The sequence below is a fragment of the Helianthus annuus genome, chromosome 14 (genome assembly GCF_002127325.2).
Source record: "Helianthus annuus cultivar XRQ/B chromosome 14, HanXRQr2.0-SUNRISE, whole genome shotgun sequence".
Classification (NCBI taxonomy): Eukaryota; Viridiplantae; Streptophyta; class Magnoliopsida; order Asterales; family Asteraceae; genus Helianthus; species Helianthus annuus.
This window is the reverse complement of record NC_035446.2, coordinates 170,104,464-170,176,552: the sequence shown is the minus strand read 5'-3', so window position 1 is coordinate 170,176,552 and position 72,089 is coordinate 170,104,464. Positions and strand designations below refer to the sequence as shown.

The following is a 72,089-nucleotide window of genomic DNA, read 5'->3' as shown; positions in this document are numbered from 1 at the left end:
TGTTGTTCGAACCTCCAGAGCGTTGGTCATTCTCAACTACTTGGAAAGTAACATGATTCTGTCGTCTGTGAGGGGTTTTCTCACGAGTTTCATGTCTTTGAGATACATTTTCCGATCTGTCCCCACGGTTAATAACAACAGGTTTCTCCTCCTGATCCTGATTTTGTTGTGATTTAACATTTGGTTTGATAACTGGTTTTACTTCTTGTTTAATCACTTTGTTTTTCTCAACCTTCTGATTTTTACCATTTTTCTTTTCAACATTAACTGCTTCATTTTGTGGTTTTTCAACAAAAGGTTTCTTTTGATCAGGATCAACAAGAGATTTACCCCTGTCATCTGGACAGTCTGCTGCTAAGTGTCCTTTCCCACGACACTTGTAGCATTTACGAATTTTCGCAGCATTCTTTGGACGTTCCTCATGAGTGGTCGAAGATGATGAGTCGTTGGTGGAATTTTTCAAAATTTGGTTCACAAACTGAGAGTTGGAACCTGTTTCGATCTTAACTTCTTCTTTGACAAAATCCTCCCCTTTCACAAACTCAGTTTTAGGGATATTTTTCAAAGCCTTTTTAGATTTCCCATGTGACTTCGGTTTTGAGTTCACATTTTGAACTTGATTAAACATTTCCAAAATCTTATTGCTTATCAAATTTTCAATGTTTTCAAGATTTACTTCATTTTTCTTTGAAACTCCACTCATCTTCGACTGATCTGAGTCAGTAACTTCATCTGGCTCAGATTCTGACTCACTTTGCGGTTCAACCGTCAGATGAGTCTTTGGCACAAAATTTGCCAATTCCGGATCAATGCTTGGCATCGATGTATAGTTATGGTTTAAGTATAACCAATGCCGAACATTTCTTTCTCAGATTCTTTGAGACGTCGGCTGTTAATACAGAAATTCATCACTTCGGATGAATCCCTGAACTTTTCAATCTTTCGTTGCAAATCTAAAATCAGATTATCTTTTTCCAAAATGATTTTGTTCTTTTCCAAAACACAATTTTGATTCATTTCAAGTTCATATTTTAATTCCTGATTTCTAAGATTTCCCTGAGCCACAAGTCTCTCAAATTCAGAGATATCATTTTTCAGCGCTTTTATCTTAATTCGGTGTTCTTTATCTGAATTAGACAAAACAGCAATGAGTTCTCTGGATTTTTCTAAATCTGCAATTAAGTTTGTGTTATGAAGTGCATATCTATCAATCTTAGTCACAAACTCAACACATCTAGCACATCGCTTATCTACAGAAGATGATTTTACCTCAATGCCAGCCATGAATGCACAAGCCTCGTTTTCTGCGGAGTTCTCTTCCAACCTTTCAGCTTCTGCATCCGCAAATTGCTGCATTTCGGCTGTGGAGATGTTGAATTCAAAGCGTTCTCCTTTTTCTCCATCTTCTGTCTTGTTTGACTTTTCAACAGGCTCTTCATTTGAAGGATCTTCATTTTCAGCAACATTCCCCGAATCCATTTCTTCCCCAAAAACCTCAGCTACAACCGCAAGCTCCTCAATACTAGTCTCTTCGACAACCTCTTCGTGCACTTCTTCGTTCACAATTTCAGCTATAAATGCTTGTGACACAATAGCTCCTGAGATGTCTTCCAAAGCACAACCCCAATCATAAGGCTCAGTCACACTCTGTAGAGGTTGAGCCACCATAGCATTGTTTGTCGAAGGTGTATGATTTTCAGACCCACTTGAACGAGCACTTGAGTTAGAGGTAGCCGTTGAAGCATTGTTGTGAGGTCTTGAATTACTTCCTCGAGAATTGTTATCAGATCTTTCCATTTTCGGCTTTCGACAATCACGTGCGAAATGCCCGTAGATACCGCAGTTGTAACATTTTACTTTGGCCATGTCGACTCCCATTCGAGTCTTTGTCTGACCTCCTATGAACTTCCTACCCGTCTTCAACAGAAACTTCTTCGCTCTTCGGACTAACAGTGCCATATTGAGTTGTAGATCAAGTTCTTCCATTTCGTCTTGATCTATCTGATCAAAGTCCTCATCGAGACTTGACGGTTCAACGAGCTTTCCAAGACAGAAGTTCTCGTAGGCAGTCATGAAGGACGCCAACAGACTCATGTTTTCTTCAATCATCTTTAAACAACTTGCATCTATCTTGGGAAAGTTCAAACTTGTTCCTTGAGATTTCTAAGCCCCACTAGAAGAGTACATCCCTTGATTTGAATTGGTTGTTCCACTTGAACTGTCATTGTTGCTTATAAAGGCGTGTTCACTTGCAGGACCTTCATTCTCCGAATACAAAGCAACACCGACTCCACCATTACTACCCTTATCCGTTGGTTTCGAAGCCTTATACAACTGAGGATCTTGGATCTTCTCGACATCAGATGCTTGATCTTCCATATTCCAAGCGTAACCCCTCAGTTTCTGAACAGCTTCTTCCAATGAAAGCTCTTCGTAGAGAACACCCTCTCTGATCAAAGCGGTGTACATATTCCATTCTCTCGAAAGACAATTCAGAAACTTCTCAACCTTCTCGAATTCAGTGTAGATACCCTCTTGACTTCTATCAAGTTCGCTCAGCAGATGATAAAATCGATTTACTGTGTCATCAAATGATTCATTCTTCAAAGCCTTGAACACAACGAATTGAGTCTTCAAACGTTCAAGACGTCGTTTCTTGTACATTTTGTTTCCTTCATATCGCTGGATCATACTATCCCATAATTCCTTTGAGCTATTTCTCTTACGGAACGTATGAAGTATAGACTGTGTCATTGCCATCGTTATCATTGACATAGCTTTCTCTTCACAGTCATAAAACTTTTTCTGGTCGTCAGTGAGTGCCAAATACGTATCAATCGTCAACGTACGTACTGGAGTAGCTCCACATCCTTTAACAATACACAACCAGATTTTGATGTCTTTCGCTCGTACATACCTTTCGAAACGCTCTTCCCACTCAGGAAAATCAAGCTCGTTTATCAACAAAGGAGGTTTGTCGCTACTTCCTACCTCAGCATTGTGCTTGAGGTTTTGCACCATTGCAGTCAAATTGTTGTTTGCCATTTCAGAAAACAACAGTATGTTTCCAAGTAAGAACTGTGTTGCTGAAAAGATTTTCTAAGTCCAAAACCTGGAGAGAAACACGGAGTGAAATGTCTGAGCTTTAAACAGAGTTGCGAAACCCAGATCACACAAACCTGAAATAAACACAAACAGACAAACTCGGACTACACTGTTAGGAATTTAAACTCAGACTAACCAACTACCTAAGGTTAAGATTCGGACACAGTGACTTTGTACTAAAAATTCGGACTTAACTAACCACTAAGAAATTCGGACACTTCTAGCCACTAAGGAATTCGGAAGGAATAATATTAAAGAAAGTCGGACACTAATAAAACTTATAACATTTAAAAAAATCGGACTCTTCTAACCCTAGTAAAAGGTCGGACCCTTCTAACCCTTACTATTTAAAATTCGGACACTAACAAAATAAAAATCGGACTCTTCTAACCTAGTAGAAAAGTCGGACTCTTATATGATAATAGATAAAGATGAAATTCGGACCCCTATATTAACGGATAAAACTCAGACTATATAAAAAAAATTCGGACACTGAACAAAATACGGACACTAAACAAACTTCGGACTATTAAACAAAAAGGCTAAACTTCGGACTATTAAACAAAAGGCTAAACTTCGGACTTGTTTAAAGGCTAAACTTCGGACTATTAAACAAGGTGAAAATTCGGACAGTGGAGATTTGAAACTCAGAACAAGAGTTTTCAAAACTCAGAAGAAACCAATCTCCGGACTATCTCCCCAATGTGACTACACACTGGTTCAACAATACCCCGGAGACACAAACACAGAATGTAAACCACGGACAAAGCTTCCAAAGATCAAACTCAGAATCTTTTTCACCTTCAAAACTCTGTATGAACAAGAACCAAAAACCCCTGTAAAACCCAGATGAAGAATAACACTAAATAACACTAAAAATCACTAAACTACTCAAAATCCATCATCAAATCACTAGATATGAATGAAGAATCATGAATAAAACACAAAAACTCACTAAACTCTCACCAAAACCTTCAAACTAAGAACACCTACAGTAGTATGAGCACACTGCTCTGATACCACTTGTTAGGCCTCCTAATCCAAGATCTCACTCAGCTAAAGCAACCAACAGGTGTGCGGAATCCACCTGATGATCAACCACTGCAGATGAAACACTAGAATGCAAAGATTTGTGAGAAAAATCAAGAATACACTGAGTATTCTTGATGATGAAGATGAATGACGTCACTCACACAAAGCAGCCGCCAGACAAAAACACACACAATGATTAGGGTTAGGTGCACAGAATTTCACACAGAGTCGCTACCTTGTCTATTCCATATAAAAGTATATATACAAGGCAAAGCCCGGACTTTCAAGACTAACTAGAAAGCCCGGACAAAACAAATAGCACAAAGCTCAGACCTTTTGACCTAGACAAAACTCAGACAAAATGTCTACATAAACAAACTCTGACCTTAGTCCCATACAAAAACTCTGACTAATGAAACCATCCTAAAACTTGGACAAAATGTCCCTATGATAAACTTGGGACTATCTTTTACAAATGTACAATAAAGACCCTAACAAATTTGGAGACATGCACTTATCACCTAAAGTGCATTAACACGGATCAAAGTGTTAGTTGCGGGTGTTATCGGCCAATTCTTCAAAGTTTGAGATGTTAAAATCCAATTGCCCTTCAAATTATTTGTAATCCAAGTTGTGTAAACTATAAGTTTTAGCTTATGTATTTAACAATAATTAACAATCATTATCTGGGATATTCTCGATTGGGTAAATTAATTTTAAAATTATCTGTTTTTTATATAAATTTCAAAGAAAAATATCGACATTTGCTTAATTATAAGTGGTTTTAAGCAATTTTATATAGTATCTATCATCTTTAGGTATATGAGATATATCTTTTATTTAACTGTTATGTTAATTATTATTAAAAGTTATATTATTAAATAATATAATATTAGATTTATAAATAAATCGATTTTGTAAGTGATAAGTTGTGATTATTGAATCTATTTAGACAATTTCGAAATGTTTTATTCTTTCTTTTAACGAAGGATTTATTATATTTATATATTTGATAAGTTATTTACAATGGCGAAGCCAGAAATTATTTATTGGAGGTGCGGGTGAGGGGTTTAATCTTATTCTCAAGAGGTGCGGTCGTATTTTTTTCCTAAAAAATACACTAATTTTTTTAAGACGTGCGCCTGCCCACCCAAAAAACACATAGATATGTCCCTGGTTATTTATTAAGTTAATTAGAATCTAAAAGTTTCTGTGTCGACAGCATGACTATTAACCAACCATGATACTATATATAGAGTTAGTCCAAATAATTGAATGATTATATTATTGATGAGTGCATTTTAACATTTTTGGATATCGTTACAAGTTAACATCTATAATCCTAAAAGGTAAATAAATATGAGAGTCGCTTATGAGATTATTAATTAACATACTCTAACAATCTGTTTAAAATAAGGTTAACCTTTTAGGACTTTATTAGTAGGATATTGGATTTTAATAACCTCAACTTTCATCAATTGGTCGATAACACTCTCAATTTTCAATTTGTACATATGGCCGGCCCTGGGGGTGGGCGGGGAGAACCACCGGCCAGGGCCCGATATTTCGAGGGGCACGTTTTTTTATGAAAAAAATCCGATATGTATATGTAAAATATTTTTTTAATCGGGTACAACCATACAAACACCAACATAGACCCCCTTAGAAAACCATTCTTATGGTTTAGATTAGTTATTAACCCCTTTGGCATTAGGTTTAGACCTTTATTGAGCCAAATCCTCAATTTCGTCAAGGCCTAATGGCACATTTTTCGAGCTTGAACAGGGTACACGAATTCTCAGGGCCGACCCTGTTTGTACACCAGCACTCTCAACTTTCAACTTATTAGCTGAGAACACTCGCTAACTAACTGAACCCTAACCAAGTTAGCTGATGTCAGCTGCCACGTCATAAAAAATTGCATGTCAGTTGCCACATCAACTGCCACGTCATCAAAAATGTCACGTCAGCAAAAAAAATGTAACATCAGTTGCCATGTCATATGCCACGTCAGCAAAATGGACCACATCAAATATCACATCAGCAAAAACTAATTGGGTTAGGGTTCAGTTAGTTAGGGAGTGTTCTCAGCCAATAAGTTGAAAGTTAGGAGTGCTGGTGTACAAATTGAAAGTTGAGAGCGTTATTAGCCAATTAGTGAAAGTTAGGGTTATTAAAATCCAATATCCCTTATTAGTAAGTTGAACAACTTAAAACTTACTTCTTCCGAAAGTTATGAAATTAATGCAATAAGTTTCGTCAACTGATAATGTTGCCCTTCAAAAAACATGTTATATTAATTATAATCTAAACTAGGGTCGTAGTTACTCACGCGTTGCGTAGGGACGCGGTTGCAGGGCTGGCTCAACCATTTTGGTGGCCTAAGGCGAAGTAAAATCTTGTGGCCTTTTTCCCAAAAAAAAATGTATGTAATTGAAAGTTAAACTTGAAGGGTCCAAGTGTAATTATTTAAAAGCTTGTGTTGAAATTTAAAAAGAAGAAAAAAATGTTAAACCAAAGATTCGAACCCGGGTCTCACCAACATCCATACATATACAAAACCACTACACTACCAACCATCAATCTGTTGATAATCCACACCCTAAATCTTTTATAAATAGACTATGGTTTCATCAAATTGTGGAGGCCCTATAGTTTTGGTGGCCCAAGGCCCAAGCCTCATTTGGCTTACCCTTGGGCCGGCCCTGCGCGGTTGGAATTCAGAACGTATAGCACACAATGACAACCGATAAATAAATTTATAAAAATGATATATGAAATAATAACAAAAGGTAAAACGATATATTAAATAACAAAGGTAAAAATAAGGTAAACGAAAAAGAAAATAGTCGGTTTTGGCGCGCTCGTTATAGTAAAGAAAAAAAGTTAAAAAATATGTTCAAAAGAGTATCGGCGTGTTCATAAAAAAATATTAAACTAAAAAAACCTTTGCCACACTCGTTATAGCAAATAAAAAATATGTGTAAGACGGTATTAACGTGTTCGTTAAAAAAACTATTTAGAGGTAGAAAAGTAATTTGGTTAAAGTAAAAGAAAAAAATACAATAGTTAAACTAATGGGTTGTAAATGAAAAAAGTTTACACTAAATAACGAAATAGAATAAAGGACAAAAACTAATAAAATTGTAAAACATGCATTAAATCTTGTACAATACTATTGAACTGCTCTTCTTTTATGTTATATATAATTCTAATAAAAGATATCAATTAATGTCACATGATAACCTCTTCTCCTCCCTCAAAATTTTTTAATTTAAATCATATTATAAAAATTCATATGAAACTATTATCCGATAAAGTGTGAGGTGAAATATTATTATCCGTTAAAGTGTGAGGTGAAATATAATTGTTTTTACATCTATTCTATATCTATACTTTCTATAAAAGGAGAAATCTGAGTGACATAAGAAAAGCTGATGTGGCAGCGAGAGTGGCTATCCAACAATGCTTTTCTTATGTCATTACTGCATCATAAGTCTTAATATATAAAATCATTTAAAATCTATATAAACCTCTATCATCCAAAACCTTTGCCCATATCTATCCTTTAAAGCTAGCAGAGGTTGAAGGTCCTTTGGATGCGTATATATCAGCAGATGTTTTGAAATTGGCGGTAATTTCAAATTCAAAATGCATGGGGATACATAATTTGAAATTAATGCATGTCACTCACTCACTTCTTTCAATCATCTTCTTATATAAAGGTTTTTTTTTTCTTATTTCCCTCTTCATATTTACACTCTCGTGTTCTCTGCTTTTGTATTTTCAAACCACTCTTCCAATGTATCTCTCTCTCTCAAATCCCTTCTTCTCAATACTCGACATTTGTTCAAAAAGGAAAAAAGAAAACCGAAGCTCTCTCTGACCTACTTTCAGAACAAATTTTGGGGATATGTCGTTTGCCTTGATGATGGTAATGTCATATATAATTATGTTTGTTTTTGTTTTTGTTCTTGATTTTTCGTAATTGTTTTTTATCTGAGTTATGACTAAATGATGATTGTGAATGATTGGAGCAGATGATGATGATTATTGTTCTACAGTTGTTCCTACCAATTGCAAGAAACTCTCGGCTTCTGTTTCAAGAAACTCTTCGATTACAGATCTTTGTGCTTCACATAATTGTTCCAGCATCATTGTTCCAACATAGTTGAAAATATGTTTTTTTTTTTGTAATTTTGAAATTTTGAATTTTGAACTGATCTTCTCTAATTCTTGGTTTATATTTCAGTCTAATCACAGTTGTTTGAAATTCATACAATCATCTGCGGGTTATTTTAGGTTTGTGGATTTTTTTTAACTGTTGATAATGTTGATAATTTTTATTTTAAACTGTTGATATGTTTCAGCTCTGTTTTCTTCGAGTAATCAGTGGTAGAAGCATTTGTGGAGCCATAATGGTTTTAGAATATGTTAATATGGATATTGATAGTATTAGATTAAATACAAATAAGGATTATTAAATGTACAGTGAAATTAATCTGGCTTATGACTAAATGATGATTATGAATGATTTGAGCAGATGATAATGATGTAGAATCTACAGTGGTTCCTACTAAACGCAAGAAAGTATCTGCTTCTGCTGTAAGATAAGATTTTATTTAATACGATATATAAGTAGATTCAGTTTGTTTGTTCCTGCCTTAATTTTGGTTGTATAGAATGTATACATATAAGATGTATACACTTCTGCAGACTCCGATGATTTAAAGCAGCTTTTTATCAAGCAAGTTGAGGATTAAGTATATGAGGATAGAGCTACTCTTCAAGAGCTGAAAAGGTGTTTTGAAGGACTGCATCTTGGTCTGTTCACGAGAGACCAGGTTTACAGAAACCTGATGGTGATGCCTTCAACTTCCATGGAGTTCATGGCGATGCTCAAAGATATACATCGAGAGGTTCAGTACTCGAGGGAGTTGAAGCTAAAATTTCTTAAATTTTGGTTGTTAGATTCTTAAATTTCATGGTGTTGTTGTTAGATTTAAAGTTTCGTTGTTCAGTACTCGATGTAATTGTTGATCTTTTAATCTTCTAACTAAATTTTAATCCTAAAATTCCATTCTTAAAAAAAATAGCTAAAAAGTCTGTTGATATCTATCTGTTTTTTAAACCTCTATTTGGCTAAAAAGTTATCCACTGCTGAAGGGTGTTGTCTGTTCTCATAAGTTTTGTTTAAACTAACGATTGTTGGCTTGCCACTGTTGCCAACATCTGTTGTTGCCTAACAGAGGTTCCCAACATACGTGTCCGGTGAAGTGGTTTGAAATTTTATTATTTTTTTTATTATTTTGTAAGTCAATAGTTTTTTGAAGAATTTCCTCCTCTCAATTACAAATACTCAACATCTGTTACTTTAAACGTCTGTCAAAGGTAAATTCTGCCCACGAGAGAATATATGTTTGAAGTGATCCTCTGCTAATCTAACGGCTATTTGACTTGCTACTGTTGCCAACATCTGTTGTTGCCTAACAAAGGTTCCCAACATCCGTGTCTGCTGAAATTATAGAAGCATGCGTTTACTATGTAGAGTATTGTTGGTCTTTAAATGAAGGGATTTTTAATTGTTTTTTTATGCCAGAGGTTTGAAATTTTATTATTATTTTTTATTTGGTAAGTCAACAGTTTTTTGAAGAATTTCCTCTCAATTACAAATACAAAACATCTGCTCCTCTAAATGTCTGTCAGAGGTAAACTCTGCCCAAAGAGAACATCCGTTTTGAAGTGATCCTCTGCTGATGAAGACACAGTCTGAAGAAAGTTTGAAGAAGCAAATGTCTGCTATGGGTTAACAAATCTTAAAGAACAACAGATGATATTCAATAGATCCTGCTCAACAGAGGTTTTCAATGTAATAATGATTAGGCTAATAGCAGATGTAGGGAGTTTGTTAGGCTATTAAATGTTTTGCATTAAAAGCTGTTGCTTTTAAATATAATTTTACATGTTTATGTTAAGGGTAAATTACACTTTTCGTCCTTTATGTTTGTAACGCATTGCAACGGATAACCTTTAACTTTAATAATTACAGTCACAATCCTTTATTTGCAAAACCCTTTACACTCTACATCCTTTAGCATTAACCAGGTTAAAATTTTCAGTTAATTTTATTCAATTAAGGATATTTTAGTCAATTCATATTTTTATTTAAATGTTTAATAAATAAAACCAAAAATATACATCCCATCTTCCCCAATTTCCTAACCCTAACCACCAAATCATGCCGCCACCACCACCACATCCTGCCGTCCAATGCATCCTCTTTCCGGCACCACAACTTGATTGTCAGATTTTGACTTTTTTGAACCGTGGTCAATCTCAGGCTTCGTTGAACCGGAAAGGGTCTTTAAAGTTTGCACCTTTTTAGAAATTGTCCCATCTTGATGTTTTTATCATGTCTTTTACTGCTTCTGACCAAACCACCAACTGCTAAATCATTGGTGTGTAGGTTTACATCACTGAATCTTCTAGTAATTCTCGACGGTTGGAAGTAAAATCGTGACTTTTGGAGTCAAGGGGTTGTGATTTGACTTGACTTGATGGTGGCGGTTGGAGATCTGGGAATCAGTGTGAACGGTTTCTTGATGGTGGCGGTTGTGGCGGCAGTATGAGGTGGTAGTGGCAAGATGTGATAGGTTTACGTTTCTAGGCGAAGATATTTTTTCTCAGATCCAGCAGCAGCAGCAACTCGAGATCGATCAGTTTATGGCTCGTGGTGGTGGTGGTGGCGGTGGTGGCGGCGGCATGAAGAGGTGGTGGTGGCAAGATGTTGTAGTTAGGGTTATAGGGTTAGGAAATGGGGGAAGATGAGGTGTATATGGAATGTTTTTGGTTTTATTTATTAAACATTTAAATAAAAATATGAATTGACCAAAATACCCTTAATTGAATAAATTTAACTGAAAATTTTAACCTGGTTAATACTAAAGGACATAGAGTGTAACGGGTTTTGAAAATAAAGGATTATGACTGTAATTATTGAAGTTAAAGGCTATCTTTTGCAATCTGGTACAAACATAAAGGACGAAAAGTGTAATTTACCCTTATGTTAAAATATACACGTTCTTTTCCTGCTAGATTGTTTAACCTAGAGTGAATTGAGATCTGACCTTCGGGCTGTAAGATATTTCACTATATAATATCATTGATTTAGATTATATTGATGTTGAATTGTGTCTGAACAGATGTTTGGTAAGTCAACAGTTTTTTTGAAGAATTTCCTCATATCAATTACAAATACTCAACATCTGCTACTCTAAATGTCTGTCAAAGGTAAATTTTACCCAAACAGAACATCTGTTTGAAGTGATCATGTGTTGATGAAGACAGAGTCTAAAGAAAGTTTGAAGAAGCAAAGGTTTGCTATGGGTCAATAGATGTTAAAGAAGAACAGATGATATTCAGTAGATGCTGCTCAACAGAGGTTTTCAATGTAATAGTGTTTAGGCTAATAGTAGATGTAGGGAGTTTGTTACTTTGTTAAGCTATTAGACGTAATTTCAATCTTTATAAAAGCATGATGATGAAAGCATTCTTCTCATTGTCTCTTAGTTTGATTTAGATTATGTAGATGTTGAATTGTGCATGAACAGATGTTTCGTAAGTCAACAAATGTGAGAATTTTAAAAGACAATTGTTGAAGTTTTGAAATGCGGATAATGATAAATAATCATTTATAGTGTTTAAAATGCGTCTTATGGTAAATGAAGAGGTTAATTGTAATTATGATAACATGTTTTAAATTATTGTAGCTGCATTTGAATTCAGAATTTCTAAATTTCTAAATGTAAAGTCAAAACTAAATATCTTTTTTAATTGTTTACATTTATTGATTTCTAAAATCTATACTATATAATAAAAGAAACCAATTAGGGAACACATGTCATTCATTGGAGTCATTTATTTTTTGTTTTTTTTTTTGTCTATCCTACTTGATTATAAATAATTAATACTAATTAAAAGATAATTTTAAAATTAAATTTAATATAAATTTTAACAATTCGTATAGGAGATAATATAATATTTTGAAATATTAATATAATGTAAATGATTTATTTATTTTATTAAACTAAAGTAGTTAAGGGTAGAATCTATTTCAAAAATGTTTATAAGGGGTAAACAAAAACATTAATCGATGTTTATTGGTTCTGTACTTTTATTCCATGGAAAACAAAAACATGAATCATTTACGCTATGTTTACGTGACATTTTTAAGAACCATCATCGCAATCACCCCATCCATCGTATATCGAGTATATCTGTTAATTTTTTTTAAAGATATATTTTTTTACTAGATTCGTTCAACCCCTGTAATAAACGAGGTTTTTTAAAGATATAATATTTTTATTATTTATTATACAAAATTACATTTATGCAACTCGTGTAATACACTGTAATACACTGGGTTTTTAAAGATATAACTTTTTTTATTACGTGGTATATAAAATTATATTTATTCAATCCGTATAATACACAGGGTATATAAAGATATAACAAGATATAACTTTTTATTGATTGGTATATAAAATTACATGTGCTCAACCCATACAATACATGAGGTTCTTAAAAATGTAACTTTTTTTCATTATTTAATATATAAAATTAAATTTACTCAACTCATATAATACACGGGGTTCTTAAAGATATAACTTTTTATTATTTAATATACAAAATTACATTTATTCAACCCGTGTATTACATGGGGTTCTAACCTAGTTAATTATATTATGAAATATATAGGTAATTTTCCTTTATTGTTTACGTTGTTTTGATTTGATTTAATATGTTTTATTTAAAATAACTTATATAAATATCAACTGCTATGAATTAATTATAAATGTAGAATAAATTATTTTCCAGTTTATAATAACTAATATCAAAAATTTTGTTAAGTTAAATAATCATATTTGTATTTTATTATAATTAATTTCAAATTTAAATTTATGTGCATACATTGTTAGCAAACTTTTTATCAATCATGATATTGATTAAAACAAATTAAGGGTATTATTCCTTTTTTTACTTTAATGTCCATATATTTTTATATATATTTTATCTATTAAATATTTTAATTTAGGTTTCATAATTTTAAACTTTCAAATCGACATACATTATACTTTAAACTTTAATTCATTTGGTTTTCATTTAATTTGATTTTTCTTTAATAACTTGTATTCTTTTTTAAAGTGAAATTGGATTTTGATAATTCTAACTTTGACCCATTGATCAACATTAATCCAAAGTTAAGAAATTTCTTAAGACAGTCCTAACTTTCAAACTGTTTTCATCTATCGAGCCTTTTCTAATTAAGGTTAATTTTTTTGCTGACATGAACAAAAACTTAAGAATCCCACTAGTTTTAATATAAATTTAAAATAAAATACACAAGAAACTACTTACTACCCCCTATATTGAAGCATTGAAAAACCAGTTGGCGCAAATCATAAAACTTACTAACCTGGCCTTCCATAAAGTCCAATTTAAACTTGAATAAAATCCATTAAGCCGACCCAGTCCAATAATATTTGGTTGTAAACTTGTAATAACTAACTAGATTGTTTTTATCTGCGCATTGAGGCGGAAAACCAACATGTCTTGGAAAGCAAAAATAACTAAAGTAAATTAAGAACCAGGTTATTGGTAACCATTTATATTTCAGTTAGATATTCTCAGTACAATAATATAAAACTATTTATAAAACCCATAGATAAATAAATACATACATATCCAAGTGATGCCATTGATAATCTCACATTATAAATTGATGATGATTCACATGTTTCTAGAAAAATATGATAGTAAGGCTTACAATATTTTAGTTATTTAGTCTAAATAACATTAACATGTAAACATATCTTTTTGTGCAGTTGTTAATTTATGCAGAAGAATATAAAGCTCATGATCTTTCACTTTTACTTTAAAAACTAAACCATTGATTGAAATACGAAACAAATCCATGTTACAACTTAACCCAGATTCAAATAGGTGGAATGTATTGGTTCTTCTAGTTGAGAGTTAAACTAGATTCGGATAAGACGACTAGTTTTTTCTTTTCGATCTTTTAGAGTTATAATTCAATAGCAACATCTTAAATCTTACAAACTTTGTCACCGCCTCCCACCGTTAACCGTCCTCTGGCACGGGGCAAAAATATAAGAGCCAGATGGTTTAGAAAAACCAAACAGTTTTAAAACGTTTAAAAAACCAATCATTATTTTTTTGTTTTTCATTTTCATACCCGATTTTAATCTCTTTTTTTTGGTGTATTACTTGCTTCTTAACTTTGCAGTTTAGTTTAATTCAACCTACAATCAAAATCTTAAAATCTACTTTCCTTTAAATTGCTTTTCTGTAATCAAACAAAGTTTATGATATAGTAACCATATGTTTCTCATGGATGTAATACCAACTTACTCTTTTTTACATGAATTAATGGTGGTCATCAATCACCATCATTAACCTTGTATATTTTAGTTATCTTTAGGGTGTAAGGGGTGCTCACCTCTTAGGTGAGTCCCCCCTCTTACACATAACCAACCATAAAATGCCACGTCAACTCCCCTCTAACACTCCCCTAATACCCCTTTTTGATGGCGGCACTCCCTCTTAGGTGAATTGGTTTTTTTTTTTTAAAAAACAAAAAAAAAAAAAAGAAGAAAAGCATTGATTGGTCAAGATCTCCCTCTCTCCTCCCCTCTCTCGGCAACTCCCCACCTATTTCACCCTCTCTCTCTACTCTCTCTCTAACTCACCTAAGTGTTGGCAATGCTCACCTAATAGGTGAATGGAGTCACCTAAGGGGGTCACCTAAGGTGCCCCGGACACCCTTAGTCTTTATGTTTTTTACGATTTAGGAGTAGTGCATGACTAAACAATGCATATCATCATATATCATTCTCGATTTCGGTTACAAAATTTTCCTCAATACATTCTACTACTGATTTTCAAACCCGGGTACAAAAGGCACACCAGATGTAGGAAGCCATTGGGTGCCATTAATGAACTCAGCAACAGTGAACTGATTGGCAATATTTGGATCTGTTATCGCTTGGTAACCAGGCCAATTGACTCTTTGTTCAGTAGATGAACCTGGTCCAGAATTCTTATACTCCCCACAATAGGCAGTTTGATTGTAACCCCAACTATCAAGCCATCCTTGTGGGTCCACCAAATCATCAAGAAAAGATTGCATATAAACTGTCCGAGCATACGCAAACCACGGTCTTCCTAAGAATGCTTTTTTGTACTGACCTACAACGGGCTTAAGATCGTCTGCAGCATTTATTTTACACCCTTGCAACGAATACCCGCCAGTTTGATTACTGCGTTTCCGACCGTTAGCAGTCACAACCAACCCTCCTCCGAGTCTTGGTTTCCTTAAAAAGATATCACAATCTTGGAACACAGCTTGACTTGCGCCGAAAATGAAATCAATAGTTCCATAGATTTGGCATTCTTTGTAAAATTGTCTAGAATTGAAAGTAAATAGTGTGTCTTGATAGCCCTCAATGCTGCACTGGTAGACTGCTGATGTGTCAGAGCCGGAGAGGAACGCCACTGCTGGCCCACCTTCAGGCCCCGCTGTGTTCTGAAATGTCAGGTGTAGAGCGATAAATCTACGACCCCAAACTTCTGCAATCCAAATAGACCATAACAATTTAGTTATTATTTTATTATCACTTTTTGTTTAGAGAAATACAAAGGACTCTCTAGGTATTCGAAAATAAATAATCGTACTATTGAAAATACATTATATAATTATTAATAAATATAAAAGTATGATAAAAATAACTAATTAATATGTATCGTTTTATATATATAGTTAAAAGTTTACACAAAATTAAATATGAATACATATAAACCAAGTGTAAAAAGTTGTTAGTTAAACAAAAATTGCTTATTAAATTTTAATCTATATAGACAAAACAAAGGTTAAAGTAAATATTTGATATAAAAACATATGTGTGTACTTACGAAACGTGGACGTATTCTTCAACTCGCCAGTGTCATGCCGGTTGCCGGTTATGATGGTTTTACCTATTCCGTCACCATACATGGTAATAAATGGTGCTTCATGTGGAATAACAACATTTTCTTCATACACCCCACTTTTCACGTAAATCGTATACCTTTGGCCCCATGCTCGTTGTCCCCTAGAGTTTACAGCTTCTTGAACTGTTGTAAAATTTCCCGAGCCATCTTTAGCAACCACCACGTCTGGCTGTACTGTTTTCAAACCCGAAAAATTGTATAACTCGTCGCCAAAGTTCAATTCGTGCAACCCAGGAGGATTAGCACCCTTGATAACAACACTAATAGCTAAAGAGTTGAGTAGTAGTTGTGTTAAATTGGTGGTTACTTCGGGTAACAAGTCGGTGGTTATGTTCATTATCTCGAACTCTTTTTCACACACGTCGATGTAGGTTATACTAGCACTTATCCACGTGTGGATGTCATCTGGGCTGGGTTGGTGGGTATGGTCAAGGACCATGTTCAGTGTGAACACCATCCCGTCAATGAAATCAGCACAACTGTGCCATAAGATTTTTTCTACACTGTTCGGGTTAGTACGGGCCTCGATCCCTTGGGTGCGTTTCTGGACCACGCGTGCTTCGTCTATAGCCGCGTTTACAGTAATGTCTAGGAACTGGTTTATAGATATGTTCGCGGTGGAGGGGCTACCCTCGGCAATGTAGCGAGTGCATGTTTGGTAGTATGGGGTTTGAGTGCACCACCAGTTTATGCTGCCAATAGTGGTGGTGGTTTTGGATGAGCAAGAGAAGGTGAATGTTATGAGGAAGCATATGAAGAAAGTAGCCTTCATAGTTAGATGTGTTTGGATTTTTTGATATGTGTATTGCATGAAATGCTACTTATATAATACTTAAAATGTGTAATTAATTTATTAATGACAAATGACTTTAAGTACTACTTATCTTATTCTATTTCTCGCACGTGTAATTAAGTTATTAATGACAAATGACTTTTAAGTATTATGTATCTTATTCTATTTCTCGGATAAGCATATACATTATATGATTTTATGCACACAGTTTTGTACTAAACTAAATGCAATACTTCCGGGTGAAGATTAAATGAAAACCAGAACCATTGGTTAATTTTGCTATTATCTTCAACCGAAGCCGAAACCAAAGCCATTGGTTAGTTTATTGGATTAACTAGGTTATAACCCCGTGTATTACACAGGGTTGAATAAATAAATTTTATATACTAAATAATAAAACAATATATCTTTAAAACCTCATTTATTGTACGGGTTGAATAAATATAATTTTATATATTAAATAATAAAAAAATTATATCTATAAGAACCATATTGTACAGGTTGAATAAATGTAATTTTATATACAGAATAAAAATGTTATATCTTTAAAACCACGTGTATTACACGGGTTAAATAAATGTAATATTGTTTATCAAATAATAAAATAATACATCTTTAAAAATTCTCATTTATTACACGGGTTGAATAAATGTAATTTACGGGTTGAAATATAATTTTATATATTAAATAATAAAAAAATTATATCTATAAGAACTATATTGTACAGGTTGAATAAATGTAATTTTATATAAAGAATAAAAAAGTTATATATTTAAAACCACGTGTATTACACGAGTTAAATAAATGTAATATTGTTTATCAAATAATAAAATAATACATCTTTAAAAAACCTCATTTATTACACTGGTGGAATAAATGTAATTTTATATACCAAACAATAAAAAAATTACATCTTTAAAAATATGCGCATTACACGGTTTGAATAAATGTTATTTTCTGTACTAAATAATAAAAAATATATATCCTTAAAAAGCCCCGTGTATTGTACGAATTGAGTAAATCAAACTTTATATATCAAATAATAAAAAGTTATATCTTAAAAAACCTCATTTGTTATATAGGTCGAGTAAATGTAATTTTATACAGTGAAAATAGAAATATTTAACATATTAATACAAAGTTTGGTTTTCGTGATAAAAATAGATTATTGTGCTGTTGCAAAATTTGTTAACGAAGTCTCATTAAATTTAACCCTTTATTTAAAACTCCGTAAATGTATAAATGATAAATAATATTAGTTAATTTTATTTTAAGTTTTGTAAGATTTATTTTATACCAAACTAAACAAAACGTTCAAATATAATTAATTCAAATAAATAATATTATAAATGAGAAGTGGATTAAACTAAATAATAATTATTCATAAGATATTAAACTAATAATATTTAGTAGGAGAGTTATCTATAATATAAGATATTAAACTAAAAAATATTTTGTTGGAGGATTATCTATAATTAATTAGAAGGAACTAAATTAAAATAATAATTATCTATAAGAGATGGCCTAATATGATAACAAGTGTCCCTAAAGTGGTTTCTTTTATTATAGTAGTTAGATTTCATATATACGCAGGTTGAATAAATGTAATTTTATATACCAAATAATAAAAAAATATATCTTTAAAAACCTCGTTAATTACACGGATTGAATAAATATAATTTTATATCTAACTTATAATAAAAGACTCCAAATAATCCCACGTGGCATTCTCTCCTTCAGCCTCATAAATTTTATTTATATTTATTTAATAAATTTCTTTTAATATTAATATTAAATAATAACCAATATATAGATATCACTTATTTTTATTCTTATCTTTATCTAAAATAAATAAATAAATTCAATTTTGCAATTTAGACCATTTATTTTTTTTACTTTTAACCCAAAGTTTTTTATTTTTTGTAATTTAATCCAACTCTTTTTTTATTTTCAATTTTGGTCCACCATACTTTTGATCTTTCCCAAGTTTTTCGTTTCGTTCTAAATTTTGTGAGTTAACGTACCGCAACGTGCGTGTGGGGTTCAACATTTTTTCGTATATTTTTTCCCGTTTGACTAGCCCGTCGCATCACATCTATTTTTCTACGTTTGACAAGTTTGTCCAACACGCGGGTCCTGGATGGACTTAATTATTTGTTTCTATGTTTTACGTTTTGGTTTAATTTCTCAGCAACGAGCGTGCATGATTCAAAGATTGTATGTCTGCTTTTTGCTTGGCGTTATTTTTTTCGCGTTTTTTTACGAGCTTTTCCGGTGTTGGTGGTCGTTGATAATGGTATAGTATTGCTACTACTTAACACAGTTTTATGACAATCGTTGTAATGCAGGGGCTTAATATACAAGTACCAAATAATAAAACAATATATCTTTAAAAATCGCGTTTATTACATAGGTTGAATAAATGTAATTTTATATAGAGTAAACTGCCATTTTGGTCCTTGTGGTTTGGGCACTTTTGCCATTTTAGTCCAAATCTCAAACTTTTTAAATCTGGGTCCCTATGGTTTCACTTTTACTGCCATTTTAGTCCAAAATCCAAAAACCATCTATTTTGACTGTTGAAAGCTGATTGTTTTGTTCTTTTATTCAAGGGCATTTCGGTCATTTGATTTTAATATAACATATTAACTAAATTAAACAAAAGGAGACCATCATCTTCTTCACACATAGTTCACCCACCTCTAGCAGACCATCATCTACTTCAAACCCAAACCCTCCCAAATCCAAACCCGCTACCACTCCTCCACCCGCCACCACCCCACCAAAAAGACAGCCCCCGCCTCTTCTCAACCCCCACTTTCATATTAAGTTCGAAAGCAGGTTTATTCGACCATACACAACCGATCCTATATTTCATTGAAATTTAGTACAACAACCAACTTTTAACAATCCTATATCGGACTTGTAACCACTTTCATCTTTCAAATCAAAACAGCAAGGGGTGTAAATAAATTTTGTAAAACACATCTCAGATTTAAATGTTCAGCTTCATTTACCCATTTTTTATGGTTAATAACATGTATTGCCAGTTCATTCTTTGATTCACTAATCAACGAGTATATAACTAGATCTGATTACAAAAATCCTTTCACTATCATAAGCATCAGACTTGTAAGAAAACTCACATATATCAAGATCCCAAAAATCAATTACCAACCATACAACTCTCAAATCTCTTGTATATACAAAACAGTTAACGCACGTTAATATCTAACCAAAATCCATGATAAACACACACAAAAACACACTATGATTTATAAATCGTATAGAGTTCAAGACAAAGAATAATGGTTATAAGCTGACCGAGAATATAAGAGGTGAAAGAGGTGCCTGCTGCCACTGGAATAGTCTGAATCAGAATTTGTGAAGATACGTGGGGGTGTGCGTGTGGGTACGAGACACGTGAGCCATCCTTGTTTGATTTGGGGAATTTGTGAAGAAACGTTGAAGTTAGTTAGGGTTAGGGTTTCGACGCAAAATTGGGAGACTTGGGGACGGAGAACAAGCCACATGATGAAGATGATGATGCCGGTGATGAGGATGATGTCGATGATGAAGACGGAAAACGAGCCACATGATGAAGATGATGACGCCGGTGATGAGGATGATGTCGATGATGAAGATGATGACGCCGATGGTTGGGTGGCAGGTGGTGGCGGGGTAGCCGGTGACTGGTCCGGTTTGTGAAAGGTAGGGTTTGTGGTTTGGGAGAGTTTGGGTTTTAACTTTAAAGAAGATGATAGTCTGCCATGTGTTTTAGATATTAATATGTTATAATGAAATTAAAATGACCAAAATGACCCTGAACAAAAGGACAAAACAATCAGCTTTCAATAGTCAAAATAGGGGGGTTTTGGATTTTGGACTAAAATGGCAATAAAAGTGAAACCACATGAACCCAGATTTAAAAAAGTTTGAGATTTGGACTAAAATGGCAAAAGTGTCCAAACCACAGGGACCAAAATGGCAGTTTACTCTTTTATATATTAAATAATAAAAAAAAGTTATATCTTTAAGAACCCCGTGTATTGTACGGGTTGAGTAAATTTAATTTTATATATTAAATAATGAAAAAAATTACATTTTTAAGCACATCATGTATTGTATGAGTTGAGCACATGTAATTTTATATACCAATCAATAAAAAGTTATATCTTGTTATATCTTTATAAACACTGTGTATCATACGGATTAAATAAATCTAATTTTATATACCACATAATAAAAAAGTTATATTTTTAAAAACCCGATGTATTACACGAGTTGCATAAATATAATTTTGTATAGTAAGTAATAAAAACTTTATATCTTTAAAAAACCTATAAACATTTTTTATTAATGTTTTTGTTTACCCGTTATAAACACTTTTGAAATATGTTCTACCCTTAAATACCTTAGTTTAATAAAATAAATTGAACACGAAAATAAAATGTCACACCCCTATTTTCCACGTGTCACCGGTGGGCTCGGTGGGGAGTATCGTGACGTAATTGATATCATCATAGTCAAACAACACAACATATAAATGCACAGCGGAAGCAAAAGATATAAATATATTACAACTGAATAAATTGTAATGTTTAAGTATCACAAAACAGTCGAAACAGATCCACAAGCGGATCAAATAAAAAGGAAAACTGTTCAAAAGACGTTGACATCTAAAGCTTGCGAGACTTGAGTAATGATGCCTGGAGTAGCCAGCCTATTTCGTCTAGTACCTGCACTTAGCCTTTTTGGAAAATACGTCAGTTTACACTGGTAAATACAACTTAACTGACTCATTTTGAAAAGAGTTTGAAAATTGATTTGAATGCACTTCGGCAAAAATATTTTTTTTTATAACTTGGGACAATTAAAATAATCTTGTATACAGTTTTATTCATTTGTCGTCCATTAGGGCCTGTTTGTAAGGCCGGACTTAAGTTAACTGACACGCCACAGGTATAATGCCCACAAGGTCGATTCCTTAAAGTTGGATACCAGTTTTTACATAATGCATCTGTCAGGTGTACGCCTACACCCCGTGCTTAGGTCGTGGCCATTTCTATAAATGATGCCAAGAATATCCAGGACATGGTCATTTAACCCCCAAGGGCCATACACCAAATAATACATATCAAACGGGTCATGCAAATACATTAATCACAGTTCGATTTAAATGACTACACATACCCGACCAAGCGGTACTTTTATAGTACCGTATCCCAAGCCCGTATAGGGAAAATAAATTAAGGGTATTTACCTGAGCAAAGTATAAATCAAATACAGCAAGTGCACGTAGCTTTTATTGGGCTCCTAATCTGGAACGAAGGTTTTTAATAACCTATTAGAATTCTAACGGGTTTAATTAAGCTTAGGCTTAGACCGATTAGTTTTCAAAATGAAGGCACGGTTCAAATGCATGATAAAGCGAAGACCGGCTTAGAATGTGGTTTTGACCCGACAAGCTTGTATGCTTGTTTAATATGGGTAACTTAAACACATTCTGGGTTTTGAGACAAAAATGATATGGTCTGACCCGTTTCGGCTAATATATGCAAACTAGTTACACACGCCGATCCGAACGCGAATAGTGCATAACGAGTAACCAAATGAGCCATATGCAAGTTTCCTAAGTTAATATGCCTTAAATATGTTGTGACATCATAAAGATATCTTCTATTATGTCCTAAATGAATTTAAACTCAAATTACGCCTCGTAAGGGCATTTTGGTCATTTTACATAGGCTCAAAAGGTCAAAATTGGAAATCTGAGCTTAAGACCTTTGCTTACTGTTAGAATGTAAATATTTACTAAAAATATCATTAGGCATCAAACCTTATATTTATAAAATGGTTTTAATACATATTATGCGTTAAAAACGCTTAAAAAGGCGATTTGGAGCCATTTCCAGGTTTTCAAAGGAAAGATGATAATTTTATTATTCCAGAAGGCTCAAAATACTTTATTTATCATATTAGATCAGTATAAAAAGGTTTGGGGTCAAAAGGATTTGTAAAACTCATTTTATAGCCCAAAAGGGCAAAACCGACAATTTACCGAATTAAGCTTAGAACCCTATGTTATGCTCAGCCTAAAAATAAATAAAAATCTTTAAAAATCCCAAAATATTATATAACATCAGTGGGTAAAAAGTTTGGTATCAAATATTAGGTTTAGATAGGTTATAAGCAAATTATTTGGTTTAATTACTAAAAAGCTTTCTAATTACGCTAACGAGCATAACTCCTAATCTAGACCTCAAACTGATGTCAAATTTTAGGGACAAGTCTATAAATCAGTAGTGAAGGTTTCTATTCTTTCACTTTATCAAAAATTACATTTTAAGATGATAAGGGCATAATAGTCAACATTTAAGCATTTAACGGAATCATGCATATGAATCGGATAACTAATGAAACAAGTTGTATAATCTCAGAGGGTTATACTTATAGATAACTTGGTCCTATTAAGGCTCTAAGGCATTCCTCAATCATGCTCAAACGGGTCAGAACTGAAAGTCAAAGCATAAGTCAAACTATGCGACTTTCGGTCCCGAACCGAGCTTAAACTAAAAATTGTCAAGTTGAACATGTTTAGACATGTTCTTACATTAATTACCAAGTTATATTAATGTCAAAACAGGTTGCATAGCTTCTACATTGCTAATTATGCATTTATTTGAAAATTAGCTTTCTGTTGACTTTTTATAATCAAGTTTGACTCGATAATTGACCTAATTAGAGTGGGAATCAGAGGGTGACCTTTTAAGGGTTTAATGCCCACATAATTACCAAGTCATAGGTACTTTCAAAATGAAATTTAACTGGAGCAATTAAGATTAATGACGAAGTCAAACCTTAATTACGACGGTTTGACTTTATGCTAATAAACTAAGCAAAACTGAATTAAAGGAGGTTAAGTATACTTACAATAGTCCTAAGAACAGCTAATGATCACTAGGAAAAGTGGTTGAGCTCCAGGAACCTCCAAGAAATGAGTTGTGAAGTTAACAAGTTAACAAGTGAATAAGCAATGAAGACCCAAGTTCATGACCTTTATATAGGTTTCTTAGATCAATTTTGTAAGTCCCGTTTAAACGGATCTTTCAATGATATCAAACCTAATCTTGTGAGAGTGCGGAATCCAATCACAAGATGATTCAAGATAAACCGAAAAAATATGAAAAACAAAGAACAATACCGAATCACCTTTAACCACTTGCACACGATTCTATTACTTGAATAAGCAAAACCGTCTAGTACAAGTGATCACAACCAAATCGCCTTCCTCTAGCTCTCTCTAGGAATTCTGTAACAATGAAGTTCAAACCCTAAAACAAGTTAGAAACTTGTTTATATACTAACTCAAGCCCACTTCACTACATGGGCTCCCCTTGGGCCTGCTTGGCCCACATGGCCTAAAGCTTGGCCCAAATGACCTATAAAGGTCCACAACCTAATATAAACTAACCCGGTACGACCCAGTTCGTAACTATAGCCCGTTGTATTAATTTGATGCGTCAGTCTCACACTTTAGGGCCTAACAATCTCCCCCTAGACTCATGCCATCAAATTGTCTTCATAACTTGAATTCAGCAACATCTTCAACGAAATCTATGGTTGATGCTATGCTGCAGATGTTGTGGAAGTTCTTGACTTCTGAACTCTCAGCACTGGGTCTCTTTCTTCAGCTCTTGTGGTTAGCTTCATATCAGGATCTCGATCAGCATTCGCTTGAAAATCTTGCCAAAAAGAATGTGAGAGGAGGATTCTCAGCAACTCTTTTCTTTTTCAATCTTTGTCTTTCAAGCAGGTTCATGGTACTTCTTCAAATGTACTTTCACTGTCAGACGGCGTTTCGTATCCGGTTCTTCTGACTCAGGTACATCTTGTTGTTTTTCTGCTTCAGGCTTCTTCAGCAACTAACAACATCTCAGTCTTCATTAACCTCTGTTCTTGATTGAAATCAAGTTCTGCACATGCTCACAAACTCATAAGCAAACATTTCTTATGCAACAGGGAGAGTACCACATGAACACTAGGTACATCCAAGTACTTGTACTTGGATTTCACAATTTAAATTCTTTTAACTTTTGATGATCAGTCAAATCTTTAAGAACGGTTATAATTTTTTAATTTTAAGAAAAACAAATAAGCACTCTATTTTTGGATTTTTGATTTTATAGTTTTTTTTAAACTAAAAGCCAATAAAAACTCAAATATAAACAGCTACCATAATATACAATTACAATGGCAATGGGATCAAAATTCGTTCTAAGGCAGACTAAGGAACACTTTTCAATACGAGCCTAATCAAACTGGTCTATGCGATTGCCAATATGTTTGTCCACTTAAACTTTAACGCTCAACTTTCAATTTTTCAACTTCGTGATATGCTTAAGGTAATATTATACTATTATACCCGTGTGTCCCATTCCAAGGCATACCCCCGCGATCAAGGTAAGCACAACGATTCATCGTAGCAGGTGAGTATACTGATGTCATCCTTTAAGATATCCTGACTGTGTCTAGGTCTGCATATAATCTGTTTTATCATGTTTTGATTTCTTAACAATGAACACCCAAATAAATACTAATCAAATCTCGGAAATGTAAATAGCACACTCTATCATGCAAGTGTCTTCCCTACCATATATTTCACAAGTCCAATCCAGATTTCTGAAATCTTAACTGGGAATAGGTTGAGAAGAGAACAGAATAGATCTTAAGCAGAGATGATATAATATACAGATCAAATGAGTTTTTCTCAATTTGATATAGGTTTCTTGGGGTTTCTTTTGGGCACTAGAGGGCCTCTTTCGGGTGTATTAGATCTATAGCGCGACAACGTACAGCTAGATCAGCATGTATCTGGATGCAGCAGAAGCTGTCGTTGCCTAGCACCTCCAGGTCAGCATGTATCTGGATGCAGCAGAGGAGGTACACGACTTTTTCAGAGAAGATTTCAGAATCAGATCAAAGTTGTGTGTATCGGGACAACATACATACATTCAAACAGAAATGAGCTAATTCCAAGTGACTTTCTTTCCTGGGGTCATATACAATTTTAGTTCTAAGCAGAAGGACAACCAAGATATCCCCGGATGATTCAACAATATAAAGACCCGAAACCTCAGATATTGGCTATCTATCTACACAAGATTTAAGACCATAAAATCATACGCCGTTGGTATGTTACCCACATGATACATAGTTCGTTATGTTTATATCACTTAGTATCTTTTATCATGTTGAGCGTCAAGCCTATCGACATATCGCAGTAGATCCTAGTCTTTTCAGCTATGGCACCTTACATGTATTAGTCAAACCCTTTAACACGAACATTTATTTCACTTCCTATATCATGCAATTTTTCTTTTTGGCTTTTTCATTTTTCTAATGTTTTTTGTATTTTTCTCTTTTTCTCCCCCTAAACTCTATATATGTCTCTCTCTCCCCCTAAATTTGTGCAGAAATCTTGTATTTTTGCGCAAATTTACCATTTACTAGAGAAAGGACACTTTATATACAAGGTTATAAACTAAGAAAAAGAGAAAATATTTTTGCTTAACCGTTCTGTCATCAGATTGAAGACTAATCAAATTCAAATCGAAGCACTGAAATTAAACGGTACCTTTCGCTGATCATTTCTTACTTCTCTAATCTCCCCCAAAGGAAACATATCATCTGTAAAAAAAATTTGAACTTTTTGCAACAGTGAAATGTTACCCGTTTTTATCTCTGGAACAACCGCTATCAACATTCCAGAGATTGTCAACAGCTCCTCCTTAGTTGTTCCTGAAAGATAAGGAGATTAGTAAGACATGGGTACCCAGGCCATCGTGGTCCTGGGTTTACCTGAAGCATCAAAATAAGACACCTCTTTCAAACACAAGTCCCCTTTAATTTCAAGGATTGGAGACGTTGCTGCTATGGATTTGGGTTTCCAAATCTGTTTCGGTTTAACAAACGTGTTCGTTGCCTTCGGTTGAGTAACTTTAGCTGATTCAGGCTTGTTAGTTTTAGAAAAGCGTTTTTGTTCTTGAACAGCCTTGCGTTTGTTTTTAGCAGCGTTCCAATCCCCATCAGAAGGTTTAACCTTGGGATTCACATCCTTCATTGCCTTAGGTGAAGATACCTTCATTGGCTTAGAATGGTAGTTATCCTTAGGTGTAACCCTCTGATTTTGCATATAGTAGGGTACGTAGGGACGATGTGTGCAGTTTCTTGCAATGTGACCAGCAATGCCGCAATTGAAGCATGTTTGTCTCTTTACGTAAAAGGCATTCTGATCAGCTCGTGTAGCTCTTGCAGGCCCTGAAGGATGAACCGATCCTTTCTGTGCTTGTTTTTGTTGCACATTTCCAGCAGACGGAGATGAATTGGGATGTCTGTACTTGTCGTTTGCATGGGCCTTCTATGGTGGAGATTTCATCTGAGTTTTCTTATTTTGTGTAGACTGCACGTCTTGTTCAGAAATCTCACCAGTCTTTCCGAAAGCTTTGTTAGCACAGTCAAATGCATATTTTTCACATTTGCCATTACTGACTGGCTTAACAAAGGTATTTTTCACATCACGGGCCTTTTGAGGACTATTGCTGCCCGTTGAGGACTGTGGAGAGCCTGCTTGTCGATGTTTAGGCTTCTTCTTTCCGCGTCCTTTACTTGCTCGCTTCGGATCTTGTTGTTTGATCTGAACCTTTTCATCACTAACCGAAGGTTCAGATTGTTCAACTTATGCACTTGGAGCAATGTTCACATTAGTCTTCTCTTCATCCTTCATGTCATCAGCTTTGACAGAGTTGGAGAGTTCAGGTTTATCGGATGAAATACCAGAAACTTTGGCAACAACTTCAGCAACTTTGGCAACAACTTCAGCTGAAACATTTGACGAATTTTCAGCACATGACACTCTTGAGCTAAATTCACTAGAATCAACTGATTCCAATTTTTCAGAATTGGCTGCTTCAGGTGATTCGCATTTGGAATCTGATGGTTCAGCTGGCTCATTCGTTTCGGTTGCCGATTCAGTCTCTGTTACGCAAGCATCAACGTTTTCGCCCAAATCATTAGACTTGAAATTAATCATAGAGTGAAAAAATGAGCCAAAAATGTCATATGAAAACTCCCGTTTAACCGGATCTTTTGGGGAACTTGATGCTTGTTCATCTCCAACGACACCTTCAACTTTTACTTTATCTGCAAGGGAAGACGAAGCATTAGGATCAAAAGTATCCTTTGAAACAAGATTTACCGAAGGAGTCGCTCCTTTATCAACAGGTCTGCTGTTGATTGATGACTTATCAGTTTTAGGACCGTAAGCCATCTTGTTCTCATTCATCAATTCCTCCTCAGTCATGGGTAAATATGTGTAGTTGTCATTATAAGGAGGAGGAACTTGATTGAATCCCAACCCACACCCCTTCTTTTTCTTGTATGCAAGTTGCTGATCACACAAGTTCTTGACCAGTTTGCAGTTTGCTGGAAGAATCAAATTTCTTAATGTTAAGTTCGTTAATCTGATATCTTTCTCTGATATCTTCCAGTTCTTTGGTCAAGATGCATACTTTCTCCTGTGCCTCTAAGAAATGGGCTGTTTTTACACTAACATCATCCTTAAGTTTAATGATGTCTTTTCGTTGAGCTTCGATTTTCTCTTTAAAAAGTTTTTCATTATTAGCTAACGTGAAATTTTTCGTTTTAATGTCATTGTAATCTTGTATAAGCTCAGCGTTGTGTAACCGATATGCCTCATTTCTTTCTCTACACTCAGGAGTGCAAAATACAGAAAGTATCTCTTCACGATCACGAGTAACTTCTTGAGCCATGGGTTTGTTAAACATAAATGCTGAATTTTGTGTTGATGAGCAAACTGCAGAGGATGTGCTGCCTTGAGTAAACTGTTTGTCAGCATTGTCATATGATTTGATGAGTGAGATCAGCTCATCTGACTTCATTTTGTAACAGTGGCCGTCGGTTGTCACTATTATCTGATTAACATTGCGAAACCAACTACAGTTCGCCTGATCTGGAATCCCTTTTATAGGCTCCAGAAGCTTTCTGTTGCTCATGCGAGTAGACATCACTATTTCTGCCTTTTCCATTTCAGAGAGCAGTTCAGCAAACCGACCTGTAAGTGCTTCTATAGATTCACCGTATGAGTAACTGAATCCTTCGAATTCCTGCTCAAGCATCTCTCTTTTAGAAGACATTTTAAGATTTGATCTCCCAAAAATGTGCGCTTTTTACTATTTTCACAACACAAACCCAAAGCAAAACCTGTGTACTCGCTAACTCAAACACTTGGCAGTTAAAAGAACCCGCTTTCTGAACCGCACTTCGAAAATCTGTCAAAACCGTTATCACTAACAAACAAACCCTTTTTTTATTATTTTTTATTTATTTATTTATTTATTTTTATTTATAGAATAAACCCTTGTTAATTAGAAAATAATAATTAAATTTTAAAGATTTTTAAGTTAGTTTAATAAATTTAATAAAAATAAAGGTTTAATATTATTAACTATTATTATTATTATAAATAACGATTAGGTAATGATGAGTTAATGATTAATTGATTATTAATATTATTATTATTATTATTAAATTAAACACAAAACCTAAATTTCAATCAAGTAGCACGATCACAAATGTATCTGTTATATTCTCCTTCTTCTTCGTTGAACTGAACAAGCACACGGTGAACCAGTGGATGGAACTTAGGTGATGATTAAAGAGATCGTTCAGGAGATGGTGATGACGGAGAGATGACCGGAATGATGAAGATAATGATGATGTTGAACGGCGGAGGTGGTGGTTGATTGGTGATGTTCAGTTACCGGTGACGAAGGTTGACACGGTGATAGCAGTTAACGGAGAATGGTGATTGCAACTCGAATCTGTGAGTCGAAAAGAAGATTCCGACTCGATACCTTGAAACTTGATCAGTCGAGACCTTGTTAGGAAGATGCGAAGTCGGAACGATGGAGATGACTCGAGACCAAGAATGATGAAGTCGAGATGATGAGATGTTGAGTCGAAACCGTGATCAAGAGATGAGTCGAAGCTACTGAGTTGAGACCGTGACACGGAACCGAGCTGATGAATCGAGACTGATGTGAGTCGAAACAAGTGAGGAGTGAGTCGAGACCGGCAGAGATGATTCAGAGCAGCAGATGCGACTCGAGACCTTGAGATCAGAATGTTGTCGGTGGAGGAGAAGGACTCGAAACCGATGAATTTGGAAACTCCGATGTATTTGGAATGAGATTGACAGTTGATGTTGCCGGTGGGGAAGGAGGACTCGAGACCTTTAAGAAGAAGATGACTCGAGACAAGATAACTCGAGACCTCCAAGCTGAAACTGTGATGACTCGAGACAATGTGTGCTGATGATAGAGACTCGAGACTGGTTTGAAATTTGAATTGGAAAGTAAAACAAATTTTCAAAAGATTATGTCAAATTAACAAATCACCCCGAAAATTTGTAAAGATTTTAAAATCAAGATATTTCCAAAAATTATAAAGATTACGTTTAATTCTTTTAACAGCCCTTTTCAAAATCAAAACACCAAATTATGGCAATTTTTCAATAAAAACCCGATGAACAGTTTGAATACCGCGAAGAACACGAAGAATGTTCTTGATGTTTTTCAACAAAAAATTTCAAAATCTTGAAAAATTGATATCAAAACGAGCCTAGAATAGGTTCTAAAGGCTCTGATACCACTTGTAAGTCCCGTTTAACCGGATCTTTCAATGATATCTGTAGGTCCCCTTGATGTCTATGGATCTTCACAGAATCGTCTTTCCAATCAAGAGTGCGGAATCCTCTTGATCAGAATAAGCAGAAAACGTGTAGAAACAGAAATCAGCAATTTACTTTCAAACTGGGTTTTCTATTGATTATCAATCTCACGAATTACAATCAATCCAAAACCCTACCAACCCTAATTTCGTCCAAGACCTAGTCCCTCACGAAATTGCTCTCTCAAACACTGTTTTGGCTGATTAACTGATTAACCTAAACCCTAAAGCCTAACCTTGTTTATATAACACAAGGTTTACTAATTGGACTAGGGTTTGCAACATGGGCAAAGCCCAAATCGTCCCCCCTACATCCAATTGGGTTCAGTTTAGCCCAAACTCAATTATCTCACTAGTACAAAGCTAAACCCGCTAACCGTTTATCGTTTAACTAATTACAAGATATCCAAAGACCAAATCTAAGCTGTTGTCACAAATATGCACCAACAAACTCCCCCTTGACAATAGCTTCATAAAAACTATATGCACCAACAAACTCCCCCTTAACAATAGCTTCATAAAAACTTTGTCTTCAGTTAAAACTTTGTCTTCGGTCTTCTTGCAATCTTCAAGTAATCTTGCACTGTCTTTGGTCTTTGGATAGCTTCAGCTTCAATAGCTTCTGTCAGCAACAGACTCCCCCTAAGCTGATGCATCCAATCACCAAATCTTCAAAACGTTAGCGTTTGAGTAACCTCCAGTTCAGCATTTGCACAGCAATCTTCAAACTCTTCAATCTTGTCTGCAATATAGAAAGGAGGTTCTACCATGCATCCAATCAAACTCTCATCTTCACACGTCACAGCAGCTTCTCAGCACCATACTGCTTCAATCTGTATACTATAAAACAAACATCTCGAGAAACCATAAGAATTTTTCAACAAAGTTAAATAAATTATTATTTTTCAAGAGATAGTTAAACTGTATCACAGATTAAGCATTTTCAAATTCATCACTAACACGCAAAACTTTTTGTTCAACACACAAGAACCTGCCTGATTGAAAATTTTGAACTCACTTTCTAACACCGTCTCCCCCTATCAGTAACAATTCCTCCAAGAGTAACAGTTTTCCGTACGTTAAGAATTTTAAACAGAAAAATACACTATTTTTTGGATTTTTATATTTTCTGAAAGCAAGTAAATACAAAACAATAAACACTCTATTTTTGTGAGAATCACTGGTAAGAAGATCATATCAGCACAATCAAACTGTTTCACACAATTAGATAATTCTTTATTTAATTTTTTTCGTGAAGAGCAGTTCAAGACAATTACCAGTATGTTTGTCCACCTAAACAAAATGCATGAACATTTCAAGTACCATTACCGTTTGATACATTAAGGTAATTTTATTTCTGAAATATTAGTGTGTCCCACTTCAGGATATACCCCCGCGATCAAGGTATGCACAGAGATTCATCGTAGTAGGTGAGTATACTGATATCATCCTTTAAGATATCCTGACTGTGTCTAGGTCTGCATATAATCTGTTTTATCATGTTTTAATTGCTTAACTATGAACACCCAAATAAGTACTAATCAAATCCTGGAAACATAAACAACACACTCTATCATGCAAGTATCTTCCCTACCACATATTTCACAAGTCCAATCCAAATTTCTGAAATCTTAACTGGAATAGGTTGAGAAGAGAACAGAATAGATCTTTAGCAGAGATGGTATAAAATACAGATCAAATGAGATTTTCTCAGTTTGATATAGGTTTCTTGGGTTTCTTTTGGGCACTTGAGGGCCTCTTTCGGGTGTAATAGATCTACAGCGCGACAACGTACAGCTAGGTCAGCATGTATCTGGATGCAGCAGAAGCTGTCGTTGCCTAGCACCTCCAGGTCAGCATATATCTGGATGCAGCAGAGGAGGTACACGACTTTTTTTAGAGAAGATTTCAGAATCAGATCAAAATTGTGTGTATCGGGAAAACATACAGACATTGAAATAGAAATGAGCTAATTCCAAGTGACTTTCTTTCCTGGGGTCATGTACAATTTTAGTTCTGAACAGACAGACATCCAAGATATCCCAGATGAAATAACAGTATAAAGACCCAAAACTTCAGATTTTGGCAATCTTTCAACGCAAGAATTAAGGTCATTAAACCATACACCACTGATGCGTTCCCCACTCATATTCAGTTCATTTATGTTTATATCACATTGGTAAGTTGATTATTTTATGCTTTTTGCCTACTGTTACATCATATGATGAAGCTGCTAACACACTTAAGCAATTTATGGTTCAAGTTCAGTGTGACAGTCTAACTTGCTGATGTACTATCATTTCTTCTTTTCACACAGTGATAACTCATTTTTGATTTTTCAAAATTTTTTTTATTTTTATGAAAAGCAGTAAACTATTTACAAAAATTCTTATGAAAAACCAGTTATTCAGGATTCCTCATCCCGTTGAGTTCGACTAAGTGTTCAAAGCGAGCCCTGTCAAATGCTTTAGTATAAAGATCTGCCAGGTTATCCTCTGTGTCAACTCAGCACTTTGAACTTCAAACTAAATCATTTGTTTTAAAAAAAACATATCATCAATCTCACATCCCCCTTCATGTGCCTGAAGCAGCCACTATCAACATAAGTTGATAATCCTCCTTAGCAGCTCCTGCACACACTAACTTAAAAATTAGTTAGATTGGGGGACCCAAGCCTTAATGGTCTTGGGTCGTCCAAATTCACCAACAACTGGAACATCCATCCAATATCCATTACTCCTAACTGGAGTCTTGGATCTCAGACCTGTTGGAATTTGATTTTGATTTCCACTAGGTCTTTGGTCCTGAGGGTTCCTATATACATTTGGACAATTTGACCTTTGGAAATTTTGATTTTGAAACCTTGAATTTTAATTCCATGAACCATTATTGTTGTAATTTCTAAAGCCATTGTTATAAAAATTTCGACCACCATTATTTTGGTATCGATTTTGATATTGACCTTGACTCCTGAAATTATTTGTATTTCCATTAAAATTGTTCATTCTAGGTGAACTGCTTCTAGGTCTCTGATATCTGCCTGGTGGAGATCTAGGCTGAAATCTTTGTTGATTTCTTTGAAAACGTGGAACTTGTGGAGTTCCTGTTCCAGCCTTATCTACACCAACAGCAACATTTTGTGGTTGCTTAGGAGCAGATTTCTTTGGAGAATTTGAACCTTTCTCCTCACTATCACTATTTCTCACTGGCAATTTCCCTCTCTGTTTGTCACTCATTTGTGCTTCACTATTTTTGTTAGGACAGCAGCTAGCTACATGTCCTTTTATGTGACACCTGAAGCACGATCTCCTTTACAAAGACTTCTTAGCTGGAGTCTCTGAGGTAGATCCCTTATCAGATGGTGATGATGCCTTGGAAGAATTTTGTTCAGTTTGCTTAATTTCAGATTTTTCTTTGTTTTTATTTTTAGCAAACTCTACATTCGATTCTTTTTCAATAACAGCAGTTTCATTTTTCATATCACTACCTTGAACAAAATTAATCTTTTTAACAAAAGTTTGATTGTTGCCCTTTGGAGGTGAATTTTTCTTTTTCAAAGATTCCCTGTTATTGTTCTTCCTAGCATCACCATTCTCAGACCCTTCACATTGACTTGATGTAGATGTGAAACTACTTGGTGCAGTTGACATACAGGCTGCTAGCTCATCTTCATCAGGGAGGAAAGAATAGTCATGACTAAGAGGAGGTGGGACTTCATTAAAGCCTTGGAATCCCACACTAGTCTTGTCATTACTCTTCTTTAACCCACCCATCATGTGTTTCATAACAAAAGACGAATCTCTGAATTGACTTAATTTCTGTTCAAGTTCAATAATTTTGAGTTGTGCATCTGACAACTCTTTGCATTTTTCAGAAATCTCTTTTGTTTTCTCAGCCATCATTTCGTGAGCTAAGTCTATTACTTGAAGTTTTTCGTTTAGTTTGCATGTTAAAGCTTCGATTTCACTTTCATAACCTTTTATCTTCTTCAAGTATAGAGATTCATTTCTTTTAGCAAAAAAGTTTGACTCTTTTATGCTAGACATCTCGCTCACCAGACTTTGATTTTGAGCTGACAATCTGTCAACCTCACCCTGTAGTTCACAACACCTCAAACACACAGAATTAGATTGTACCTCTTTCTCATGAACTTCTGTGGTTTGATCAGCAACAACCTGTTCAGCTTCACTCTCTTTCTCTACTTCAGCATCCACTTTTGCTTCAGCATTCTCCACTTGAGATTCAGCATCACTCACACTAGTTTCAGCCTCATGCACTATCTCTGCCATGAATGCCTGAGTAGCCTTCTTATTATCTTCCAGATGAACACTACTATCATATGAGCCTTCTTCTTTCACAGCATCTGCTTCTTCATCTAAAGCATGACCTCCTACACGCTGTCTTGATGAACTCTGATAACGTTTTTCTAAAGCTTTCCACAGCTCATAAGAAGTCCCACAGTGCTTGATGGTATGTTTAATTCCCTCAGGCAAGGACATCTTGATCACTGCTAAAGCTTTCTTCTCAGCATTAACCATAAGTTTCTCAGATTCATCCATCTTGTCATAAGAGATCACTTTCACTCTTCCTTCAACATGACGTGTAGGAGCAACATATCCATCTATTATACAAGTCTACATCCTTGCATCCTGAGATTTAATGAAGGATTTGAAGCTGTTTTTCCAAGTAAGATAGTTCTCCACCTTCATCATCTTAGGAACATTCAAGTTGGCCATGTTCGACATTTTAAATGTAACAGACTGGTAAAACCGTACAAAATATCTCCGAAAACAGTGGTTACTAAATTACACCCTTAGAATCGTCTCGAAAAGACGAATCCAATGATATATAATGTCAAAAACCGAATTCGGGATTTTCCAGAGTCGCTAGAAAATTACACCCTTAGAATCGCTAGAAAATGTTCCACCCTTAGAATTGCTAGAAAATGTTCCACCCTTAGAATCGCTAGAAAATGTTCCATCCAATGATATATAATTACACCCTTAGAATCGCTAGAAAATGTTCCACCCTTTAAATTTGCTGGATTTTAAATTTGCTGGATTTTAAATTTGCTGTCTTAATTTCGCTGGATCAGTGATCAATTTCGCTGGCCAGTTAGTTGATTTTGCTGAAAAATTTCACTGACAAGTCTGTTAATTTCGCTGAACAGGTAATTTCGCCGGGTAACTAGTTCGTTATAACGACGACTGATAAAGTCGCCAAAACCGAGATAATTTCGCTGTGAAAATTATTCGGTTACCAAAGTCGCCTTTGGATTTTAATTTCGCCGGTAAATATGCTGGTCAGTACAATTTCGCAGCCTTGTATTTTCGCTGGTCCAGTAAAATCGGAAACTCAATCTGATCAAAATTCAAAAGGTTTTTCTGATTCTCCAACACAAATCTGCAAAATCAAACAACCTTATCAGCTTAAAATTTTCGAAGATTATCAAGAACAGATTGAAAAACACGAAGAACACGAAGAACAGTCTTTGAATCTTCAAGTCTATCAGCCGAAAACTTTTCCAGAATCAACCGAATCTTTCCAGAAATCCTGCAAACCACCAAACAAACAAACCAGAAGATCAAACAGCCAAAAATTCGAAAATTTTATCAAACCAAAACACACAAATTTCGAAAATTTTAAAAACCCTAATTTTCAGGTTTCAAAAATTTCGAAAAATCTCCCTGTTTCTGCAGCAAACAATTCTGAACCGAGCCTTCAAGAGCCTAGTGCTCTGATACCAATTGTAGGTCCCCTTGATGTCTATGGATCTTCACAGAATCGTCTTTCCAATCAAGAGTGCGGAATCCTCTTGATCAGAATAAGCAGAAAACGTGTAGAAACAGAAATCAGCAATTCACTTTCAAACTGGGTTTTCTATTGATTATCAATCTCACGAATTACAATCAATCCAAAACCCTACCAACCCTAATTTCGTCCAAGACCTAGTCCCTCACGAAATTGCTCTCTCAAACACTGTTTTGGCTGATTAACTGATTAACCTAAACCCTAAAGCCTAACCTTGTTTATATAACACAAGGTTTACTAATTGGACTAGGGTTTGCAACATGGGCAAAGCCCAAATCGTCCCCCCTACATCCAATTGGGTTCAGTTTAGCCCAAACTCAATTATCTCACTAGTACAAAGGTAAACCCGCTAACCGTTTATCGTTTAACTAATTACAAGATATCCAAAGACCAAATCTAAGCTGTTGTCACAAATATGCACCAACAATATCAAACCTAATCTTGTGAGAGTGCGGAATCCAATCACAAGATGATTCAAGATAAACCGAAAAAATATGACAAACAAAGAACAATACCGAATCACCTTTAATCACTTGCACATGATTCTATTACTTGAATAAGCAAAACCGTCTAGTACAAGTGATCACAACCAAATCGCCTTCCTCTAGCTCTCTCTAGGAATTCTGTAACAATGAAGTTCAAACCCTAAAACAAGTTAGAAACTTGTTTATATACTAACTAAAGCCCACTTCACTACATGGGCTCCCCTTGGGCCTGCTTGGCCCACATGGCCTAAAGCTTGGCCCAAATGACCTATAAAGGTCCACAACCTAATATAAACTAACCCGGTATGACCCAGTTCGTAACTATAGCCCGTTGTATTAATTTGATGCGTCAGTCTCACACTTTAGGGCCTAACAAATTTGATCATACCAAACAAGTCTAGGATTGATTCCAGATCATTACAAGTGTCCCTAGACCTTTTAAAACCATCAAACAAGCCCATAGAATCAAAAACAAGTGTTTAAAGTCGGTTACAAAGCTTTAACAGGCACTTGTGCAAGAAATCTGCATCTGCAGGTCTCACGTGGCCCGCGTAAGGACCCTTACAGGTCTTACGCGGCCGGTATGGATGTCTGATCCGGTCACCAAGTTTAAGAAATTGCATAAACGGTCCCTGGTCCTTCCAAAACTCATTTTTAACTTGTTTCTTGCACTATAAACCCCCAAACTTGACTTTTAAGGACCCAAGTCATAAACCAACTTTGTTTAGTCCCCGGTTATTCATACGTTCACTGAAAAGTCTTAAATTTCAACGTTGACGCTTTTAACCCTTCGTACACGAATATTGTCATAACTTTCTCATACTTTATCGAAACCTTGTGAAATTTTTATCACACATTCTTGTGAGTATATTTTATCATTACAAAGCTTCGGGTTTGCTAAAAGATCACTCAGAGGTATACTTTAAACATGTTGACACATTTAGCCCCTGTAGTTTGTAATTCCTCACTTTCTTCCACAATCAGCTTCGTATGATCCATGATTTATTCGTTTAAGGGTATAAACATCATGTAGGGTTGTTGAAAGATATATTTCTTCATCGTTGACATTTTGAATCCTTTTACACACATAGATTCCCTGTTTGTCAACTTTAGTCCCTCTAATTCAATCATTTACACGTTTTAAGTCCATGACACATGTCGTTATGATATTGGACATCAATTTTCGAGGTGTTACATAAAAGTATAGAACCAATAAACATTGATTAATGTTTTTGTTTACCCCTTATAAACATTTTTGAAATAGGTTCTACCCTTAACTACTTTAGTTTAATAAAATAACAAGTTAATTATATAGTTAGTCCCTGTAGTTTGTACAAAATAACATACTTAGTTTAAAATCACCTTCTAGGGTATTAACTTTTCATTTTTTTAACGTTTGGAGGTATTAACTTCTAGGTTATTAACATAGTTAGTCTCTGTGGTTTGCGCAAAATAACATACTTAGTTACTAATAGAATGTGATTTTAAACCTACAAATAACGTTAATACCTCAAAACTTAGAAAATGCAAAGTTAATACCCTAGAATGTGATTTTAAACTATTAGTACCTAAGTATGTTATTTTGTGCAAACCACAGTGACTAACTATGTAATTAACTCTAAAATAAATAAATCATTTATGTTATATTAATTTATATTTAGTGTACGTCTTTTGTTAATTTAAGAATAAATAATTCTAAAATCTCATAAATATTTCAAAATATTATATTATCTCCTATACGAATTGTTTAAATTTATATTAAATTAAATTTTATAATTATCTTTTAATTAATATTAATTATCTATAATTAAGTAGGATGGAGAGGAAAAAGCTAAAAAATAGTTGGCTCCAATGAATGAGATGTGTCCCCTCATTAGTTTCTTTTATTATATAGTACTAGCGGTAAGACCCGTGTTCAAACACGGGTGGTTTCTCAGAAATTCATGCATACCACATTTTATTAAATGACGAATTATTATACAACTTTTAAGTTTGATTAAAAATGAATAACTCCTAATCCTATAAGTAATATGATACTTAAGCCAACAAAAAAAAATCACAAAGTCAAAGGTTTTTGCAACAATCGAAGGCCACCATGCTCAATATGTTCTGAAATAATTAGATAATTCAGCACTGCCAACTAAAACTGGGCTCTGCTCGGCAACTTGAGATTTTCTCCGTTCAACAACTTGATCAGTAATGTGATTCTCCTCCACATGTAACAATACTGAGTAACAACCTTGGTTTCAAAAAGCGAGAGGTGTACATAAGCGATAGGGTCTAAACCGAGGCATGAAACACCAACCGAAAAGCACCATAACAATACACAAAGACTTAGGTCTTATTGTTCACTTTGTAAAAAAATCAGATAAAGTAAAAGCAGGCAATTAAAAAGTACACCTATGCACCCTATCATGTCCATTATAATTCTAGCCTATATAGTTGTATATGTAACATGACCTTTTTTTCATTTTTTCATGTAAAATATGGTTCTCAACATTAATCTCATATATCGTATGAAAAAATTGTATCCTAACTCAATAAAAATATTGTTTAGTATGCTAGTAGTTTATTTTAATAAGTATGCTAAAACATATTGATTAAGAAAATAATAATTAGATTATTTTGGACATCTCAAAATTATGGTCATGGAAGAGGAGAATACATTGGATTGGCGTGTAAGTGGTATTAAAAAAAAGTAAACATGCTTGTAAATAAAATATCGTCAAAAAGTGGTATTTTAGTCACTTGGCAAGTGATTCAAAACCACATAAAATTCCCAACAAAAATATGATATTTACCTTCTTTAGAAATTTATACCATTTATTTGATATTCCCTAGAGACTTTGTATAATCCGTTCTAACCTCTGTTGACTAACCCTTTTAACCTCTGTTAACTAATCCTCTTTTAACCTCTGTTGACTAATCTGTTCTAACCTCTGTTGACTAACCCTTTTAACGTCTGTTGACTAACCCCTTTTTAACCTGTGTTGACTAACAGGATCCACACATTTAATTTGACTTAAAAATATCAAACTAATAAACAAACCTAACTAAGAACTGAAGTTACCAATTTCTACTCTTCACCACATCATTAGTTTGTGATCCCTAACTAAGAACTGGTCTCAAGATCACATTTAGAATACCATTACTTTAATTAATAAATAAGAACCGAAGTTACCAATTTCTACTCTTCACCATAGAATTTAATTAACTAATCCTACATTAAGTATATGAATATGTTCTACATATAGGTAACTATACTATTTACATGTGTGTAAGTAAACAAAATTAGATACTTATACATGTTCATGTCACAAAGAAAATATGTACGAAATCTACATTAACTGAAAAATAAATAAAATCAGAATTTTCACGTGGCTGAAGGTAACCAAACATATGTTTACAAATGTACACGATCTTTTAAAAAATAAGTAGATTTCGGATCAGCTCCAACACTGAGCTTCTTTAGTTTCATAGATCGAGCAACCAACAGATTCTGTAAATCTCCAAATTCAGCTTCAAGCTTTTCTGCATACGTCTCCACTCCGTTACCGATTCCATTTAAAAACTCTGGTATACCTACCTTCATTATAAACAACAACAATATCTTTAAGCGAAAGATTTGCATCCTTTAAAGCCGTTTCAACTAGCATTTTAAGCCTACACCAAATCAGATTTCCAAAGTTCAAAATTTGAATAATCAACTAAACAATTTAACCACCATTACTCTAAATCTTGATGATCAAAGTACCTGTCGAGTAAATCTGAGCACAATTCTTCGAATTTGGCCCTGGTTAGTGTAGTGTCGATATGAACTAATGAGCTATACCTGATACATCAAAATGAACGAATAAGAAACCCTAGAAATAGAAATTGTGCGAAACTGAAGACTTACCGGGGTACAAATTTGATTTGGACGAATAATTAGCGAAAAATGTGTTTGAATTGAACGGAATCCGTGAAATTAGGTTTCCATAGAAATTTTTGATCAGAATAAACGAATCTGTGAATCTGTTTAAAAGAGTAAACCACTCTTTTAGTGGTTCAGAAGTGGTTTCAAAACACTGTTTTAACCCAACAGTGGTTTCAAACACTGTTTTGTTTTCTAACATCTGTTTGAACCCAAAACACTGTTTCTAACATTTGCTTTAACCCAAAACAGTGGTTTAACTTTTTCTCCACAAAACACTGTTTTAACACAACAGTGGTTTCAAACATCTGTTTTCATCCATCTGTTGACCAAAGTCAACAGATGCATCGACCACTATTCTATTTTCTAACATTTGTTCACAACAAACAGAGGTTTGAAAACATAAAACAAACCTTTGCCAAATACATGTTTCACAACAAACAGAGGTTTCAACTTCTTCGGTACATTGCCACCACTCTCACTCAACCTCTCTTTCCTCTTCTTATCACTATTCATCAACAGTTACATACGTTTTCTTGTCACATATACCTGAACTTAGAAACATTTAGTAGATCATATCACATATGAAAGTAAGCATATACCTGTGAAACAACCTGTTTACATAACTGATGCATAGTTTCATCATTCATTACAAGCATAATTGCTTCATTTAAAGTTTAAACCAACGAAATTCACCTTCTAAATTCACAATTACTCACAATATGTACCTAGAAAAAGCACTGCTGGCAGAAACCAACCATCGAGCATATTCATGGCGTGAGCACAAGTCACCGGGCTGAACATCACCTTCAATAACCTAACATCAATCATACTTGCTTGTATTAATTTCATTCTTTACAAATTTGTGTTCAGGTAACTCCTCTTGTAACTCCGGTTGTACAGAAATGTTGTCCGTCACATCGCTGCCTTCGATGGTGGTACTATGGTCTGGTTCATTATCATTTGTAATTTCATTTTCTTTTTCGTTGGAAACATAGTTATCGTTTTTGTCTCGGTTCTTTAATCTTCAACATTATCATTCTGATCAGAGGTCAATGACTCTTCCTGATGTTTCGTCAAAGTTTCCATGTTTTTTTTGGCCCTGAAATTCGTTTTTAGTTTATACTATTATGAATTTTGAGAAAGCATTAGAAAATTTATAATAGAAAACTAAAACATACTTACTAGGTGCGCATCTATTTATAGATAAAGTTGCGAAGGTGAGTCCACCGACGAGAACAACCCCTGCTACTGCAGCTCCCACTATGCCTGAAAGTAAGCTACATGAGCGTTATTAATAAACAGGTAAATACGAAAAAGGTTGCATAAAGGGTCTAATTTCATGTGTAAGCAAAGATGCACTTTGATCACTATTGAAAATTCGGTACTTTTCCTAGTGGATGTAGTTGCAAATTTAATTCGGGTGATAAGCTTATGCTAGTTAACTCTTTTCAAAACAACTCTGAAATTAAAATATTTTGACATAATATGCGAATTGTTTCAATCCAAAGCTTGACTACTCGATGCATACAAAACGCCTCTATGTCAAGCCATGACTCAAACATCCAAGCTAAAAGTCGTGTCTAAAGCATGATTTTCGCAACAAAATTTCATCCGCCAACCTTCAAGAGGTGACATCGTGATGATAAGCGCTGAATTCGAATTAGAAACATTTAGCCGATCCTAAAGTGCTGACATCGTCAAAGAAGTGAACTCTTTTCGACTAACATCAGCTGTTTTATTGCAAGCTACCTGATTATCTCTGTGGTGCTCATTATGAAATTTCATTGTTGGTGACTGCACAAGTTCCCTGGTTGGCGTGTGAAAAAGCAAGCGCGCCATAACACGGTCTATAGGATTTGTCTTTGTTTCTACATCTGGTGTTTTTGCTAAGCTGTCAATGTCAGGTAGAGAGTTAGTTAACATTTACTTGTTCCGATGCACCAACCTCATATTCAGTTATAGCATAACATGTTATAAATACTAATTATCTTCTTGTAGATTATCATCCTAACATAGCTTCTTGTATGGCATGGCAGATTTAGAAGATACACTATCCCTACCTTTCGTTCTAATATATGATGCACTCCGATTATTGTATAATATCCTAGCAAACATGTTTAAATTTGAAGTCCAAACAGATAACATGGTAAATAAGCTTATTAAAGTTCAGTAGCTAAGAAGATAAAAATTGGAAATCTAAGATATTTTAGTATCTGTCAGGCCTTCAATTGATTATCACCAGTACAGTCAGTGTCTCTAGATTTATCATCTCTATGGTCAGCCTTAAATTACAAACAATTGTCCTCTAAATCTTGTCATTTAAACAAAACCACAGTATGATGCTTCATATAGTTCATAACTAATTTGCAAAAATTTATAATCTGGTCATTGAACTTCAAAAATAGGGAATAAATAGACACAAAGTTGAAAATTAAGAACCTATGGAACAAAATGTATCAGCGACTGTGACTGCAAATTCTCAAACTGACGAAACAACAACTCATGTTCACGTTCCCTCATCTCTCCTGCACATCATTCAGAAAAAAATAACCAATAAGGATTTAAGATCAATTACAGATTACAAAACTTAAAAAGATGCATAAATAGATCGAAAATTATAATAAATCAACAATCATACAACAACAACAACAACAAGTTACTACAAAAAAATTATGTATAATTAACACAATATGAGGAACATATGAATTTAGATGAGAGGTGAGATGGAACCTTGAAGAAAGAATGAAGATGATAGAATAAGGAGGGTGATGATGAACAAACCCTAATTTTCATCATTTTGGGAGGAGGAAGAGGAGAAGATTCAATAGCGATACAATCGAGTGGTGATTTTCATCATTTTCGTCATTATAGAAGTATATCTTTCTTTGGAGAAGCCATTGAAGCTCCATGTTCTCTGCTAATTACCCATGCCTTTTTTTTTCTCTGGTTCTCTCTACAGATGGTGTGATCTGGATTTGAGAGAGAGAAAGTGAGTTTTAGAGAAAGAGTTGAGAGTTGATAAAGCATAGAGAAATTAAAAGAACCTTTTATACGTATGTGATTTGAATTTTGATCTAGAGCCAGAATTTTGAATCTGGCCAGAGATTTGAATTTTGAATGAAGGGCAGATGTTTGAATTTTGAAGGAATGGCAGAGGTTTGTATTTTGAATGAGTGCAGACCTTTGAAATTTGAATGTAGGGCAGTGGTTTGGATTTTGAATGTGGGGCAGACCTTTGAAATTTGAATGTAGGGCAGTGGTTTGGATTTTAAAGTGATTTTAAATTAAGATTTATGATGTAATAATGACATAAGAAAAACATTGCTGGACAGCCTCTAAAGCTGTCACATCAACTTTTCTTATGTCATCGAGTTTTCTCCTTTTATAGAAAGTATAGATAGATTGAAAATTTTCATATATACTCAACAAAAACGAAATTATCATATATGCCTTTGAAAACTAAAAATATCATATATGACGTTACAAAATAGTTAAAATATTAAATATACCAAATTTATTAAAAACAATCTAATAAATAATCATTTTACACTTATTTTTTAACTTCTAAGTTTTCATATATGCTTATCTTTTAACTTCATATTTTTATATAACACATTTTAAGCTTAAATTTATTTTGGAAAATTGGTATGTAATAATCCAACCTAGACCTTATTGGCCATTAATAATCCCACCTCATAATATTCCCTCCATCAGTCCTACCTTTCACCTATTTTTCCTACAATGGTCCCCCATTAAAAAACTTAACGGAGTTAAGCTTTTTTCCAAATTACAAATAGATTTTTTAGGGCTTTTGATTAAAACGACGATACGAGTCCATTGATGTAAAACTTGCCTCGAAATGGTGCTCCAAATGATTAAAACAGCGCTTCAATTCGGGTGTTTTAATTTCCAATTAACCAAAATCAAGTCACTTGGAGCACCATTTCGAAGTAATTTTTGCATCAATGGACTCGTATCATCGTTCTGATCAAAAGCCCTAAAAAATCTGTTTGTAATTTGGAAAAAATCTTAACTCCGTTAAGTTTTTTTAACGGGAGATCATTGTAGGAAAAATAGGTGAAAGGTGGGACTGGTGGGGGGGAATATTCTGAGGTGAGATTATTAATGACCAATAAGGTCTAGATGAGATTATTACAAACCAATTCCCCATTTATTTTTACCTATTTTTGTTTTTTTATTTTTTATGTTTCCATAGACAATAGTATTCTCCATATATATAATATTTAAGATAAATAAATTAAGCTAGAAAAAAGTAAATATAATATTTGAAGTTAAAAGTCATATATGAGATTTCAAAGTTATAGAAAAATAAAGGTAAATTGTCTTTTATTAAATTGCTTTTAATGAATTAGGTATATATGATATTTCAACTACTTTATAAAGGTATATATGATATTTATAATGTTGCAGAAGTATATATGATATTTTGCAAGTTTGTAGGGGTATATATGAAATTGTTCATTTATTTTATTAATCGATCAGTTTTCTCGGTTAATCAGTCTGGTTTATTAAGAAGGTCTAGGACCGATTACCTACTACTACTTTGGAAGGATCTCCCATATCATAGAATTCTAAGAAGCAATCGGTAGTACAAAAACCGAATACACGGCGTACGCAATCCGTGTACATTGGGTAGGCCTGATCACTAGCGTTGTCAGCGTACTTAAGGCTTGGATGACCTTTCACCAGTGAATTTTCCTGGGTAGCCGGGCTTATATAGCATTTGTTGCTCGTTTAAAAAAAGTTTTTAGAAATATACTAACCTGGCCTTCCATAAAGCCCAATTTATAAACCAAGAGCCATCGGTCCAGTCCAAAAATAACTGAAATAAACTTTTCAATGAAAGGGACCTGATCGCACGTTTTAACATGTATTGCTAATTAAATTCCGACCCGTTCGACAGCTGCACATTGCACGGAAGGTGTTCGACGAAATGCCTAACAGAATTTGATTCCGATCACGCTAATCTATAAGCTACTATCTTCAACTGTACTCATCTTCTTTGAATTTGCAATCTCAACATACCGGAGTGCGTACGCATTGTGTTAATACGAGAGATGTTGAGGCGTGTTAGTCCACTGTCGAAGCTGATTTCTGCGGCTAAACCTTCGCTGCTTAATCAGGTACTGAAATTTGTTGATTAGCTGTCAGATTGCTTCACTTTTGTTGCTTATTTTTTGTTGTATATGAGTTGATTCGGTTCGTTGTTCGTAAATCTGATTTACTGCTGTTTATATCCATCATTTAACTGAAAAATTAGTTTAATCTGATAATTTGTATAAGCTTGATTTATCATGTTATGGCTGAATTAGGGATTGCGAATGTTAAGATCAATGCTGTTGTTATTTATTTGTTTGTGTTCTCTTGGAGATCAAGAGTGTTTGTGATTCGCAGCTCATGCCGATTCATCGGTTTCGTATGTGACTATGTTCTAGGTGTTATTTGCTTCTATGATGTTGATTTCTTTAGCTTGGGAACCAACCTGCATTGAATTGAAAATGTGTCATGTGAGTTCGTTGATTCTTCTGTGCATATGAAGAATCGAGTGAATTTATTTTAGTTACAAGATCAATATGAGGTCTAGTGTCTTCGCTTAAGTCATGTACATGTATGTTAAATGTATGAGACATTTGGTGAGCAGGCTTCTGTTCATTTTGCAACCTTCAAAAGCATGAACAAATGCTTTTACCGTGAGTGAACGACTTATTATCTCGTCTTGGTGACGTCTTTTTTTCCGGATTAGTCCATATAATGCCTACATATGTTTCAATTTATTTGAATCGAATAGTTTACATGAATTTAGATCAGGTAGTAGTATATTAAGATTAATTGGTTATATTTTTCGTGATCTTACTTCGAGTGTTGCAATGAAAAAGGGGGCATATGGATTGAATTTTCTGGAAGCATTCAGCACAGATGCCTCGAAGCCGGTATGTAACTATTGGCTGTCATTTTAAGTTCTCCTTTGATAATTATTTACTTATTTAGTGAAGCATGATTAAGTTTTTTTTGCTGAATTAAGGATTCTACCACTTAAATGCCGTAAAATATCGGATATCGGTCAAGGACCGATATTTGAAATATAGGTTATCTCGGTGAGATATCGGTGGGATATCGGTAATTTTAATATAATGCAGAATTTATATATATAGCAATTTAACACCAATAATTCAGTGATATATCGGTCAAATATCGGTGATATATTGGTTATATCGGTCAATATCGCCGATAATATCGGTACCGATATTTTGACCGATATTTACCACCGATATTTTACTAAGGGACCGATATAACCGATATATCACCGATATTAACTGCATAGCTTAAATGTCAATATCATGATTGATTGACCAAACATAAAAAAAATACTGGCACTTATTGAATGACTTTTGCTCTCATAGATGAAAATGCTTCCATACATGTATAGCTAAACATGCCTATAAGTGATTGATTCAGTATTCTACTTCCTTAGGTCATTTCTCGGTTTTTATATCATGTTTAGATATTCGACTTCATTACACCATTTCTTAGATTTGATATCTCGCAGTCTAGTAAGTTGATGCATAGGATTATTCGAAAACATTAGAAGAAGCAACATTGCTGTTTGAACTTATGAACTCATTTACTCCTTCCGCTTTTAGAACATTTCTTAGTGCTCCGCTTATGTGTGGGCGCTTGGGTGGGTGGGTGGGTTGGGGGGGGGGGGGGGGGGGGGTGAAAGTGCACTAATTTTAACGTTATTTTACTAATTTCCTGAAAATAACCTTAAAAGAGGGGGATGGTTAATCATGCATCATGTGGTGGCGTTGATAGCCGAAAGACAAGGGGGTACATGCACTAATCGGCAGTTGTCTCAATTGCTGAGTGTTATGTGCCTTATGTCCAAGGCTTGATGCAAAACTACTATCGAGTCGGGGGTCACACTGGAAGCAGCCTCTCTATTTCTACGGGGTAGAGGTAAGGCTGTCTACATCTTACCCTCCTCAGACCCTACCTTAGCTTTGCTATTGGTGGGATTTACTGAGTATGATGATGATGATGATGCTTTTAGAACATTTCTTAAAACTGTAAACAATTTTAGGCTCCTTATAGTGGAAACTTTTCATCTTTATTCCATCTCTAACTTTCTAAAAAACTGAATAGGTTTTCTATCTCCAGAAAACTATTGAGAATTTAGAAAATGTGTTTAAATGCCTGCTGTTTTTTCTAGTGTAGAAAATTGGAAAACATGCTAAAATTTGTCAGTTTTTATCAAAAAAATTTTCATAAAGCGTGTTTTAAAATATTGACCAGCTTCAGATGAAGACATATCTGTAAAAATACTATTATGTAATTTTAAAATAAACAAGTATATAAAAAACCAATATACAAACTTCACTACCAATTATCAGATAACACTGTTATCTCATGCTATTATGGTATTTTAAAAATAATAAGTATATAAATAACCATTATATAAATTTCACCATCAATTTTCAGTTAACCATGTAATCTCATCATAGTAAATAAAAAAAACTATAGTTTATTTATTTTTCTTTTACAAGGCAAAGAACGTTAAGATTAACAACTAAACCAAGACAAATGTTATTAAGATCGTGCATTACCTGATCCGTGGGTCTAAAGTCTAAATTGTAGTGAATAAGTTACCTGTTGATACTAACCAACAAACATAATGAAGAATCCAGTAAACAAGCTTTCCAAACTGGTAACAATAGCGTTCGTTTCATGGAATGGAATGGAATGGAATTATGAAGTTTTTCTTTGTAAAATTGATCTTGGTTGAGGGAGGGAGGAATTTGAAATCCAATGAATTTCTTTAATCAATGAAATTTGTGACTATTTCAACATTCCATTCCATTCCTTCATTAGAGTGAAGGATTTCCAAGGAATGTTGAAATAGTCACAAATTTCATTAGAGTGAAGGATTTCAAATTCCTCCCTCCCCCAACCAAGATCAATTTTACAAAGAAAAACTTCCTAATTCCATTCCATGAAACGAACGCTACCTAAGTTGCATCATATTCAATCAGAGTTGAAAAAAACTTTAAGGCTAGAATTTAGGTTGCATTGGACAATAACTTCTAACAACCTCAATGACTTGGGAACTTCTTTAATATAGCATATGCAGCCTTCAGCACAATCTTGTATTGTTTTGTTTTATAAGTTTTCTGCCAAACATACAACATATGATCATTTCATAGTATACCATTCCATACAGTCACACAATGCTGATGATTTTATCAAGATACTGGCAGCCTTGGTTTAAAAAAGCGGGAAGCGCACAAAAGCGATGAGGTCTAAAAAAGCTTTTTTTAAAGCGAAGCGCAAAAGCAGTGAGCTTTTCGTACGCGAAGCGCAAAGTGATTATAAAATTTATTTTATATATCCCATAAGTGTTTAGCCTCCAATACCTATGATTTAGCTATAATTAAGCTTTATATATGTTTTAAAATGAAAAAAACATAAATGTACAGCATAAAAAGCCTGCTGTACAACACTTAGAAGCATAGAAACAACTCATGTACAAAAAGCATGCGCCTCAGCCTGCGCCTTAGGTCGATTTTCCCCTAAAAAGCGCGCCTCAGCTGCGCTTCTTGTACATAGTGCGCCTTATGTCACACAAGGCGATTCAGCCTGCGCCTAGATGCGCTTCGCGCTTAAGCGCGCTTAAGGCGCGCTTTTTAAAACCAAGCTGGCAGCACTCAAATAGAACAAAACAAAAGGATTTGGAAATCATAATGTTGAAATATGTTACATGCATGAGATTGTATTTTATACACCCTATTGCAACTTTGCACGGGTCAACTGTGTCAAAAGGGTTAAATATATAATTTATTATCCATGAAATGGTCACCGGTCAAATAAGTTAAACGGGTTACTATTATAGTTAACGTATCAAACTAGAATATTTACCTAACCTTATAAAAAACGAATGCCAATGACAATGGGTTTGACTTAATGCCAAAATCTATGTTCATGATGAAACTCTATGGATTGTAGCTCAAACTGTAGCTTCCTCATTTTCTAGAAATTTTTCGATCAGAGCTATTGGAATTAAACATCAACTACAACAAAAAAGAAATGACATCCAAAGAACACACCATAGTCACAGGAAACGCAGATCCCCCCTCGAATCCCGAATCGGTTCGGCCGTACCAGAATCGGGTACAGAATCGAACCATTCGGCCTGGGTTCGCGAACCAGATCGGAAAAAAAGGCCGTACCCGATTATCACAATACTCGTTCCGAATCACTGGAAAACGTGTTTCCGATTGAAAAATTCGCCGTTTCGGAACGATTCGATTCGCGTACCAGTCAATAGATGCACGAATTGAAAACTTGTTTAGACGCTTTTCCCGCTTTTTAATGGATTATGCTCCAACTTATGAATTATGATTAGGGTTATGAAATGCTTTTGAATTTTGGATATGATTATCAAATTTGTTTTTCAGATTGGATTTTTTTATAAACTATATTGTAATAATTGTTTTATATACGATACGACGTACCAAACTATATGGTACGCCGTACCGCGAACCGAAATGGCGTTCCGAATGAACCTATCCCCCTCGTACCGAATTTTAAAATTTCACGAACTACGTACCCGTTATCGTTCTGCGAACCGCGATCCATGTGACTATGGAACACACATAGTTCTGGACCAGTATTTGTGTGAACATTGATTCAGTTTTGCGCTCGTGCAATTTATTTATATAATTGACTCTCTGTTGTTTATCAAGAATACAGATTATTTATATTCTGTATTTTTTCTCTGTGAATGCAGGCTGAAGCTGGAATCGTGTCAAAGGCAAGGACCCCAACCATTAATTTTGTATTAGGTAATGAATTAACAATACCAATCAAACAGCTGAAAAAAAATATGTTGAGCTCTGAAAAATAGCTATAGATACATAATTGCATATTGTGGCAGTTGCATATATAATTCCTTAGCTCAGTCATGAATATTATTTATAAAGGCCTTGGTTTTAAAAAGCGAGAGGCGCACAAAAGCGACGAGGTCTAAAATTGAGGCGCGAAGCGCAAAGCGCAAAAGCGGTGGGCTTTTCGTACCCGAGGCGCAAGATGTTTATATAATTTTTTTTATATATCCCATACATATCCCATAGGTTTTTAGCTTCCTTTAACCAAAATATAGCTAAAAGTAAGGCTTTTGTACCATTTTAATTACATGTACAAGTCAAAAAACCCAAGGTACAACATTTTTATGCAGTAAAACGCCTAAGTTACATGAGGCGCGCGCCTCAAGCCAAAAAGCCCACAAAAAAAATCAAAAAATGCGCTTTTTGGTCGCTTCCTGTAATTACACAAGGCGAGAAGCAAAAAAGCCCCAGGCCCTGCGCCTTGCGCCTAGGCGCGCTTTTTAAAACCAAGATAAAGGCACACTGCACATGTTTCACCCTCCCTCCTTAGTGAGGAAAGTAAAGTTCCATATGTATGTGGCTGATTACATGTCTTTTTTGATATTTTGGTATAACATTTTTCATGGAGTATGATTATTGATTATTGTATATCTTTACCGTTAATGATGATTATTGTTTTCGATGCTTACCCTTGATATATCTGTGACGCTCTTAGGAGGCCCTGGTGTTGGAAAAGGTACACAATGTACACGGATTGCGGAGACTTTTGGATTCACACACCTAAGCGTTGGAGATTTGCTCAGAAAAGAAATCTCTTCCAACACTGAATACGGGTATTGATTCCTAACTTCACCGTATTTGTGTCAATGCACTAAAAAACTACACGTCTCAAAACGGGTGGGTCAGTGAGTAGGTAGACGGATCAAAACGGAAAAATTGTAACTGTTTTTTATGCTCTCAGTGCCATGATTCTCGAGACAATTACAAAAGGAAAAATTGTTGCATCAGAAGTGACGGTCAAATTGCTCAAAACCGCTATTGAATCTAGTGAAACCGATAGATTTCTAATTGATGGTTTTCCAAGAAGTGAAGAGAACCGTGTTGCTTATGAACAGATAGTGAGTTTTCATCAATCCTTTGTATTTCCAATTTTGAGTAAAAAGCCATTTTCGTCCCTGAGGTTGGCCAGTTTTGCGACTTTCGTCCAAAGGTTTGTTTTTCTGCATCTGGATCCAAAAGGTTTGAAATCTTGCCATTTTCATCCGACTCGTAAAGTCCATCCATTTTTACGTTAAGTCAGGGGCATTTCCGTCATTTTAGCTATTTGTTTTGTTTATTTATATCAAAATGGCAAGATTAAATGACAGAAATACCCCTGACTTGTCGTTAAAAATGGATTGAGTTAACGAGTCAGATGAAATGGCAAAGATTTCATACCTTTTGGATCCAGATGTTAAAAAAAACAAACCTTTAGACGAAAGTCGCAAAAGTGGCCAAACCTCAGGGACGAAAAGGACGAAAACCTTTCGATACTTTGTTCTTGAAGTTGACGTTATAGATCTGCATTACCTCCGTATGAGTATCTCATGGTTTCAATAGATAGGAATAGAACCGGAAGTTGTGCTTTTCTTTGATTGCAATGAAGAGGAGATGCTGAAACGAGTGCTGCATCGTAACCAGGTGTGTTGCCTTAAAAAAGTAGGGGAAAGTTCTTGTACAAATAATCTTAACATACTAAACATACAAATTGAAGGAAAAGTCAAAAAGACATGGTGGCATTTTTATAATTATCAATAACTATCAAAGTTACTCTACAAATGTATCTAAAAAACCTACCCCCCCCCCCCCCAAGCTAAAATGCTAAAAACTAAACCCCCAAAAAACCTAAAAAAATAAAAAACACACAAAATAATTTTTTTTTTTAATATTTTTTATAAAAAAATCGCTACTTTTAGTAGCAAAAAAAAAAAAAATTAACAAAATGTAGCGATTTTTTTATAAAAAATATTAAAAAAAAATTGTGTTTTTTAGGTATTTTTGGTTGAGTTCACATTTGTATAGTAACTTTGATAGTTGGTGGTAATTACAAAAATGCCACCTTGTCTTTTTGACTTTTCCTTCAATTTGTATGTTTAGTAGGTTAAGTTTATTTGTATTTGATCTTTTGCCTAAAAAGTATCATATAAAATTATGCATAATAAGTTTAATGATTCTGATAGGGGCGAGTTGATGATAACGTTGATACCACCATGCAACGCCTTAAAGTGTTCGAAGCTTATACTCTTCCCGTTATTAGATACTACTCTCAAAAAGGGAAGCTTCACAAGGTTTTACTTTCTTCTTATTGACAAATTCTTTTTTTTTATATTATTATTATTATTTAACAGTTTTAATGGACTTTTAAGCATATGCTGGATTTTGCAGATCAATGCTATAGGAACAGAAGATGAGATCTTTGAACGAGTTCGACCTATATTTGCCAAATAGACATCAAGGTATACAACTACACCATTTTAATTGAATCATCTCACGTTAAATTTCATGTATTATATGTTAACTGGTCTCAATGATTGTCCTTTATCTTTATGCCAATTTTCAGGCGCTGCCCTTTATGTTCAAAATTGACGAGTTTTGTCCTTTATGTTTTTATATCATACACGTTTGTCCTTTACGCCTAACCCAGTTAGTTTTTTCAGTTAAATTTGGTCATGTGCTTTGCACATGAGGACATTTTTGCCAATTCAAAGGTAAGTTCAACAGCAGATTTATAGCTCATAGCTTCTGCAACCTTTGAATTGACAAAAATGCCCTTATGTGCAAAGCACATGACCAAATTTAACTGAAAAAACTAACTGGGTTAGGCCTAAAGGACAAAACGTGTATGATATGAAAACATAAAGGACAAAACTCGTCAATTTTGAACATAAAGGACAGCGCCTGAAAATGGATATAAAGATAAAGGACAATCCTTGAAATTCACTCATTGTTGTTATTATGCAGGTTTATAAACCTAAAGATGTTACTGGTGGAAAAATCGCCATATAATGTGAGTTATAATATGTTTTCGGCTTTTAGAAATTTGAACCTGCAGAAAGCCACACAAGTTAGACCTTTTTTGTTTTTCTGTTTGATAGTTATTGTTGTTTTTTGTTATCAACTATATAGCCATTGTGTTGTAGTCATAGACTGTAGCTCAAAGGTACATTATATAAACAATTTGTGGCGACGATGTTTCAAAATATTGAACTTACGAAGATGGTCCAGAAACCGCTATTCGTTTTATTTTGTTAACATGAAAAGTATTGTGACATTTGTGTCAATCATATCATAGGTCAAAGTATTGTGACATGTGTACAAAAGCTTTTCCGACTGCCTAAACGTTAAGCACCTGAGAGTGTTCTAGATGGACTTGAAACTATAAAGATCGGTTATCCGGATATATATATTTTCTTTGCTTGTTGAGACATGCTACTGTCTTAAAAGTCATTGAACTTGGTACCTGCATCCATCGAGTAATTCCAGAAAAATTTATACACAGAAATGTCGGTGTTTCTGCAGAACTACTTAGATTATACGACTCTAATGGCTATATCGAAGAAGCCTGCCAAGTGTTTGATTATAAGTCCGAGTAACAAAGTGGGTGTTCGACTGTTCGGTCAAATGCCTAGAAATGAAAAGGATTTGGTTTCTTGGACCACCATAATATCTGTATACAACAAACGCCCAAATGCCCTTGTATGCTTCCAGCAATATAGCGTATCTGACGGTCCTTTGGATGTAGATTTACGGTGAACTGTGAAGTGGGTGGGGTGCAAGTCACTGCGAGATGTGGAGGCCGGAAAGATGGTGAGCATAGGGTTCGTCTGTTCAAACTGTTTATATCCGTAGTCGTACTGGTAATTCAAATATGGTTGATTAAATTATAATAGTACATACGGTATATGCTAGTGATTCTAGTGTCTCAAGCTATTTTGGGTAATTGAGCTTTATGTAAACATCAAATGAGAAATCATAATAAACATTGGTTGGATTTAGGATGTGTGTGGTACATGCTCGATCAAGTTTGTTATGATTGCAAGCACCATGGAACCTCAATGGTTCTTAAGGGTGACGCCCTTAGACCATGGAAGTTCCAAGGGGCACCGCTATGGTGGTTGGGTTTGAGGAGGCCCGCTGATGACGTCTAAGGGGCAACACCTTTAAAGAATTTTCATTGGAGATGATTCGGATCTGCATGATTGGGTAAAAGTTGCTTAGAAAATTGTCTTTAGAAATAGTGTATTTTAGTAACATCAATGGTCAATGAAGATCACTAACAAACGATCGTCGATGGAAAACTGTGAATCTAGTAGCAAGTGATGGTTGTGGCAACCGGGTAGTTAGTGATAAATTGTCACCACTGATGGAGTTGTTTACTGAAGTTCCCACTGATGTTTCAAACTATTAGGATTAGTTGTAAGAGTCCAACTGTTGTTGACAGTTGTAACTACTAACCCTATAACCACCAACTGAAACATTATGATGGTTCAACCTTTATATAAAAAAATCATTTTGTCTGTTTTTTATACAATGAATTACATTTTTGTTTCACATAATAGAACATCTCATTTTTTTAAAATCATTTTTGTCTTATACTATTATTAATCTTGTGCACACACAAAATACTTTAATCTGAAACTGATCTTATACACGGTTTAGAAAATTATCTAATAATTTAGAGAAAAATGCCCGGATAGTCCCTGTGGTTTCGCCTTTTTTCACCTATAGTCCCCAACTTTCTAAAACTACCTGAATAGTCCCCAAGTTTTCATTTTTTGTTCCCGGATAGTCCCTAACGTGGATGGGGGTTAGTTTTCTCAGTTAAGTTGATGTAAAATGACTATAATACCCTTAGTAAAACAAAATGAATTAATTATATATTTTTTCTTAAAATATAAAAACCAAACATCCCTGATTCCCTACCACATTCATTCTTTATCATCAGTTCATCACCTTCAAACCTTTTCTCTCTCTAAACCACCATCTCCTTCATCTCCACCACCACCACTCGGAGGAGATGATGGCTGGCGAAGCAGGTGGTTCGGGTTGGATGACCGGCGACGGAGATGTGGTGAGTGGTTGAAGACGGCCGGCGGTTGAAGTGTGAAGAGGATGGAGGTGGGCAGCGGCTGATGTGTGGAAGGCCGGTTCAGGTTGGAGGCGGAGATGGAGGTGATGAGTCCGGCGGTTCCGGTGCGGATGAGGGTTGAAGACGATAACCGGCGGTAGTTTGGAGTGGTGAAGGGGGTGCGCGACCGGAGACGGGGAAAAGATGTAATTGACCGAGAGATTTGACGAATTGCATCCGCCTAGGGTTTGAATTCTCTGATTGAATACTTCATTTAGGGTTTGGTGGTTTCTGATTGTGTCGTACGGATGAAAGGTGCATTGGATCGAACCAAGGTTGTGCTTCGGCACTTGCCGCATAATATTTCTCAGTCGGTGCTTGTGGAGCAGATTGATGCTCGGTTTTCCGGTCGTTATAACTGGTTTTGTTTCCGTTCTGGCAAGAATAGGTTAGGGTTTTACGTGTGTTTTCTTTCAGATTGTGTTTGTTGCTATTGTTTTGAAACTGTAACTGTCATTGAGTTATATGCCCTTAGGTTAATTGCTTGCCATTACAAATGTTGGAAGTTTTAGGGGAGAATTGAAAGCAAGATAAGTGTCAGGTTGAGACATGATAGACAGATAAATGGAAGATGGAATATTAAGCATAGTATATTGTATGTATGCCTAACATTAAGAAAGGTGGCAAATGATTGGTGGTGAAAGATGGGTTTTTAGTACTTGAATTTTAAGTTAGCTTGTGTCAACTTTACTGGGCTTGATTTTGTGTAATCAAAGTCGTTTGGTTAATTGAGGTATCTGATATACGGCATCCTTGATTTTGTGGTGGTTATACCTTATCCTTATTGGCCATGTTAAACACTATAGTTTGTGTAGCATAATATGACACGACGGTGGTTCTGCACGGCGGAGACCGGCGGCGGCCGGTGATGGTGGAGGGTGGAGGAGGGTGATGGTGGGTGGAGGTTGAAGATGAAGTGTGGTGGTGGGGTTTTATAAATAAAAATGAAGAAGATGCCCGGATAGTCCCTGTGGTTTGGCCTTTTAAAGGAAAGGGTAAATTGGTCATTTCACACCCATTTAACAGAGAAAACAAACTGAAGTTAGACCCACGGACTATCCGGGAACAAAAAATGAAAAGTTGGGGACTATTCAGGTAGTTTTAGAAAGTTGAGGACTATAGGTGAAAAAAGGCGAAACCACAGGGACTATCCGGGCATTTTTCTTAATAATTTAAATACAAAACCTACCTACAGGACAATCTATTATAGATTTCGTTTTAACTTTTAATAAAGTTTGATAATTTAAAGGATGTCTCAAGTTGTAAACTTCTCATTAGTTGAAAAAAGTTTGTCATCATCACTTTGGTGGGGTGGTAAAAACTTTGTGCATCTTGGGGAGAGACCAGAGTTTAATTTCTGACATAGGGTAAAACTTGATGTAATTTAGGAGTAGTGTTATGTAACCTTTGCCGTTCAAAAAAAAATGAAAAAAGTTTAATCTAAAAAGTCTATTTAAGGTTTTATCCAACTATGCCAAATTTGCGTTTAGTTCCACTAACATTAGAAAAAGGGGAAATAGACTGTATCACCCTCAACTATGCAAAATTGGCCGATATCACGCCCAACTTTCAAGTTGGCTCCCACCACTCTCTACTGGACAAGTTGGTGTCACTGTCACCCCTTCGTTAAAAAAAACACTAACTGAGTTAGTTTTTTAAGCCTATGTGGCATGCAGATGCTGACTTGGAAGCATACGTGGACAGGAACTTGATATATCATCTGTTTAACATCAGTTTAACCATTTAACCCTAATTCCTAAACAAAGTCATCTTCTCCCCCATCAAATTGGTGACGAAGATCAATTGCAGGTAGAGGGTCATCGCCGTTCTTGCCCTAATACCTCCTCCCCATAGCCGATCTAGCCCCAATTGCCCATTGAAACATTCAGTCAACATGTCGTCTTCTTCTACATCTGCTGTAATTCGAAAACCTAAAGTATTCAAGGTCGATTTGGATGGCAATTTGTACTGTCATCACGATGTTGTTGCTGTTCTTCGAGTAGCTGGTCGTAAAAGTGAACGACATGGTCAAGAATTTTACGGCTGTTCTCACTGGCCTGTAAGTTGAAATTGCATATCAATTTGGTGTTTAGGAGATATTCCATTGCAATTTCCTTATAGTTGTTGTGTTTTGTAGAGAGGGGATTGCAAATTCTTCCTCTGGAAAGAAGATGTTGATAAGATGTTCGTTGAACGTTCATACGGCACCTCAACTCAAGTGACGTTTAAAGACCTGAAGATAAAGAACCTTGAATTACACAATATGTTGTTAATAGAAGAGAACAAGAACTGGACTATTCATTGTAATCACTGTCTTCACTGTCTTCACTGTCCTGTTCTAACACAGCTTCTTTATCACTATGTTGACCAAAGACTTCTTCCTGTACAACCTCTTTTACTGATTCTTTCACAACCTCTTTAAGATTTGTTTCCTTATCTATATCAAATGCCCATGAAGCCTCATGTACTGGTTCTTCAACAACCTGTTTAACAGCTGATGTACTTCCAGATCTAGGGACTTCAGGAGTTGTAAAACATTTACCAGATGCCCTACCCACTTTCACGTGTACTACTTTTTTTCTGGGCTTGGGTACTAGTTTTTTGGGTTGGGCTTGTCGTTTAATGGGCTGGGAACTAGACTTAGGTTTAATGGGCTGGGTACTGGACTGGCAACTGGGCTGGGCTTCTGGTTTACTGGGTTGGGAACAGTGGTGGGTCTTATGTTCAGACATAATTGGCCTATGTTGAACAAAGACTTCAATGAACGGTTCACTCCAATTTTTAGCCTTAATTGCAAGTTCCAACACATCTTTATCATCACGAAACAGTTTAAAATCACCATTATCCGCATATATAAAAATCCCTATTTTCATACTCGTTGGTTTCCATTACATAATCAACTAGCTCAAAGTATGCGATATGATCAAAATCCATTTGGATTAACTTAGAATTACCATCAATATACTGAGGTTGATCAAAAGAGAAATCAAGACAACCACCGTACCAAAGCATAACATCTATACGCTCCATAACTTAAATCAGTGTGTAAAATCACAATGCAATCAACCCTAACATAAACCTTACCTCTTGGGAGTCTGAATGTTGCCTGCAATCGTCGATGATCAACGAACTAGGGTTTGATCGCCAACATCGAAGTGAATTGGTGAACTGAGTAAGTTGGAAATGCAACTGATTAGAGAGGGAAAGGGGGTATTTATTGAGGCTCTGTCCACGTGTGCTTCCAAGTCATCATTTAAATGCCACATAGGCTTAAAATATTAACTCAGTTAGTGTTTTTTTAACGAAGGGATGACAGTGACACCAACTTGTCCAGTAGAGAGTAGTGGGAGCCAACTTGAAAGTTGGGCGTGATATCGGCCAGTTTTGCATAGTTGAGGGTGATACAGTCCATTTCCCCATAGAAAAAAAGGAAGGTAAACGATAATTTATTCAAACTAGATAACGACATTTCTTATCATCTCATTTTTTTAAAAGAGTAATTTACTTAAAAGTGTATGATATGAGTAATAAAGAATGCTTCAAATAAAGCAAATAATCTTTGTTTAACTTCAATAAATAATATTACGCATATGCATTTATTTATTTTTTCTTGACATTTTGGTGTATAAAATTTGTTGAAAACGAAGTTTTTTTCAAAGTATACTATTTTTTTGGTATTATAGATATAACGACCCATACCGGTACTATGACGAATGAATCGATATCGACATCGGTACCGGTATTAGGTATTATAGGAACTAGTACTACTTTTCGTTTTTAACTTTTCATGGTTTTCGATCGATGTAAAACATGTGTAGGTAATCTTTTGGAAATATCACGTCTTTATTTGTTATTATTTTTAAACGATTTAAAATGTATGTCGATATCATTTAGGGGCACATCACAACTTTTTTTTCTTGGTTTTTTCTTTCACTTGCTATACAAAGTCCTGGTACCATAACGAGTCGAATCGGATACCAACGAAAACCAAATTCTCACCACATCTTGTGGGAGAATACCACTAATTTGTATTAAATGACTAATTTACTTATAAGTGTATGATATAAGTAATCAAGAACGTTCGAAATAAATCAGATAATCCTTGTTGTATCGTTTTCTTTCTTCCAATCAAAATATTGTCTCAATTTTATAGCTAATTTGATTAAACATATACTCTATTAAGTGCAATTAATTAAGACTAAGGTGGTATATGTTTTTTCTGAAAAGCTATTTTTGTCCTCTTATATCTACGCTACGCAGACCACGTGCAGACGTTTGGGTCTGCAGAGTGTTTGTTTTCTCGAAGACATTTCGTTAAAAAAGCTCTGTGTGGTCCTCCTTTTGGATGTGGAACAGCCTCTTCTAACTTCTTCTTCCCTTTTTCTTCTTGTCCTAATATCACAAAACACAACATTTCCTCTACCGCTCTCCTCCATCAAAACCCTAGCACCTCTCCTCCACCCCTTTCCTCCTCCCAGCCGCCACCGCCGCCGCTTTCTTCACTGCCGCCGTCCCCCACCGCTCACCACCCTCCTCCTCCCAGCCGCCACAACTTTTCATTCTCTTCCCCCTACAAATGTCATTCTCTTCCTCTTCCACAACCACCACCGCCATCGTCCTCTTCCCCTACCGCTGTCGTTGTCCTCTTCCTCCACAGCTGAAAATCAGGTTAGTTTTATGATTATTTGTTGTTTGTTTTCTGATTTTTGTTCTATGTTATGATTATGTGAATTTTTGGTGTTTGTTAGGTGAATTTTTGGTGTTTGTTTTTGCACAAGTTATAAACTAAATAGTCTTCTTCTTGTAGACTACAGAATTTTGGTCCACCTCTTATACTACAGATGTGGTTGGCAGACTGCATACATTTTACCTCTGAAAAAACAAACAAAACCTAATTAATATGTTAACTTCCAACACCCAATTGATTTCGCTTGGATGGTAAGTATTATTATTGTTATAATTAATATCATAACTAGAAATTCGTATGTTATATCGAGCCAACGAAAATGAAAAACCATTCGCGTAAGCATATTAAAAAGAGGATATCGATTTGAGGTTATAGGTCTCAAGTTTGAATCCGGTCTCAACTGGGTTTTATTGCAGTGAGCCTTCGGGCGACTAATTTTTCCCCTGAATTGAAGACAGTGGGCTTGGGCTACCCAGCGCTGTTTGCAATCGCGGGCGTATGAGGCACCTTTTGCCATTAGTTTACCCTGGGTGGCCGGGCTTTTATTTCGTTGGCCGTTCAAACAAAAGAAAGAAGATGGTAGTCGGTGATCTCCATTGATTTAACAAGCAGACAGTTAGGAATTTTTTTGAACGAAAATTCGTGGAACGGGTGTGTATTACTTAGCATCCACCTCAATTACTACAAGGGGTTGTTTGGCAATCTCTGCCCCATTATGTGTTGAGTCATTAAGGGATCTGACTGGGTAAGAGACTTTGGACCAGTAACAATATGCCGATATGGTGGTGGTGGGTTGAGGAGGTGGTGCGTGAGTGGCCGGGTAAGGTTTATGAACACAAATGAAGGATAAAAGGGTAAAAATTTTATTTGACATCGTTTTAAAACTTAATGGGTACGAGGCGGCTCTAGTGAATCAAACACATTTTTTTAAGACTGATTTAAATGTACATCTTAATGGAAACATCTATATTTACACAGTGATATTTCTCCTATTTCAATATATTTGTGTGTAATAAAAAAATTAAATTAACAAACATATATTTCAAACGGAAAATATTTCTTTTACATCGTACTAAACTCTAAACGTTTATAAACATACGCAACTAAAACAGTATTTTAATGATTCATGTAGATAAAACAATGACGAGAAGGAAAAACATGTAAAATTGAATGTTTATGGGTTGCAACGGGTGTTACAAAGCCCTTTACCTATTTATATATTTCACAAATCAAATAATGAACAAAGAAAAATGATGAAATAAGGATCAACTTGATTTTGAATATTGCCTTTTTTTATTCAAATTTTTTTCGTAAATTAATAGTTTCACGTGATGTAGGGGCACGATAGAAACTTCTTGAATATTGTGTCCAAAATAAGGATCAACTAGATTTTGAATGAATATTAATATATGTTCCTGGTTTGAAATCTAATTTCATATCTCATATTTATATATTTAGACCTTCTCTATTGATGAGGGCACACGAATATATTGAACGGCCTTTACATAGTTGCTCAGGCCTTTGTTTCTCCTTTCACAAACAAAACTAGGGGTGTAAACGAGTTTGGTCAAGCTCGGCTTGTTATGTTTTTATGAAGTTTGGGCTTGGCTTGATTCGAGCCTACTTATTTGAGCTCAAGCTCGGCTTACGAGTAAAATCCAAAGCTCGATTTCGGCTCAAGTTATTTTGAGAACAATCTCAAACGAGATAAAAGCTCGGCTCGAGCTCATTTCAATATCGCTTAAATGATCCAAAGCTCGGCTCATCAACGTTTTCATCATTCTTATTAATATATTATATAAATATAAAATACTAAAATTTTGTTTGGGCTCGATAACTAAACGGGCTCTATTTCAAGCTCGATAACTAAATGGGCTAAACGAGCTTTGTATTCCAGACTCATAACTAAACGGGCTCTATTTCAAGCTCGGGCTCGTTAAGCCTTGGTTTGTTCGAGCTTTTAACCAATCCGATCACAAATAGTTTTCAAGTCACTGGGCTTATTTACACCCCTACACAAAACTTATTCAAGGGTGTCCTTGCATTGCATACGAGCTCTCCTCCAAATAGGCTTTGCTTAGGTCACTACATGAACGTCTCAAAGGTCGCGTATTAGAGAACAGAGATGGTCGTGTTAATTTTGTAGGAATCCGTTCGTGTAAAATAAATAAAAATCTTTTATTAACTTGAATTACTGAAACAATTACAGAATAAATAGAAGTGCAATACAATTACAACTAAAAAATGAAAATACAAGAACTAAAAACTCGAATAGACGAAACTGTTCTTGGCTAAGGATCGTGTTAGACACGGGTCCCTTAAAACAAATTCCGTGTCTCCCAGGAGAACACGTTTGTTTCCAGGATACAACAGCCGCAAGCAGTTGCACTGCCGGTCTTGACTACAACCCAAAGGTGTACCTTGCTTCTTGACAGAAGATGAAGAATTCTGTAGTGAGAAGATTGTCTAAGACTTGTGTTTTTCGGTGTCTCCAATTTGGTGATAGGGGTCTCCTATTTATACACCATGTCTAACTCGAAACTGAAAATAAATTAAATGTGAGAATTAAACTGCATTAGACGTCTTTAATGCACTTTAATTCGTCACTTAATTCTTAGTCAAACGCATTAACTTCGTCAGTTTCAAATGCTGAATGTAACTGCACTAGCATTAACTGCAGCAGAAAGCTTCCGCGCGCGCGCGCAAGACACTTTGGTGCGCGCGCAGGTCTACATCCGCATGCGCGGTGCGTCCACTTGGCTCACTGCCATGCGCGCGTGCGCCATACTCACTCAGGTCCATGCGCGTCTGCGCGCGTGTGCCACGTCACTTGTGAGCCTCTACGAACACGCCACACAGTCGCGTCGTTTTAGCTCATTATGGTGCGTCGCGCACGTCACATCAGACCATGCACCATGCGTGCAACCGCGCGCCTTGTGTACTCGCGCGCATGACTGCCACGTCATGCGCCACTGCGCGCGGACCCACTAGGGTCATGCGCCACGTTACCAACCACTTGGTCCTTGCAGCCTTTGCTTCACCACGCGCACGCGGTAAAAAATACAAAGGCGGCTCTCTCGCGGCGATGCGAGCGTGCGAAGTGCAAAATGCGCCATCAAAGCGCCACATTGCGCCTCATCGCCCACGCCGCAGAATGTATTGTAAAATTCATTATATTATTGATTATTGTATTTGAAAAATCATTTTATAAAAATACTAAAAAAGATCAATATTAATAAAATTTATTTTTTTTCAGAACACAACTTTTGTAAATGTATTAAACTAAATAATAAAAATAATTTTGAACGATTTGAATAATGATTAAACTAAACAAATACATTATTCAAAACGTCTTTTTTACAAGCTCTGCATAGTACTTACAGAAAAATATCATAATTTTATCGTATATAGCTTTGTTAAGTTTGTATTTTATTAGTGACGTGTCAAAGTTAAAAAAAAAAACATTAGTTATAGATGATCGACTTAATAGATAAAAATGTCAAAACATCTTAATACCCTAAAAGACGAATACGCCTGTTTATTTTTCTATGAAAAAATAAGTATACTTGTTACATTAAAAGTTAAAACCCTTCTAAGTAGAAAACATATATGAAGATGCCGTTAAACAATTTTTTGTATACTCACTCTTTAATTTTATTAAAATACACGTGTTTGTGAATTTTTAATAAAATGACGTGTAAACTCTTGAGTTACTCAAAATTTAATACGATGACATTTAACGTTTTTGAAAAAAAAAAAAAAAACTATATCATCTTCTTTTGACCAATCAAAAGAGTTTACAAGTGTCATTATTTACAAAATTAATAATCAAAACTACTTGTGTTTTAGCCTTAAGAGCTTTAATATACATAAAGTAGTGCAGTGGTGTTTTCTTTTAATATTTACAAATTACAAATAGTCGGGTTTTAATATAACAAATTGTATTAAGTAACTTTTTCAAATTAAAAATAGGAAAACTTACATATTCATTTTGTATGATGTTATACATATCATACCATGATTTGTATTAGGACCCATAAAGATTTGGGGACTTTTATATCCGTAGTTCACTACCTTCCAAAGGCGTAGATAGTCAAGCCAAATGAAATTTTAAATCTAAATAACATAACATGATAGCTCAAACATTTAAATATCATATACTATGATTTTCCACACCAGTTGAACTAATAAGCCAGTAGATTAACCAGTTCTTCTTTATCAGAAAGCGTAAAGTTGATACCAACTATACATATAACTCACGATTATGCCCGTACGTCTGATGTTTTCGGCGGGCTCCAGCTTATGAGTTCAGCCGTTATTATTAATATTATTGTAACTATATTTATAGAAGCAACAACATGCTATAAATTTATACAAAAAGGAATTATAATGGATTTTGGACCAAACCCACTACTGGAGACTGGTTAATATAGGCAACGAACTTACTACTCAGTGTCGGCAAGGGCCAATAATTTCACTTCTTTTCTAGTATTAAATTAATTGCCGCCTTGTATTATGTTAATTATTTTAACTACATAATTCCAGTTTCAACCTAAAATATCGGCCGCCAGGGTCCGCAAATAAATTTCAAATTCACACTAGGAGACAATTTTACAATTTTAAATTTAAATTATATAAAAAAGGTTACCCTTGTTGGATTGTGCAGTTTACACTATTATTTTCGTAAGTATGTGTTGTGTTGATAATAGTTTATCAATTAAATTTGCATAAGCTGAAAAATAGATATAATCCGCCTCTCAACCAATTAAAACCATTAAGGTGTCCACAAACACTTAGGAAAAAGGATATGACACTTTAGAGGGGTTTTTAGGGTTAGTAGAACCAGATAAAATTCAAATTTCGTAGTCTATACTTTTATATTTATCGAGAAAGAGAAAGTGAGCGATTCCTTGTAAAATTTGGTTAAAGCCTAATTTTTCGTGCTTGAGGGGTGCATAATGTTGTGTACTCAAATTAACACAACGAGAGATAATCAACTAGAATGTAAGTAATTGCGATTCGACTGATTCAATAGAACGATTATACTAGAAAAATAAACAACTGATAAGAAGAGGGATGGGAAGCTTAGAGATTACAGAAACGAGATGGGAAAGAAGACAACACACTGATCATATTTCTTTCATGCCCTATTTGCTCTGCTATGTTTCCTTATATCCTACAGCATTCCTATTTCTTTTGTTAGGCTGCCTTAATTGGGCTGGTTGGGCCCGGGTCTAGTTCATAACATTACTCCCCCCCCCCCCCCTTTCAAATACACCTTGTCCTCAAGGTGTAGGTTTGTAAAATAATTGAACAAACCGGAAATGAAATCCCACGTATCCACATGTTCTGCCCTTATTCGGTGTCGGTTGAAGATAAAGTTGCTTGCGAAAATAGGGAGCATATCATCGTGTTCCAACAGGTGGGCACTGACGTGGTGTCGTGGTCACAATCAAATTTAATCCAATTACTACTAAATAGATAGCGGTAAGTGGGTATCGAACACATGGAGTTTGTGGAATATGTGTTATTTGAAGATTTATCTAAGTTAACTACGATTAAACTAAATGCAAGTAAAGTAAATTTCAAGAGTTGATTTGATTGAATTGGTTTTAAAACTAAAATTACTAATATAATTGCAAAAATGGAAGTATTGGTTGTAAGCAAATTAGAGACAAATGACCATCCTAGAACTCTGGTTTCAATTGACATTCATGTTGTCATTCCACTAGAAAGAACTACATAGACATAGCTCATATGTGACTACTTGCAGTGATGAAAGGGAACTAAGTACTCCGATTCCTAGAACGTGAGGTTGTTACCCGATGATCAATCAACCCTCACCCAAGCCTAACTATACCCATGATATCTTGATTGCCAACGACACCAAGAACGTATGGTTTCTAATTAGTTTAACATAAGAGTCAACAATTTACAACAAAGTAATCACACACCATAACAAACAAATCATAAAGATAAAGATAGTTATTCTAGAAATTAGGAAATCAAACATGAAATGTCTCAAGCAAACCTTCAATCCAGGATGATCACAAAGTGTTTAGCCACTCATGGCTCGAATCAACATCATCATACAAGTTTCAATGTTCATCGAAATCCAAAAACAATAAAACTAAGATTCGGGATTGTTCTTCAAGCTCAAAGTAGTCTCTAGTGCTCCCAAAATCGTCCCAAAAGTGAAGTGTAACCGAATGGGAATGATTGGAGGTGAAAAGACACCATAAATCCGCATTAAAAGGTGGAAGTTACACATTTACGCAGGTCAGCGTCGTAAGCTATGGTGGCCACTGTAGCTTACGGTGGCTTGGAATGGCTTACGGTGGCTTTAAACTGTCATACGGTGACAAAAAGTGCCAGTCGGCGTCGTAAGCTACGGCCCTTGCCGTAGCCTACGGCAGGCTTCAACATGAAAACTTGTTTTCAGCATAACTTTTTCGTTTCAACTCCGTTTTCTTCACAGTTTTCGCCTACCTTCTCGTAATTTCGTCCTCTATCATGCTATCCTCTTAATTCTTCAATTCCAAAAATTGTTCTTCAAGCTCAAAGTGGTCTCTAGTGCTCCCAAAATCGTCCCAAAAGTGAAGTGTAACCGAATGGGAATGATTGGAGGTGAAAAGACACCATAAATCCGCATTAAAAGATGGAAGTTACACATTTACGCAGGTCAGCGCCGTAAGCTACGGTGGCCACCGTAGCTTACGGTGGCTTGGAATGGATTACGGTGGCTTTAAACTGTCACACGGTGACAAAAAGTGCCAGTCGGCGCCGTAAGCTACGGCCCTTGCCGTAGCCTACGGCAGGCTTCAACATGAAAACTTGTTTTCAGCATAACTTTTTCGTTTCAACTCCGTTTTCTTCACAGTTTTCGCCTACCTTCTCGTAATTTCGTCCTCTATCATGCTATCCTCTTAATTCTTCAATTCCAAAAATTGATTTTTTCATTTATTCTCCGTGTTCCTTCCATTTTAAGCTCTCGTTTGTACGTGAAACACAAACAACCGTAGTTATCTAATTCTAGACAACTACCCGATTAAATGTAGGATTTTATTATCATTTATACCACTTAAGGGTTGTCCTACGGACTACCCGTCAGGCACGCAATTTGGCATTGCAAAAAGAGACGTGAATGGAACAAATTATGATTGGTGGTTTATGTCCATAAAGAGCCGCGAAGGATGTTATGTCTGGGTCAAGAAAAGAAGCACATGTCAATAATGGCTGGTAAACACGAGCTTCTAAAAGTTGACCAAAAGAAATAGCCACCAAGGCTGCTGCACAAAGCTGAATAGCCTTAGTGAAATATAGCAATGGACCCCACTTTAATATTCCATACACATCAAATGGAGCATCAGTATCATTTCCATGCAGTCCCACTCCTGGTTGCGTGTTATTCCAAGCAAGAATATCATTATGTTGTAGTAACTTGTATACCCTGTAAATGTATGCAATGGCATCACATTTGGCATGCATACATACCAAAATAGTAGCAATAATTGGCCTGATGTGTGTTGCGCATTCGGATGAACTTTTAAGCATCATCTTCACTACTTCGTTTTGAACCACGATAATTCCAAGGCTGCCACAAATCTTTAAGAGTGCTCGCAAAACCTTCAAATCAGCATGCCCTGGGATTTTATATATTAATTTGGCAGCCTCCAAAACCATCCGTCCTCGACTGGAAAGGTCAACCATACATGCGAATTTCATTTGTTTTGGTTCAAGCATATGTACCTCCAGCTCGTCTTTCATAATTACCAATGCCATCAATTCATGGTTTGCGTTGTCGATGCCACCAATATACTCCCATGTAAATGTAACAGACAGACTGCTGCCAAAAGTAACAGATGTTACCTGCTCTAGGAATGTTGGAGCCAGGTCACTAATTGAGACATGAACATGCGTTGAGTACATGGATTTGGCGCATTGAGTCGGTGACATGAAATCATATACACTAGAGTCTGAAGACTTGTGTGATACCACTTGTGTAGCAATATACGGTGATGAAGAGACCAAAATTATTCGAAACTGAGATGAGAATTTCTTGTTTATGGAGGAACTATGAGACATCATATGTGTAAGTGTGGTACTCCCGTTCCAACGAAGGCGCTTATCTCCGATTTGAAACAAAAGAACCCCATAAACAACTTTAGCTTTAACAATGGCCTTAGCAGCCTGTACAAATGGGTGTGGCTTAAGAAGGATAGAAATTGCATCGAGGTTTGTAGCCCAAAACATCCACATAGGTTGGTCAAAATGGTGCACAATATGAGTAATAACAACAGGTATAGGACCCAAAATCAAATGACCAAACTCAAATACAACATCATGGAGAGAACCCACAATAATTTTCTTTCTTAGTATCTTTTTAGCTTTCTTTGCATTGATTCACAGTTCATATAAATGAGCATTAACAACCAAATGTCAAGCACCTTAGGAGCTTGTGGTGTGGCAACGTCGGGAAGGTCGTTTACTATCGGCAAGCAATTAAAAATTGTAAAACCAAGACTGGACCCAAAAGCATCAAGAACTGAATTTGTAGAACTTCATCTATTCCACAAAAAGGCGATTAAACCTTGAGTATCCATCCAAAGACGAGTAGTCTTGTTATCACTTACCAATGTGTGCAAGGCAAACTTGGTAAAGGTTGATCGTTTAAAATATCCTCCCCTGAGATATAAAATCTCTTCAACACAAGAACATGAAAAATCTATTGCCACTTCAAGTATCTTCACAACAACAACTAGAAAATCTAATTTATTAGAAGGATCTGTAACACGAAACTGTACAATAGTCATCATGTTGCTCCCCCTAAGGCCCCAAGATTTTCATTACCGTTCATTGATACATCTTGACTAGCAAACAACATAAGGTCAATTGATCGACCAATGTGTCATATGATTTTGTCTATTGGTTTGTTTGGTGGCGATTCATAACGGGGACTTGCAATCAGAGTCGTAGCCCCTTGCAATCCCTTGTCAAGAGTTTCAATATCTTTTATAATGGGAGAAGTCTCCATGGTCAGATTTTCCTAAAACTTGCTAAGAACGCTACTGCATTTACGTGTAGAGTGAGAGACTACAAAACAAGGTAAGAAAGTGTTCGTTGCTGAATTGGTTAGGTGTGTTTGGAACTGAAACACCATATTAGAAGTACCAAGCTGAAGAGATACTGAGGTAAGGGTTGTATACGGGTCGGGTGGGTCTGAATCATAATCGAAAACAAACAACTTAGATGCAGAGTGGCAATGATGATCCAAATTAGAAGCACAAAACTCAAACAAATCCACACCAATATGGTTAGGCATGATAATGATGCGGTTAGAATAAAGCGTGTTAAAAAAATATGGACCAGGATCAAAACCGAAATCTGTTAGTTGCACTTTATCACAAAAAGGTGAAAGAAGACCATCAATGACCATAGCAGAACTACCAAATTGGACTTGGTTCGTACTAACAACACTAATAATGAATTTAGGCCCAAAATTGTCACACCCCGTTTTCCACGTGTATCACCGGTGGGCCCGGTGGGGGATTACCGTGACGTAGTTGGCAACAATATAGTCAAACCACACAATTATATAAATGCACAGCGGAAGCTTTTAAAGATAAATATATACTTCAACCTCTGGTGGTAATATCAAATGTATTACAGAAGTCGAATGTATCCACAGCGGATCAAAATAATAATAAAATATTGTTCATTCAGATACGGCATCGAGTTTGCGAGACTATTCGTGATGCCTAGGAAGCTATTACCAGCCCATTTCGTATAGTACCTGCACTTAATCTTTTGGGGGAAAATACGTCAGTTTACACTGGTAAATACATTCAACTGACACATTTGAAAATGTTTATTAAAAATTGATTTGAATGCACAAGGCACAAACTCTTTTATAACTTGGGAAAATTGTTAAAATCTTGTGAACGTATTACATGTTCTTTTATGCGTTCAGTAGCCCGGATCGTGTCGGGTTAAAGATTAATAGACACACCACATTGCGTAAAACCGTAGTATAGAAACCAACGGCTACGTCTTTTAATTAAATGTCGACAATATATACCGGGTGTACGCCTACACCGGGATGTCGATGGTCGTGGCCATTTCGTAAAATGATGCCAAGGATATCCGGGACAACGGTCATTAACCCCCCAAAGGCTTTTAAGAAACAAAACTGTTTAAATGAGCCGATCATATTATTTAATTAACCACCTAAGCGATGGAAAAATATAATGCTCAATCAAGCGGTATTAACATACCGTAACCCAAGCCCGTATAGGGGAAATAAGTTAAAGTATTTACCTTTGCAAGTATTATTCCTTAATTTGATTAAATCACCGATAGCTTTTACTGGGCTCCTAATCTGGAACGAAGGTTTTAATTAACCTCTTAGAATTCTAACGGGTCTTTATATTGGCCGTAGCCTAGACCGGTTGGATTCCGGAATATAAATATGGTTTAATCGCGCGAAAAGGCGAAAACCGAGGATGGAATGTGATTCTGCCCCAAACAAGTTCAGAGACTTGTTTTATATGGGTTCAAGGTTCACACTCTGGATTTTGGGGTCAAAATAATATAGTTTGACCCGTATCGGCTAATTTATGAAAACTAGTTTCATAAGCCGAACCGTGCGCGCAATAGGCGAAACGGTTAACCATGAGAGTCTTACGCTTATTTCCTAAGTCAATATGCCTTAAAGAGGTTGTGGCATCAGTAGGATACATTCCGTGATGCTCGGAACGAGTTTAAGTTAATATTACGCCCCGTAGGGGTTTTCCGGTCATTTTAAAGACTTTTAAAGAGCTTTTCGAGTTCTATAGGAAATCCGAGTTTCCCGAACAGTTTATAAAGTCTAAAATACTTTATTTATTATTTAAAATCAGTAGCAACTGGAATCGGGTCAAAAGACCTTGTAGAACTCAAGTTTTGGCCGAAAAGGGCATATTCGGTATTTACCGAACCGTAGCCATAACCGCAGGTTATGAGCAAGGTAAAAATTATTAAAAATCTTTAAAATTCCAAAAATATTATTTTATAACAGTGGGTAAAAGTTTTGGTGACGAAATCTTGGTTTAGATAGGCGTTATGCTAATTGCGTCGTTTATTACAAAAGTTTACTTTAATTGCGCTATTTAGCATAACTCTCATTCTAGACCTCGGATTGACGTGAAACTTTAAGGACATGCTTATAATTTAGTAAGAAAGGTTATGGTCCGTTCACGTGTCCGAAATACTCGTTTTATTTTTAAAAGGCCGTTACGGTCAACTTTTAGGCGATTAACGGAAATGCGCAAAAGA

At 35.3% G+C, this 72,089-nt stretch overlaps 3 protein-coding genes and 1 long non-coding RNA gene across 14 annotated transcripts; 2 read left to right on the top strand and 2 right to left on the bottom strand.

The window, feature by feature from the left end:
* Nucleotides 1-15,088: 15,088 nt before the first annotated feature.
* LOC110907866 (pectinesterase) lies at nt 15,089-16,978 on the bottom strand. Its single transcript, XM_022152786.1, has 2 exons — nt 16,129-16,978; nt 15,089-15,786 (listed from the first exon to the last, which is right to left on the bottom strand). Exons 1-2 carry the CDS (start codon nt 16,976-16,978, stop codon nt 15,089-15,091), a joined length of 1,548 nt encoding a protein of 515 aa, XP_022008478.1.
* Nucleotides 16,979-40,382: 23,404 nt separating this feature from the next.
* LOC110905051 lies at nt 40,383-44,208 on the bottom strand. 11 transcript variants are annotated; one of them, XR_002572883.2, is made up of 8 exons: nt 44,065-44,208; nt 43,751-43,989; nt 43,460-43,545; nt 42,770-42,911; nt 42,203-42,286; nt 41,431-42,119; nt 40,859-40,936; nt 40,383-40,767 (listed from the first exon to the last, which is right to left on the bottom strand). It is a non-coding gene; the product is annotated as an uncharacterized LOC110905051 (long non-coding RNA). The 11 variants fall into 11 exon arrangements; XR_002572885.2 differs by lacking the exon at nt 44,065-44,208 and having other exon boundaries at nt 41,431-41,566; nt 41,746-42,119; nt 43,751-44,047; XR_004879899.1 differs by lacking the exon at nt 44,065-44,208 and having other exon boundaries at nt 42,199-42,297; nt 43,751-44,048.
* Nucleotides 44,209-45,847: 1,639 nt separating this feature from the next.
* Nucleotides 45,848-54,232, top strand: LOC110905050 (UMP-CMP kinase). Its single transcript, XM_022150936.2, has 9 exons — nt 45,848-46,164; nt 46,918-46,971; nt 50,826-50,880; nt 51,638-51,755; nt 51,884-52,040; nt 52,522-52,602; nt 53,142-53,249; nt 53,347-53,417; nt 53,923-54,232. The coding sequence occupies exons 1-8, from the start codon at nt 46,099-46,101 to the stop codon at nt 53,407-53,409; spliced, it is 702 nt and encodes a 233-aa protein (XP_022006628.1). The 5' UTR covers nt 45,848-46,098; the 3' UTR covers nt 53,410-53,417; nt 53,923-54,232.
* A 3,734-nt stretch (nt 54,233-57,966) lies between these two features.
* On the top strand, nt 57,967-58,511 carry LOC110907865. The gene is made up of 2 exons (XM_022152784.2): nt 57,967-58,148; nt 58,227-58,511. Exons 1-2 carry the CDS (start codon nt 57,984-57,986, stop codon nt 58,509-58,511), a joined length of 450 nt encoding a protein of 149 aa, XP_022008476.1. The 5' UTR covers nt 57,967-57,983.
* Nucleotides 58,512-72,089: the final 13,578 nt, after the last annotated feature.

Coding starts and splice junctions, on each gene's coding strand:
- LOC110907866 (XM_022152786.1), bottom strand. CDS start 16,978: ATGAAGGCTACTTTCTTCATATGCTTCCTCATAACATTCACCTTCTCT. Junction 15,787..16,128: donor GAAGAATACGTCCACGTTTC/GTAAGTACACAC, acceptor TTTGGATTGCAG/AAGTTTGGGGTCGTAGATTT.
- LOC110907865 (XM_022152784.2), top strand. CDS start 57,984: ATGTCGTCTTCTTCTACATCTGCTGTAATTCGAAAACCTAAAGTATTC. Junction 58,149..58,226: donor ACGGCTGTTCTCACTGGCCT/GTAAGTTGAAAT, acceptor TGTGTTTTGTAG/AGAGGGGATTGCAAATTCTT.
- LOC110905050 (XM_022150936.2), top strand. CDS start 46,099: ATGTTGAGGCGTGTTAGTCCACTGTCGAAGCTGATTTCTGCGGCTAAA. Junction 46,165..46,917: donor AACCTTCGCTGCTTAATCAG/GTACTGAAATTT, acceptor GCAATGAAAAAG/GGGGCATATGGATTGAATTT. Junction 46,972..50,825: donor GCACAGATGCCTCGAAGCCG/GTATGTAACTAT, acceptor CTGTGAATGCAG/GCTGAAGCTGGAATCGTGTC.